The 71303-nt window shown below is 47.2% G+C and overlaps 3 protein-coding genes and 1 pseudogene across 3 annotated transcripts; 1 reads left to right on the top strand and 3 right to left on the bottom strand.

Annotated features, from left to right (window-relative positions):
• Positions 1-8475: 8475 nt before the first annotated feature.
• LOC116911815 lies at positions 8476-8611 on the bottom strand (annotated as a pseudogene).
• An 11974-nt stretch (positions 8612-20585) lies between these two features.
• Traf3ip3 (TRAF3 interacting protein 3) lies at positions 20586-43057 on the top strand. Its single transcript, XM_032915391.1, is given in 16 exon segments — positions 20586-21117; positions 21119-21221; positions 21224-21267; positions 23873-24020; positions 24102-24165; positions 24390-24414; positions 24660-24689; positions 24981-25076; positions 31649-31720; positions 33921-34061; positions 34250-34387; positions 36872-37007; positions 37523-37585; positions 39444-39500; positions 40676-40812; positions 42804-43057. Coding segments are annotated over 16 exon segments (1689 nt in total). The 5' UTR covers positions 20586-20775; the 3' UTR covers positions 42897-43057.
• Positions 42545-45001, bottom strand: C10H1orf74 (chromosome 10 C1orf74 homolog). Its single transcript, XM_032915390.1, has 2 exons — positions 44807-45001; positions 42545-44362 (listed from the first exon to the last, which is right to left on the bottom strand). Exon 2 carries the CDS (start codon positions 44267-44269, stop codon positions 43478-43480), a length of 792 nt encoding a protein of 263 aa, XP_032771281.1. The 5' UTR covers positions 44270-44362; positions 44807-45001; the 3' UTR covers positions 42545-43477.
• A 1571-nt stretch (positions 45002-46572) lies between these two features.
• On the bottom strand, positions 46573-66345 carry Irf6 (interferon regulatory factor 6). The gene is made up of 8 exons (XM_032915233.1): positions 66158-66345; positions 62003-62179; positions 57580-57784; positions 56670-56798; positions 52675-52833; positions 50770-51162; positions 49907-50025; positions 46573-49263 (listed from the first exon to the last, which is right to left on the bottom strand). The coding sequence occupies exons 2-8, from the start codon at positions 62174-62176 to the stop codon at positions 49039-49041; spliced, it is 1404 nt and encodes a 467-aa protein (XP_032771124.1). The 5' UTR covers positions 62177-62179; positions 66158-66345; the 3' UTR covers positions 46573-49038.
• Positions 66346-71303: the final 4958 nt, after the last annotated feature.

The following is a 71303-nucleotide window of genomic DNA, read 5'->3' as shown; positions in this document are numbered from 1 at the left end:
GGTGTGGGCTTTAATACCCTTATCATAGCTACCTGGAAGCCAGGATTCTGCTAGAAGCCTTCCGTTGAAGATGTAGAATCCTCAGCTCCTGCACCATGCCTGCCTGGATGCTGCTATGTTCCTGCCTTGATGATAATGGACTGAACCTCTGAACCTGTAAGCCAGCCCCAATTAAATGTTGTCCTTACAAGAGTTGCCTAGGTCATGGTGTCTGTTCATAGCAGTCAAACCCTAAGACAGCAGCACTAAGCTGGGCAGCTGGCCACTATCCATGCTGTTAGAATCCATTTCCCTATCCATAACATCAACTTATTACTTACCATTTACTTTGTTTCATCTGGGCTGCTCTTAGTTCCAATTGGCCAGTCCACAGGGCCACGTTCTCTGTAGTCCTACCCCATGACAGCGCTCTCTCTCTCTCTCTCTCTCTCTCTCTCTCTCTCTCTCTCTCTCTCTCCCTCCCTCCCTCCCCCCCTCCCTCCTGCATGTTCTTCTTCCATGACAGCTCCTTCTTCCTCTCCTTTCCCCATGGTTCCTCTCTCTAAGCACGTGAAAACTCAATCCCACCTATGCCTAGCTATTGGCTGTTGGCATCTTTAGTCAACAATCAGAATTAACTTGGGGGCAGAGTCCCAGAGGCTATGCACAGACTCCAGGTCTCAGGGGCTGCATTTAGGATTACAATAGACTATAAAAGACAAAACCCCAACACTTGTATGTATGTGTGTATGTATGTATGTATGTATGTGTACCACATGCATGCATGGTGCTGGCAGAGGTCAGAAAAGGGCATCAGATCCCCTGGAATTGGAGTTACAGATGGTTATAAGCTGCTACAGGTGCTGGGAATCTAATGCAGATCCTCTTCAAGAGTAAAACGTGGGGCTGGAGAGATGGCTCAGAGCTTAAGAACACTGACTGCTCTTCCAGAGGTCCTGAGTTCAATTCCCAGCAACAACATGGTAGCTCACAACCATCTGTAATGGGATCCCATGCCTTCTTCTAGTGTGTCTGAAGACAGCAACAGTAGATAGATAGATAGATAGATAGATAGATAGATAGATAGATAGATAGATAGATGCTAGATAGATGGTAACAACTACCTTAACCCCTGAGAAACTCTGCCCGTCTCTTCAACCCCTTGCTTTATTTTGTTGTTTGTTTTGTGGTTTATTTGGAGCAGAGTCTTGTTATATATGTCACCTCTAACCCACCATCCTTTCACCTTTGTCTTTTGAGCCCTAACAGATGTGCTGCCCCACACCTGACAGAAGAAATCCCTTTCTTAATGAGGCTTTTCCCCAGAATGTAGAAGGAAGGGCTCAAAAAGTAGGTCTGAGAATGGAATCATCCACACCCCAGAGCTTGCCATAAAACTCCACCATCTTTATCAGCATGCTTTTCCTCATAGCAGAATACCCTGGTCCGGGAAGATCAGTGTTGCAAGCCTATTTCCAAATGCTCGACTTCTCAGTAGGAAGCACCGAATGACTGTCACTTCTGAAGATCTGGAACCTTCCGCACAGGTCTAGGATACCTCCCTGTGAGTTATTATTCAGGGAAACCCCAAAGCCCCCCACCCCAAACAACATAGCCTATCCCCATTGCCTATGCAGCCACCAGAACTATATCGGAAGGAACCATATTCTATCACTGAAGAGACCATGCTCTTGGGTAATGGGCATAGAAAAATCAAGCCACAACTGGTCTAGAAACTTCCTCCTGGCTGTCTAGTTTCCGTAGTGCCAGAAGGTGTTGTGTACAGAGCAGTGGAGGGAAAACCATCAATGAGCCCGTCCAGCTATGGACCCTGTGAGTTACCACACTGACCTGCCAGGCAAGGTGTGCCCACTGTTACAGTTGTGGCAGAGCTGTTATGGAGGTAACCAACCATTTTCTGATTGGATTGGAAGGCTGGTCCACAGGAAGAATTCATGCTGGTCCAAAGCCCATGGCTGAGGAGGTCATAGGCCCTAGCAAGGAATCTGCTACTGTGGTTTTCCTAAATAAACATGTTGTCAACCCTCCTTCTAAGTATTTATAGCCATAGATTAGTGCTGGTCTTGGCCTTAGTGAGAGCTTCTCTGGAGCAGGTAATGTGTAAGGCAAAGACTAGTCAGTGATAGAAATAAGTGATTGATAAATGTTCAGCCTCAAATGGGATTCCTCTACCTCCTCCAAGGCTCAGGGAACACAATGCAAATGGAGCAGCCAGAGGACAGGAAAGGGGACTGTGAAACACCATTTTCTGGGCATGACATGGCTACTACCCTCACTGACTCTTGGTGGCAGCTGTCTGCATGGGACCTGCCCAGGACTGGGCCCGTCAACTCAGGCACTGTACTGAATGGGTCATAGGGGAACTGTTGGCTGCTGATGGTTTCTAAAGGGAGGACAGGTCGTTGTCTTCAGTGGTGTGGCTTACTTCTGAGTACACCATGTTCAAATCCAGAGCTCCATACCCATGCCATGCCCATGTGGGCAACCTTGATTAATCTCAGTGGCTCACAAAAATCATAAAAGGACATGAAAACGGGAGGGAGGCCTGTTAGGAGGGGAGGGACTGGCAGAGAGCTGGAAGAGGGATAAGAGGGGGTTAGGGCATAATCAAAATGCATTATATATATGCATGAAATTGTCAAAGAATAAAGCTAATTAATAACCCAAAACCTTGACTGCCCTGTGCTCACCAGTCCCAATCTACTGCACTGTGATCATCCCAATCTACTACACTGTGATCGTCCCAATCTACTGCACTGTGATCTTATCCAATCATCACAGAGCCTCAAGACCAAACCTGGCCTTAAAAACCAAAACCCAGCAATGCTTGCAGCTGTTCAGCTGATCCTGGGAGATGAGAGCCAATGAGAAGGAAGCAAGCTCACTCCAGGGCCAGCATTGTGGAAAGGGCTCTGAGGACCTGCTCACCTCTTAGCTCCTCTTCAGATTCCACAAAGAGCGCAAAGGCCTCTTATTTGAAGCAAATGACACCTTTAGTGAAACTATTATTTTCTTAATAGTTAACACACTTCCTTTGTGCAGAGAAACTTTTTTGTTAAAAGATATGGCCGGTGGTGCATGGTGGTGGAGGCAGGAGGATCAGAAATTCAGGTATAATCAGCACTGTGTATGGTAAAGGAGGGAAAAGGCTAAAGGGAGGCTTGACTCTGAGGTGGGTAAGCAGGGAGCACTGTGTCCCACGAGACCATCCTGCTGCATCTCTGCCAAGCAGCCAATGTGAGGCTCACCCTTCCTTTTCTCTGAAATAACAGTAAGATGCCACATTGCTCGCTGACATTTTCAGTGGGAAACAAATTACTCCAGGAGCCCACAGATAGAAGCTGAGCTTTTACACCAATGTAGGTGAGAGCTAAGTGACAAACGTCCAGGTTTCATGTGTGACATAGGAAGTGCAAGCTGGCATCCTCAATACAGGTCCGCATGGTGACACAAACTAAGAAGGGCAGGTCCTTTCAGGGAGCACCTGTCCTGTGACGAGAGCCTTTGTGGGCTGGTACTGATGGAGCTCTCACACCCACACTGAGAGATGAGGCTGATAGCTAAAGGGCTGGGAAGCAGATAGGAACCGAATGAAGACACTGAAGAGGACTTCTCGGGTGTTGGGTTATATAGTTCAGATGCTAGAAGCTTGTTTGACATGCAGGAGGCCATGGTTTTGATCCTCAGCACCACATACACAGGACGTGGTGGTGCACGGTGCTGGAGGCAGGAGGATCAGAAATTCAGTGTCATCTTTAGCCAATTTGAAGATATAATGGTCTAGAGAACCTCTCTCAAGAAGGAGGAGGAGGAAGAAGAGGAAGAAGAAGAGAAGAAGGAAGGAGGAGGAGGAAGAGGAAGAAGGAGAGAAGAAGGAAGGAGGAGGAGGAAGAGGAAAGAAGAAGAAGAAGAAGAAGAAGAAGAAGAAGAAGAAGAAGAAGAAGAAGAAGAAGAAGAAGAAGAAGAAGAAGAAGAAGAAGAAGAAGAAGAAGAAGAAGAAGAAGAAGAAGAAGGAGGAGAGGAGGAAGAAGGAAGGGAGGGAGAGGAGGAAGAAGGAGGAAGAGGAAGAAGGGGGAGGAGGAAGAAGAAGGAAGGAGGGAGAGGAAGAAGGGGGAGGAGGAAGAAGAAGGAAGGAGGGAGAGGAAGAAGAGGAGGAGGAGGAGGAGGAGGAGGAGGAGGAGAAGAAGAAGAAGAAGAAGAAGAAGAAGAAGAAGAAGAAGAAGAAGAAGAAGAAGAAGAAGAAGAAGAAGAAGAAGAAGAAGAGGAGGAAGAGGCAGGAGAAGAAGAAGGAAGGAAGGAGGAGAAAAGGAAGAAGAAGGGAGGAGGAGGAAGCAGGAGAAGGAGAAGAAATAAAAGAAGAGGAGCTGGAGGAGGAAGAGAAGAGTTGGAGGAGGAAGAGAAGAGTTGGAGGAGTTGGAGGAGTTGGAGGAGTTGGAGGAGTTAGAGGAGCTAGAGGACGAGAAGCTGAAGGAATGAGAGTGGGAGAGGCTGTTCTGACACATAGCTTCAGAAGTTCATATCCACAGCACCTGGCCCTTGATATGGGGTTGTGGTGACATGGAGCATTATGGGACAAACATGTTAGAGTGAAGTTGCTTACCCACTGTGAAACCACACATGAAAGAGGCCAGGAACACACACATCACCTCAACATTGGCTAATCGAAGCCAGAGGATCAAATTTTCAAGATCATCCTTGGCTATACAGCAAGTTTGGATTGGGCTACATATGACCCTGTCTCATGTACACAGAATGACCTGCTTCCTCCAACGAGGCCCCACCTACTCAAAATTCCAACACTTCCCAAAAAGGCATGAGCAGCTGAGGACAGGCTGTCAGCACGAGCCTTTGGGGCATTTCGTACTGAACTCATAACAAGCTGAGACTTATTTCATAATAACCACAGGCACAGAGAGAGACAGCCAGAGCAGGACGCGGCTCTCAGGATCCTAACATGTCCGACACACACCAGCTGTCAGCACATTCCCGGGGGCCATGCTGGGTCTCAGCCCATCGTAGGGAAACTGTGGCTCCCTCCTCTGAGTAAAAAGTAGACATCAAAGACCTTGTGCATGGGGCAGAACCCCACATTCCCATACGCCCCAACCCCAAGGGCGCCTGAGGGGGTGATTCACAGTTTCCCACCTGCTTCTCACAAATGGCTACTCCTTAGGACCCTGAATTCTCACCTAACCACCAACCCTTCCCTAGAGCTTCTGGGCCACTGTTCTCCTCGGCTTGACTACTCTAGGCCACCATCTCAGACCCAACCCAGCACAGCTGCTACATTTTGAAGATGTTCCCCAAAGCCCATGTATTAAAACTGCCTCGAGTGTGGTGTGGTTGTGCTTCTTCCTATAATCCCAGCACTTAGGAGAGGAAGGAAGGAGCACAGTGTGTAACTGTTGAGTAAGACCTGTAAGGACATGAGGACATCAGAAAGTCTGTGCCTTTGTAAATGAGCATTACCTTTAGCTCAGTCTGGGGTTCACAGCAGAACCCCACATTCCCATACGCCCCAACCCCAAGCCTTCCCTTTTATCAAGAGTCTCATGCATCATCAGCACATCCGTCGGAGGCCGAGTTCACACTTGGACTCACCCTCTTGTTGTATGTTCCATGGGTCTCAGTAAATGTGTAATGTGTGTACCCCACTGCAGCATCCACCCCAAACCCCCGTGCACCACCCAGGCATGCCTTGCATATACACACAACCTGATCTTTTAACTTTGGAGACTTTTTTTTTTAAATGCCTTCTGAGCAAGTCACAGAAGTTGGCAGAGGATAATGAGTCTCAGGAAAGCAATGTCTGTATAAACTTGGCTATGATTAGTGCAAAGTATAACATATTCTAAAAAGTTGACTATCCCTACAGTGATGTAAGACCAGACTACAGAGTCTGGTTCTCTATGTCTGACAGAACAGGTTTTATTTTAAGTGTTGATCTACTTTAAATAAAAGTTTTGGTGGGCAACTATTACTTTACAGTGAGACGTGACCTAGGTTATTGGCATAAATATCTAGGTAAATCACAAGGTAAAGTTTACATAAAATTTATGGAAGTCTGACAGCCCTGAAGTAACACTGGTAATCATCCCTGTTACCTTAAAAAAAAAAAAAAAAAAAAAAAAAAAAACTTTAGGTCATGGCTGGAAAGATGGCTCAGTGGTTAAGAGCACTGACTGCTCTTTCAGAGGTCCTGCGTTCAATTCCTACAACCACATGGTGGCTCCCAACCATCTGTAATGGGATCTGATGCCCTCTCCTAGTGTGTCTGAAGACAGCACCTCATATAAATAAAATAAATGTCTTAAAAGAAAAAAACCTTTAGGTCATGAAAACAACTGTTTCCTGTAGTTGCTGAAGCTTCATCAAGAATTTTCCTCCAGGCTATTCAAAGTCTTTTGTCATCTGGTTTCAGTTTCTCTTGGAAACATCTACAATCAGATTCATTTTAAAAAAAAAAAAGTCAATAAGTACTCCTCAAATACAGTTTCCTGGTAAGACTAGATTTATTTTATAAACATATTGATTTTTCTTTGGTTATCTTTGATAAAAACTGATATTGCTGTAGAAAAAATGTTTTGTTGTTTGGTTTGGTTTGGTTTGGTTTGGTTTGGGTTTGATTTGGTTTGGTTTGGTTTGGTTTGGTTTGGTTTGGTTTGGTTCAAAGTTATTCCTCCACCACAGGAATCTTTTTATTGATTCTTTTGTGATTTTCACACCATGCACTTCATACACACACACACACACACACACACACACACACACACACACACACACACACACCATCATCATCACCATCATCATAGAAAACATCTCATCACAGAAGTTGTAACATGTCACCATGTGTCCCACAGTATATTCCTCTGTCCACACATCTTCACTTGTAAATGTTTGTTGCAATGAGCTATTGGTCCAGATAGAGATCACTGGCTTCCATCACACCATCAATAGTGGATCCTGGCCAGGTCTCCTCACCGTTATCCTGTTGTTGCCCTGTGTGGTGGAGATGATAATGATTTTGGAGTGGCCCAACTTGGAACCCTGGATCTGGGTCAGCCTGCCAGTTCTCCCTCAGACGCACCACCAGGACAAACTCTCCAGCCCTGTTCCTGCTAGGTCACCCTGCCTTCCTGTTCTTCTGACCTTGTATCCTCAGGGCCAGCTCCACTGTTTTGCCCAGTTAAGGTCCACTCACCTAAGTACTAAAGCCAGCAAGGCATTGGGCCAGCTCACACCCTCAGGGTTGGCTTGCCTGTGCTTTTGCCATCAGGGCTAGCTCCACTGTGTTGCCCAGACGAAGTCCAGGGCCCACTCTCCCAAGTGATGTCACTGGTGAGGGGCAAGGACAGCTCTCCTGCTCTTATGACCCTGGAGTCAGCTCTTCTGGCTGCATCGGTTGCTGAGGGTTAAGGAGGTAGAGGAGTGATGGGGCCAGCTCTCCCTCACATCCTCAAGACCAGCTCACCCATTCCCTCATCATCAAGGTTAGCTCTATTATGCTATTCAGGTGAGGCCTGCTCTCCCAAGTACTGTAGCCTGTAAGAGGTAAGGACAGCTCTCCTGCTCTCATGACCCCAGCAGGGCCAGCTCTTCTAACTGCCACAGGTGGTGACGGAAGAGGCATGGGAGGTCATCACCCCACATCCATGACACTTCATGGCAGAAAAGTGGTGGGACTAGCTTTCCCATGTTCTTGCCCTCGGAGTTGGCTCACCTGTGCCCCCAACATCAGGGTCAGCTCTACTCTCCTGGCCAGGCAAGGTGCATAGCCTGAGAAATGGATCCAACTCTCCAAAGCACAATCGCCAGTGAGGAACAAGGACAGTCATGCACAGTTCCTGGATACCCACATGATTTCCCAGTGGCTGCCCCGATCAAGATGTACATGTTCTTTTTAGTGGTAACAACACAGACCCCTGACACCGGCTACGCTGGCTGAGTAGCCACAGATGGAGGCATGGCTCTCAGAGGCAGCTCATGCTGGGACCTCATCATGGTCCCAGGTAGCAGGGCTGGCCGCTCATAGCAGGTTACGCCTGGCCACCCTCAAGTCTCTAGTTCCACCTCTCGCTCTCTCCCATCTGACCATCAGATAACTCACACTGTGGTGGCTTCTGCTGCAGGCTGGTCATGCAGCTGGTAGGCCCCTGAGTGGCATCCTCTGTCCCCACTGCATGGCACTGTAGCAAGCGGGTGTCTTCACCTATGCCTTGCACTGGAGGGCAGGTGTGTGGGTGGCATGGTGGTCTGCAGGTCTCTGTCTGTCTGACTTCCTCCCCATACAGTGCTGTGTGGCGGTAGGTAGGGTTCTGTGTGTCTATGGACTGACAGAGATGTGGGGTGAAGGACAGGTCTGTGGACGTCTCTCCCTGCCTGCATTGAGTAGCATGGTGGAATGCAGGTCTCTACCTGTCTTCTTCCTCCCACGCCACACTACCTAGATTTGATTCAAATCAATTTGATTCGATCTTATGTGTTCCAGGCATAAAACAGCTTCACCACCAAGCCAGGCATCAGGCTAGGATGAACAAAGTACCACATCCGCTCTGCCCCTGACTGGTATAAGACCACCACCAAGGTGTCTCTTTGCCCATTGCCAGGGGGTGGGCATCAAAATTGTTTCTATTTTGCATTTTTTCTTTTTAATATTTGCATCTGTTTTCTCTTTTTTTAAAAACAAAAATCTGCTAAAGTGGAATTTCTGACAAAATAACGCTGCCTTAGCACTCAGGAGCTGGGAAGAAAAGCACTCTTCCCGAACTCTGTTGATCCAGTGTGGTTAAAAGGATCTGATGCTGACTCCATCAGTCACACAACCTCGCCCACCCACTCTACCACCCAGGACAGGTGCAACAGAGGAACAACAGACCCTCACGACAGGACAGAAGACGGCAATGTTTCCACAGAAAAATCTCAATCAAACGTAAGGGCCATGGAGGTCGCAAGAACCAAAATGGAGTCATCTGTGTCAATTTGAACAACAAACAACAAAAGGTAAACAAACTGGGAGAAACATGGGCTTGCACAGATCACCACAAACTTGTATAAAAAGTGATTCCATATGAGCCTCTGTCTAGCAACTCCGTGTAGCCCCAAACTGACACAGGTGGAAGTCAAAGGGGGACAGAACTCAGTCATGCAGGGTGAGCAAGCCTGAGAGCTACTACACCTCAGAGTTCTTGGGATCCCTGCTAGGGACACTAGGGAGGCAGATTCACTGAAGAAACACACACAAAGTCAGTTCTAACAGCATATCCGACCAGTGAGTCTACAATGTGCACAAGGGGCTCTCTAACTGGGTAGAGAAGTAAGGGAGGCCAAGGGCAAACACAACAAGATTGGTCTAGCTTGTATGGCTTCCTGACATCTTCCTCTGGGACTGGAAGGGACGGTTTATACCCAGTACGGGCAATCTGCCTTTTGCCTAGAAACTGTGGCTAATGTTTAAAAAGAAGACATGGGGCCAAGAGAGCACACCGTGACTCCACAGAAACTGAGAGCCAAAATAAACTCTCTGAGAGACAGAGAGGGAGAAAAAACACCAAGGCCAGGGAGTTTGCCTACGGCAACCCCCAAGCCGGTTTCAACGTACATTAACTGAAAGAGTCAGGGCAGATACTGTATGTCTACGTGCCTTTGCTCTTTTGTGGGCAGAGGGCATTATGGGAAGGCACCATCACACCTGGCTTAGGCAGTGCTGGGGATGACCCTCTTGAATGCTAGACAAACATTTGGCCAACTAAATCATATCTGCAGCCAATATGTGTGGGAGCCGAATTGGATTTGGGCCTAGTTGCTTTGTCACTGTTTGGCCTTAGTCTTAGATTGTAGGATCAAAAGCCTCTCCCTGTAATTTACCGCACAAGAAGTTTACATTCATGGAATGTTTTCAGCTGGAACAAGACCCTTCTGGGTCTCCAGCAAGGTTTGACCCCTGCTGAGCCCTGCCCTTGCATGTGGAAGCTTTTTGTCCCCAACTGGGAACAGTCTGGCCAGGTACTTCTCACCTGAGTCAGAATTAGGCTGGCCTTCCTGGTTATTTTCCTAATTTATTCAGGTCACATAGTCGGTCCTTTGTTACGAAGTCTCAGCCAGGGTTCCCCAGTGTGCTTGGCAGATACCTGCTAAGTGCTGTACTTGGGATATATAGTTGGTCAATAAAGAAACCAGAAGCTCTCTTCCTCTTCTGGCTTGACACGAATAACCTGTGTGTGTGTGTGTTTCTTTCATCCCACAGGCTTTCGCCCGATTCTCGGTACCGTGTCGGTGCTGGCGCCGACAAATATGCAAATGGATTCTTTTTTTTTTCTTTTTTTTTTCGGGGCTGGGGAATTGAACCCAGGGCCTTGCGCTTCCTAGGCAAGCGCTCTACCACTAAGCCAAATCCCCAACCCGCAAACGGATTCTTAAACTGAGGATGTGCCAAAAAGTCCTACAACCACCCACACCGTATTACAGAGGACAGAGCAAACAATTCCTGAGTCTCTTCTAGGTGACTGACTAGCATATTTCAAGGCCCTCTTGCTTGGATAGACTTGCAAGAAACAGATTCAAGAATGAACCCCAAGAATACCACCACACCCAAAGCACAAGGCTACCAGGTCTATCACCGGCCTCCTGCTTGCAGACGGGCAGCAGTGCCACCCAGTGGTTGCATACATGTAGGCAGCATCACAGCATATAGACCTTTCTGGAAAGGATCTACTCCAAGACCATCACTATTCCAGCCAGAGCCCACAAAGAGATCATGGTCTGTGGGCCACAACCAGACCTGGGGAGGAGAAGTCAGCTCCAATACCTTGATCTTCCCTGCTCCAGCCACCCAGGAGATTGGCTTGGAGCTGTGGAAACTAGTCCTGATTAATAGCAACCTTTAGTGTCACTCTCAGAAAGGTACTAGGCCTGGCAAAAGGATGAGGGAGAGAGTGGAGACAAGTTCTCTGTTGGGAGAAGAAGCTGGTTTCTATCCAAAGCCAGCCTTGAAGATAATTGAACCTTTGGTATCTGTAGGCACATCCCAGGTCACCTGCTTGGCTTCTGATTCTCAAAGGACATGGAATTGTGTTCCTCTGTCAGCATCCCTGTCTTAGGATTTTATCGCTGTGAAGAGACACCATGACCTAGACAACTCTTAGCTTACAGTTTCAGAGGTTCAGTCCATTATCACAATCACAGGAAACGTGGTATTATCCAGGCAAACTTGGGGCTGGAGAGTTCTGCATCTTAATCTGAAGGCATCCAGGAAGGGACTCTTTGTCCACACTGCACGGAGCTTGAGCATTAGGAGATGACCTACACAGTGACACTTCCTCCACCAAGGCCACACCTCCTAGTGGTGCCACTTCCCACCGGCCAAGCACATTCAAACCACTGCACTCCCCTCCCCCATCTCCCCTGGCCAAAGTGTTCTCTACTCCCATTGTCCACCCAACAGTTGTTTGTATGTCTTTCTACCAAGATTCCCAAGCTTTTCCTCATCTGACGCCCGCAGACGCTACTTAGGAGAAAGCGGGAATCAGACATCTAGACACGAGGACACTAGAAATCTCTCTTCTCCATACAATCACATGGCACATATCTATTAAAAATCCTGGCAAGGAGGCAGGGAGTGACTCAGATGGTGGAGTACAAAGCCCTGGTTTCATCCCCCACACCACAGCAGTATGATGTGCACACCTGTAATCCAATTTCTGAGAGGAGGAGAATCATGAACTCAATTCCTTGGTGATAGTGAGTTTGATGCTGGCCTGGGCCACATGAGACCCTGTCTAAGAAAAAAGAAAAAATAACATGGTTAATTGCATTGTGTTAGATGAACTTTAAAAAATACATTCTAACTTTTGTCATCATCCTGTGAAGTGAGAGACTGTATGTTTATGAGTCTTCCAGATGATTGCTTTAAAATCTTTTTATCTTCTATGGATATACTTACAACATTGTATCAAGTAAATAGGAACCAAGCGCGCGCGCACACACCCACACACACACACACACACACACACTACGCATACACATACACACTATATACACACATTCATGCAAATACACACACTACATACACACATACACACACTACACACACACATACAACACACACACTATACACACACATACACATACACACACATACACACACATATACACACATACACACACATGCACACACACTACATACACACATACACACACATACACATACATACACACACATACATACTACACACACACACATATACACACATGCACACACATACATGCATACACAGAGAGAGACACACACACATCTATCTATCATCTATCTATCTGTGTTTGTGTGTGTCATGAGACCCATTTCTTTATAAAGTAACTAAAAAATAACTTTTAAGAAGTACAAACAAAATGCACTAGTTTCCTAGGGTAGCTCCTCCCTTGTCACAGAGTTAGAGATCGGAAGGAGGTGCCTCTCACTATGACTGTTAAGTCACAAGCCAGCAATCCCAATTGCAGGTATCACTATAGTGATGTTATGTTTGACTGCTGTTTGCTTTTTGGTTGGTTGGTTGGTTGGTTTTTGGAGACAGGGACTCATGAAGAGCAAGCTGACCTTAAATTCCCTATGTAACTAAGGATGACCTTGAAATCTGATCCTCCTTCCTCTACCTCCTGGACTCTTGGGTCCTAGGCCATGTGGTGTCATAGACTGAAACCGGGACATCATGCATGTTGGGCAAGCACTGCTCACCTACAATATTCCCCCATCCCAACTGAGTGTACTGGTATCATTTTAGTAACATGCTAAGGCAGTCAGGCAGTAGGATTTTTAAAGTCTTTTAGGGACAAACATGGTGGTCCTACAATCTCAGTAAAATAGGGTCTCCCCAGACCAGGATCTAAGCACACCCTGCCCCAGAGCTACACCCAATCCATGTCAACATTATTGATATGACATTTAGCAGTGGAGAAATCTAAGCAGCAGAGAGGTTGGATATTTTTCTGACCCTGAATGAGCAAGCCTTCATAGTAAAGCTAGTCCAGCTTCGAGCTGAAATAGTCCAACATCCCAGTTCCCCTGCAATCTATGTCCCAGGCCACTGCCATGGAAGACAGCCTTGGGGAGCATGTGGCAGAGGCTCTGTAAAGGAATCCTGCTATGCTGTGGAACATTATCTCAGATCCGAATGATCCTTAGAACATTAAAGTTCATGTTCACCTTAACAATGTGAATTAAGATTTGTTTGTGTTGGACTTGCCAGTGGTTAATAATTACCACGAGGTAATGCTAGGGAACGTGGAAGCTTTCCAATAATAAAGAAATCATTAAACAGCCCTAACAGTGAAGGAGACGTGAAACATATTAATAACTTAGCACAAAAAGCACAATGGTGGGTCCCATATGTAAAAACAAAAGATGGGTAACTGGACAGAAGCTAAAACGACAGGAAAGGCATGGAACTTACTGTGACGGTCAGTAGGATTTTAAAAATCTTTTAGGGCCAAACATGGTGGTGGACACCTACAATCCTATTGCTCGGCAGGACCAGAAATTTAGTTTAAGACCACCTTGAGCTACATGAGATTATCAAAAGAAATCTTTTAATGGTGCGGTCCTGAGTTCTTCCCAGCCAGTTTTCAGTATCTACCTTTTCCCATAGGCTGACAGTGCAGTATACATCCCCGTGCTTAGTGGGTGGGTTCAGAACAACTCCCCTGCATTGATATCTGAGACAGATCATGCCCAATAAAAAACAGATTTGGAAGGTGTATGTCAAAAAGTAGAAAAGATTCTGGGGAGGGAGTGACTGCCTCCAGAGTGGACACCATTTGTGACATAATTAGGATAGCTTAACCAGGGCTGGGCCTCTCAGAAAAATAGTGACCACACTACTAAATAACCATCTTACTCTAGAGCCCAGGTCTCTAGAATCAGACAGTCACCTCTGTTGAGTCCTTGGGACTCTGAACTGAAGCCACCAGTGAGGGTTCTGACCTCAAAAGCCACAGGAGTAAATGGGTCTTAAAACAAGCAGAAGCACTTCACATTTTTTATTTCTAATTAAAGGATGATTCCATAACTTGGTAATATAAATATGTCCTTAAGTAAGTAATGCCATTGCCTTAGTCTCCAAGTACTGCTTGTTAGCTCACACTGCCTAAAAGAAGTGGGAGCTTAGGCTGGGCCCTGAAAGGGTGGGACACCAGTGTAGAAAACAGCCCTGCAGGATGAGGGGAAATCTTAACTCGTGAGGATCCTGTGCTTTTCTCCCTGGCCTCAGAGGAGGAAGGAAAGATGCTGAGTGCTCTGAAAACTGACAGTAGTTTGTCTTGTGTTGGCGGGAAGGCCTCCTTTGTCAGCCTACCTTAACTTCGCTTTTCTGTCGGTTACTACATATGTGCGTGCCTATCCATACAGGATAAACCCCTCCCGATGCCTGAGAATATATCTTGAAGAATGCTAAATTAAAGCTTAGTGTGCTCCCTTCTTATGAACCCAGGACGAAAGGTAACTTACCCTTTGCAATGCTGACCCTAAGAGCAGATCCTGTTATAGGTGCACTATGGCAAGCCTCTGGGTCTTCAGCATTGTTGAGCTAAACAGCAGAAACAGATTAGTTAGCTATGCAGGGACATGGGCTACAGTGAACCCCAAGGCAGTTGGAGGTGAAGCAAGCAGAGTCTTTAAAAACAAAATGGGGATTAAATGAGATCTTTTAAATTATCCCAGTGGGAAGAACCAATGACAAAGGTGTAATCTGTCCAAGACTAAACAGGGCAAACAAATGTCCTTGCAGAAGCTGCTGTGTGAGTGTGTGTGTGTGTGTGTGTGTGTGTGTGTGTGTGTGTGTGTGTCTGTGTGTGTGTGTGTCTGTGTGTGTGTGTGTGCGCGCGTGTGTTACTGGATGTACATATGTGTATATATGTGCATGGTATGTGTATGATTGTGTGTGAGGTTGCAGTGGCTTTGTGCAAGGTTGTGGCTCTGGCTCTGATGTAATTTTTTTTTATGCAGGATATATGGGCTGGCCTCAGATTCCTCGTGTAGCAGAGAATGACCTTGAACTCCTAATCTTCCTGCCTCCAGAGCTCTGGGATTACATGCATACACCACTATGCCCAATCTGTAGATGGTACTGCAGACAAAACTCAGCCTCCTGCATGTTGGGTGGAGAGTAAATGGTTCTTGATAGCAGGCAGTCACCTCACAGAATCTATACAAGCACAGATCTTGCTTACAGTGAACACTTCTTACGTAGAAACCCGAGATTTTTATGTCTAAACGGCACTCAGGCCCACACAGACCTCACAGAGGGCTGAGTGCCTGTTCTGCCACAGATGTGAACTGCAGCTAGCTCCGTGTAACATCAGACAACCTTGCAAATATAGGAAGACCATTGCCTCCCTCCCGATGAGTGGATGCTGGACGACTTCGGAGATGTGTGGACATCTGATTAAATAGTGACCAGCAAAATCTTTGAAAGACTAAAGAGCAAAGTCTTTGAGAGACAGTCTGCTGACCCCAGACCTCCTGACAGACTCAGGATTTATCAATCAGCTTTTGCTCACCTTAGCAAACTCCCAAGAAAATCAGTAATGAAGAGAGAAGAGTTTGAAAGGTTCAGTCCATGGTCAGTTACCTCAGGTGTTTCCAGGCCTGTGGTAAGGTGAACAACAGAGCAGGACTTCATGACAGAGCAAAGGCTCGCAAGTGGAAAGAAGAGCCTAGATGGGCTCTCCCTCTGAGGAAATGCTTCCAACAGTCTAACCACCTCCCACAAAGCCCACTCCCAAGATTCCAGCACCTTCCAGCAGTGCTGAGACGGGGAGCTAGGCTCTGAGCTGTGGGACTTTGGGGGGTCCAAACTACAGCAGGTACTACAGATACCACTAATATACTAATAAAAGTACCTGGAGCTTTACACTAGAATAAATTACTTGGACTGACAATGCACTCATGCACCCATGGACCCATACAATCATCCAACCATGAGTCCATACACTCATGGACTCATGCACTCGTGCACCCATGCATCCATGCATCCATGTACCCATGCATGCACCCATTCACTCATGTATCCATACACTCATGCACCTATGCACTCATGTATACATGCACCCATGTACTCATGCACTCATGCACCCATGCATCCATGTACTCATGCACTCATGTACCCATGCAATCATGCACTCATGTATCCATGTACTCATGTACCCATACATCCATGCATCCATACACTCATGCACCCATGTACTCATGTACCCATACATCCATGCATCCATACACTCATGCACCTATGCACTCATGTATCCATGCATCCATGTACTCATGCACTCATGCACCCATGTATCCATGTACTCATGTGCCCATACATCCATGCATCCATGCACCCATGCACTCATGCACCCATGCATTCATGTATCCATACACTCATGCACCTATGCACTCATTCACCCATGCATCATGTACTCATGCACTCATGCACCCATACACTCATGTACCCATGTGCCTATGCACTCATCCAACATGCACCCATACACTCATGTACCCATGTGCCTATGCACTCATCCAACATGCACCCATACACTCATGGACTCATGCACCCCTGTATCCATGCATCCATGCACCCATGCACTCATGCACCCATGCACCCATGCCACGTGACTTTGAGCACACATTATTAATGTGTTAGTCCCAGTAGCATAGGTGCAGCACCCAAAGAGTACCCAGCCCTAAGAAAGATTTTGATTTCTGTATACATGTCTATATAACTTTTAGTAAAGTCCAAAGAACCTATGCAATTCTGATACAATCTCCTGCCTCCCTGTGTTCTCAGGTATCTCTCACCCTAGCCACCTCCCTGATCTAGTGTAAGAATCTGGCCTGTGTGTTTCCTTCCTGCCTGCTTCTTGCCTTTTTCTCTTCAGAGAATGAGATGGTAGCAGTCATGAAGAGGATTGTGGTAAGTTCTCCATGTAAACAAAACTTATCCTAGCTACTTGAACATCTCATTATCTGCCTCACACCTGCCTCACACCTGCCTCACACTTGCCTCACACCTGCCTCACACTTGCCTCACACTTGCCTCACACCTGCCTCACACCTGCCTCACACCTGCCTCACACCTGCCTCACACATGTCTCACACCTGCCTCACACCTGCCTCACACCTGCCTCACACCTGCCTCACACCTGCCTCACACCTGCCTCACACCTGCCTCACACCTGCCTCACACTTGCCTCACACCTGTCTCACACCTGTCTCACACCTGCCTCACACATGTCAAACTGTATGGTCACGGCAGCCACATCAATCATCTGGCTTACATACTGAGTGGCTCGTTCAGAAGGTTCCAGAGCTGTCCGTGAACTTGCACCAACTCAGCTTCCAGCCTATCTATCCTGAGTTGCTCTGGAATATCCCATTTGTAATAGTTTCTTTTTAACGCATTAGTCCACTTTAACTTTTCCCAACATTTCTTAGTTCAACTCACTGGGATTTTTCAGATTCTTCTGGCTACCTGCCTTCTGCCCTCTGGTCACTCATACTTCACCCCTTCCACATTGCCTCACAAAGAAATGAATTCAGGATGCCCTCAAGGATCTGGAACTTCACAAAACACACAGATCCTTCAGACCACAGGAAACTACCCAATGCCAACATCCCAAAGGAAAGAGAGACTCCAAACAGCTTGATAATATGAGGAACATCCCTCCTGGGTCTTACCACAAAAGTGGCAAGGTTTGGATCTGACCCAGAATTCATCCCTGTGTAATCCTTAAAAAAAAAAAAATTAAAACAGGGTTTCATGTAGTTCGGCCTAGCCTTGAACTCAATGTGTAGCTAAGGATGATCTTGACCTCCTGGTTCTCCTGCCTCTGCTTCCTGGGTGTTGGGGTTTCGGGTCTGACTTTCAATGTTGGGGATGGAATCCTGGGCTTTGTGATTCTTAGGCGAGTAAAGCCCTCTACCTACGGAGCTACAACACCAACCACAGGAAATGAATATTGGGCTGAAGCTGCCGGAGAGCAGACCAATCAGGTAGTTGGAGAGTGGGTGCCTGGGTGGACTTCCTCACCAGCCCTGGAGGCCCCAAGGGTGCAGGGGCCCTCTTCAAATTGCTAAGGGCAAGGAGAGGAACTGAGGTTTGTGAACACTGTGGCTTGTGTTTCCTGTTTCAGCAGGCTGCTGCTGTGCGAAAGAAAGAAGAAAATGTTGAGGGGACTTAGGACCTCGATGTGAAAGCTTCCCCACCATCTGAGACCAGAGAGACCCAGAAAGGGCCGAAGGCTCTCCCGAGACACTTGAGACAGAGCCTGGGACCTGAGGTAACTGTGGAGGAAAATGCTTTGGGAATCCAGGTTTGTGCCTGTTGACTTAGGGTGGGGCAGAATATGCTCGGCCATGCCAGCCTCCAGCATAGCAGCAGGTGGTAGAATTTACTTGCTGGGGTTTGTATGACTAAAAAAGCGTCCTATGCTGGAGTCCTCAGGCAACCACGGGGTACGGCTCCTGACTCTGCTCCGTCTGTTGGTTTAGATGTGAGTCGCATGACTTGGTGTTGGTGTGCTTGGCATCTGTCACAGGAATTAGATGGTCTTTCCCAATCCCTTCCATGCAGGGATCTCTGTAACAGACCCTTCTCCTTCAGCAACACGTCTGTAGGTGAGGGGCAGAGCCCTGCTGTCTTCTCGTGCAGGAAGGAGAGCCTTCCCTAGCCAGTACTAGCCCTGCCTCCAAGCTCTGACTAGGCCCTTTCATGTTGGCAAAGGGTACCTCAGAGAAACTACAGAAAATCCTAGGCAGCAGCCTTGTGACCTTTCTCTGAACTACAGTTCCCTTTTTATAGCCTGCCCCTGTCCATCAGACCTTCCACAAGCCTTCTGTGTTTAAGCATGATCCCACCGTCCTAGAAGGCTGTGCGGTTCCATACAAGTGTCACATCACACACCAGCAGCTGTAGAAGGCTATGGGTCCTGAGACTCTCCTCTGTCTAGGAAGTCATTCCTGTTGCAACTTCCTAATCATTAAGTCCTAATGATGCAAAGGGTAAAAAAGCCATATTTCAGTGGACAGACAGACAAGCTAGATGGAGAACAGGAAGACACATCATCACAGGCCTGCCCTCCACCCATCAGACCTTTCTTCTGCCCATCTGGAAGGGAGGATCTGCAACCCAGGGAGCTCCCTCTAGTATGAAGCCCCACAGTGGGGTGCCTAAGCCCTCACACTCATAATGGTTTATCCATTCTTCACCTGCCTGTTCTTTGCCTCCCTCTCTGACCGAATCGAGTTGATGATTGGGTCCAGACCACAGAGAAGTGCTTTGTCCTTGTAACCCAAACCCAGAGACTTCAGGAACCACAGCAGTTAAATTATTCCAAGATGGAGCTACAAGCCCTGTTAAGAACTGAGAGAAGGGAGTAGGGGAATGAGAGGGCAAAACTGAACATTCTCAATTCTAGAGTCTGGCTTTGCCTGGGGCATTTGATTCACAGCACCAAGTCTTCTTGGTAGCCATGAAGACTTCAGCGCCAGCCATGATAGCTACAACATTTTTATATCTATTATTTTTGAAAAGCTGTCATTTATCATATGCCGTGTATGAGATAAATGGTGCAGGTGTTGGGTGTTGTCTTTTAAGACTCACGCCTCTTCAAGGGAAGTTTTAGCCCCATCTCATAAATGAGAAGACTGAGGCTTAGCAAATTCACCGCCCCACCCACACACACATATCTGTTTGGTGGGTATTGACAATCTGGAAGTGAGTCATAGTCTGGCCCTAAAGCAAGGGTTCCCCTCTTCCAATGAAGACAGAATAGTCAGGTGCACTGGCTTGAGAGTGTGCATGTGTGTAATTCCAAGTCTCCTCTATACATTCATTTATGACAGAAAATGTGTAGGCTTTCTGAGTCCTTTTCTACATAAGTAAACAAGCAGCCTTATTAAATAAGCCAGACTACCCAAATCCACAGCAGGTGGGTGAAGATGAGGATTTGGGCACTGTATGGATGCCAGGCAAGGCCACCTCGAGGGGCACAAGGCCTATCCTGGAAACCGTTTCTTGGGGACTTTCTGTTATGCAGGTTTTTCATCTTGTTTCTGACAATTTGTAGGATTCCTGTTGAGAGCACCTCACATGCTTGCTAGTTTAGATGGCAGATTTTGGGACCAGACTGAGCCTGGCAGGGAGGTGATCCTGAGAACAGAGCCTCCCCTCTGAATCTCTGAGCCAGATTCTCTGAAGTGAACCAAAACCAAGCATTTTGAAGGCTCTTGGCTAACTGACTGACTTGATCAGCAGCAGAGAGTCAGATCCCCCCCCCCACTAGATACACAGTAGATGACAAAGAGGAAGGTCGGGGTGGAGTGATGGAGGAATTAGAGCAGGTTTCCCCCTAGGTCATGCCAGTCCAGAGCCACAAGATGGCTGCTGAGAGCTAGGGGTGGAACAGAAAGTGCGAGTCACAAACCAGGTCACTTCCTGAAGGGCTGCGGCTATCCTGCTAGGTCTCAAGAAGTGTCACTTAGCAAGAGATAGTAAAGATGACATCATCTTTCCTTTTTAGACTGGGAGATAAAGTGGGCCGGGCTGTCCACAGTTGCACGTGGCTGCGGCTCATTGTGGCCACTGTCATTTCTTCCTCGTGTTCCCTCACTTAGAGGCATCTAGTCGGGAGGAAGGGGTTCCAGAGAGACCCGTCCACTTTAGGGGATTAGCGCTCCAGGAAACCGGAAACGTGGATTGCACCAGTTCATGCCTGGGAGTCCTGACCCTAGGTTCTCAACACATAGGAATGGAGCCCCGCACTACTCCTACCCTGACCCAGGGAGATAGACTGTCAGTTTTCAGCCCATCTTTTGACTCCTCCCTCTTGGCATCTGGCAGATCCAAGCAGCTGTCTAAGGAAAGTAAGCCAAGCACAACAGGTGCTCCGGAGGCCACCATGATCGGCTCAAACTCCAAGTCCTTCCCTAGCTTGGCTCGGTGGGCCGAGAGCTATGAGGCCAAGTGTGAGCGGCGTCAGGAGGCCCGAGAAAGCCGCCGCCGCCGCCGCAATGAGACCACCTGCCGCCAGCCAGGGAAGGTGCTGCGGACCCAACACAAGGAACACCTTCAGCGAGCTCGGCAGCTACAGTTCCTCAGAAGGAGAAACCTGGAAGAAGAGAAGAAAGGTCAATCCAGGGAGCAAGGGCCCTCCAGCAAGACAGATGGAGGAACAGGCCAAGTGTCTATCCTCAAGAAGGCCGTGCCTGGTGCCAACAGGACCTCTTTGCCTGGACAGCAGGTGCGATATGACAAGTCACTGCTCCAGGCCCAGGGGTAGGGGGTCTGCAAGGTACAAGGGGTGAAAGTCACTAACAATCGATTTCTGTTAGCCCCTTCCTCAATATACAAACAGGTTTCCTTTAGCCATCGACCATTGCTCTTTTGGAGATTCTGTGGTGTCTTTATTTAACTTCTTTTGAGGGATGGGGGGAGGTCCTACACCTGCCTATCGGAAGAAAGGAAATAATTGTGCAATTTCAAGCCAAAACTAACTGGTATAAGTTTGGTTTTTGTTTTTTTATCTGAGATAGAGCCTTGCTATATAATCCAAGATGGCTTCAACTTCATTATCCTTCCTGAGAGCTGGGGTTACAGGTGTATCATAATCAGATTCTATGCAGCTTTCCTTTTGTTCTCTCAATGCTGAAGGCCTTATGCATGGTAGCTGAGCATTTGGCCCCTGGGCCACATCCCCAATTCTATAACCCAATATGCATCACATGGATGTACACTCATGCAAACACACTAACACACACAGACACATGCACACACATACACATATGCACACACAGACACATACATATACACACAGACACATGTACACACAGACACATGCACACACACATACACATGCACACACAGACACACGCACACATGTACACATATGCACACACAGACACATACATACACACACAGACACATGCACACATACACTCATACATATATACACATACACACACTCGCATGCACACACACGTGCATATACAGACACATGCACACACATACACATGCACACACAGACACAGACATGCACACATACACACATACATACATGCACACACATACGCGCACACACACTTACATTCACACACATGCACAACACACATACACACACACACACACACACACACACATACATACCCTCTTAACTCTCCAATAATGCTTCACACCCACTCTTCTCTTTCTCTTGTGACACTTCAGTCCTAACAACTTCACCCAACTGAAGCCTCATCTGATCAGCCTTCCCTGGCAACTCAGGCCACCTCTGCTCTCGTGGGTCTGCATGGTTAATATTGCATAAATGCACAGAAAGTCCATTAGCATGGTCTAGGAGGAGCAGTGTTCACAATAGCAGACTCTGTTATCCCACTATATTGTCAGCACACTGAGGAGAGGAATGGGTCCATGTAACACTGGCTACTGCCACACATACCAAGAATAGGTACTTCATATAGCAGGGGTGTGTGTGTGTGTGTGTGTGTGTGTGTGTGTGTGTGTGTGTGTGTGTGTAGGTATTCGTGTGGGTGCCCATGAATTTATATGTGAAATCGAAAGGTTCACTCCAGGTATCATTCCCTGTTTTTTGATACTGGGTGGATCTAGATGCCTGGCTCCACCTCTTTGGCAATGGAATCACAAGCACTCACCACCAGCCTGGCTTTTTAAACAAAACAAAACATACCATGGGTTCTGAGCTTCATGGTTACAAGGAAAGCACTTCACTGACTATACTGTCTCTGGCCCCTTCATGAGGCTGCCACACTGCTGCCCAGAACAACCAGCCAGGAACATAACTGCAAAAGAACCAGCTGCCTGCTTACAGGGTAACAAGGCCTCTGAACGGCCTGGGTGAGGGGGGCGGGCTATGAAGGATAGAACAGAAAACAGTGAAATAACTTCCTGCCTACGGTTATCAGGTCAGCCCATGATGGAATCCCATAAACACTTTTTGGGTTTTTAGTGCTGAATTATCAATATAGATGTTTTTATTTTGTAGAAGAAAAGATAAAAAGAGCAGACTAACCTATGCGCACCACCGTCCCATCCCCCAAACAAGTTCCCTACGCTGTCTTCTTTCAGTGGGAAAGCTCAAAGGTCCTGTGGCTCTAAGGAGAGGCAGGCAGCCCCTCTAGGACCTCTGAGGCCTAGAAAAGGCCAGATCTGACTACTGTCAAGTCTCTGACCACTTCTCCCTCTTAATCAGCACATAGCTGAGTGGCTGAGACCAGAGAGTGAAGCAAGACTGACCCCTTGTCTGACCAAGGAGAGACATTCTCTCTGTCTAGGACAAGAAAGAACCAGTGGATTTCTAGGTGGGAAATAACTGCTCAAACTGCCGTGACAGGTTACCACGGGCAGAACAGCTTGTGCCCAGAAAGGTATTTCTCACAATTTGTAAAGCCCAAGCCCAAACTCGAGGCTCCAGGGTGTCTGGAATCTGATGAGGACACCCCTCCTGTGTGCGGATGGTCATGCATTGTGTCCACTCATGGGGGAGAGAGCAGGCAGAGAGACAAGCTCCTGCATGGCTCTTCTGGTAGGGCATTAACCTCATTCATCAGGGCCCCACACTCAGACATAAGTATTTCCCAAAGGTTCCATTTCCCAACACTGTTAGAATCTCAACATGTGAGTTTCAGGAAAACCGCTCAGTGCACACAGATGCGATTACTATTTTTTTTTCCAATGCTGAGGATGGAGCCAAGGGTCTTGTACGTGCCTGGCAAGTCCCCTAACACTGAACTACATCCCCAGCCCCTGGTCCCTCTTTCTGCAGTTGTCTGGAAAACTTGAGGCCCTTCAGAATAGCATTCAGCATCCTTCATCCTTCATTTGCTTTCCAGGAAACAGGGATACGCTCCGAGGTTTTCCCAGCCTTGCATCATTCCCCCTCAGGCATCCAGAGAGATCTGGATGACCACCATGTTTCCCATGGAAGAGCCTTTCCACCACAGGACTCTGACATCATGAAGCCACACAGACACCACCAGGGTGAGAGCACAGCCAACCTGCAATGGCAGTCCAGCTCCCCCATCCCTCCCCTGGATGCTGAATCATCCTCTCATCTCTCAGGTACCCAGACAAAGGCAGAAGAGGCATGGCCAACAAGAAAGAACGATGCCAGTCAGCAAACCAAGTGAGTTCCATCTATGTTCCTGACCCCAAAGTTTCACGTCTCAGCTACTCCTCCAAGTGTTTACTTGGAACACCTCTCCTGGACACCGAGCCCACCCCGAATGAGGAGGGAAAAGTCCTTCCCACACCACTATACTTCAGCAGAGGTGCCAGGTGCAGCTGACATCCTGCCTGCTCACAGGTTTCATCCTTTGACCCACTGTCGTATTTTCCTTCTCTTCCCAGCTGTGGAGTTGCTGTCCTAGACAAGGTAAGAGAACCTTCATTTGGAGGGGTCCGGCTCAGACGGCACCTAAGCTCTACCAGTCTGGGATTCTGCGATAAACTCAGGCTGGGGTGGAGGGACACCTTCTTCCAGGATGACTAGATGGTCCTCAGCATAGATGTGGGGCCAGAAGGATCCAAGGCAAAAGAGATCTGCTATGTGTGAGCCCACCAGTGCTCTGGTTCTACGCCGAAGTCCTCCTGAATCACCTTTTTCCTCTCTCTCACTAGGACATCATTCAACTCTCTGAATACCTCAAAGTAAGTGTCATGGTGACCCCACACACACACACACACACACACACACACACACACACACACACACACACACACACACACACACACACATACACACACACACACACATACACACACACACACACACACACACACACACACACACACATACACACACACACACACACACACACACACACACACACACACACACACACATACACACACACACACACACACAAATGAGAGAGAGAGAGAGAACTCTCCACCTACTCTTCCTCCAGGTTAATCTTTCCTTTTGCATTCCTCCTCTAGGAAGCCTTACAAAGGGAGCTGATCCTAAAACAGAAAATGGTGATTCTCCAGGACCTCCTGCCTGCCCTGATCCGGGCCTCTGACAGCTCTTGGAAGGTAGGAGTAAAGTCTTCAGGCAAAAGTATTCCAGCTTGTATGCATTACCCACCTCATTTCTCTCAGCATACCATCTAACAAGGGAAGGTCTGTGTCATTGGGAAGAGGCCAAGGTGGGGATACTCAGATGTAGAGGTCAAGAGGGTCACAGTGAGTGCATACCTAAGGAAGACCCAGAACCAAAAGGAGACAGAGGCCTGCCCTTAAACCTGTGGGAAGAAAGAAACGCCAGTTGTTACTGAGTATTGCCAAAGTCAAGGGCTTTCACGCTGGATTCTGTGTTTGTTAGTTACTCTTGCTGTTGATACCCGACAAAAGCAACTTCCAAGAAAGGGACAGTTTTGGTTTATGGTTCTAGAGTGTGGTCCATCATGGTAGGGAGGGGAGTCATGGCAGCACGACTGTGAGGTGACTGACTGGTCAGGTTGCATCCATAGATAAGAAGCCAAGAGAGGAATGCTGGTGTTCAGCTGGCTGTCCTTCCTTTCTTTCCCCCATCGGGAAGCCCAGCCCATGGAATGGGACAGCCCCTTTGCAGGTGGGTCTAATCGCCTCTACAATCTAGAAGCTCCCGTGCAGATACACACCCAGGGGTTTGTCTTCAGTGTGATTCTAAACATCATCGAGCAAACAATCAAACTTAACCATCGCAGATCCATACCAAGATTTGCACAAGCCAGCCTGTGACAATACTCAGCCTGGAAATGGGGGCCAGAATAGAGAAGACTTAATAGGTGATCTCGTCTGATCTTCTGTTTGCTATGACAGGCCAAGGCCTTGCCCATAGTTGCATAACCACGTAGCTAAGTTCAGGTCTCTAATGACAGTCTGCTCACTCAGTAGACAGCCAAAGGCCATGTCCCTGCTAACAAGTACCGGGAATTTGTTCTTTGAGAAGAAACATGCTTTTGATGGTTTGTTTAAAGCAGGGTCCCACTGTATAACCCTGGATGGCCTCGAACTCACTCCGTAGACCAGGCTGGCCTTGAACTTACAGAGATGCACCTGCTTCTGCATTCCAAGTGCTAAGATTAAAGTCATGCTCTACCATATCTGGCTCAGGCTCTGCTTTTTAGAGACTTCATAGTTTTGAAAATGATACACATGCAAAATAATACAAAGACAAGGGAAATAAAAGAAATGCTTTCAGGGTGGAGCCAACTGCAGGGGGGAACGGGCAACTCCAGAGAAGGGAGCCAGAGGCACAGGGACAGTTGCCAGGCATTTGCCAGGCAAAGGAGGACACAAGGACAGAGTTACAAAGAGGAGATCGATACCCAAGAGCCAGAGCAAGGCTTGGTTATGTTATTTATTATGAGTACACCATAGCTGTCTTCAGACACACCAGAAGAGGGCATCTAATCCCATTACAGATGGTTGTGAGCCACCATGTGGTTGCTGGGAATTAAATTCCCTCTGGACCTCTGGAAGAGCAGTCAGTGCTCTTCACCACTGAGCCACCTCTCCAGGCCCTATATCAGGATTCCTTATACTAGTTTTTAACTAGAAATTCCAAAGAACTTTGGGTGTGTACCAAACACATGTATCAGAACTTACCTTGTTAAAATTTAAAACGGAAATTTAGAACTATTAATTTTGAAATAATGGTCAAGCATCATTCGCCAACACGTGTTTTTAATAGAGAACTTTGTTTTCAAAAGGACAAAAGCGAAGAAGCAGCATTTACAATATATATTTACAATATCTAGCTGAACAGAAGGCAGCTAAACTCTATTTGCTTCTAAATTCTTGTGATTCACTCTTTTAGTTAAAGTATCTGAAAGCATTCAGTGTCACGGAGACACGTGCTAGAAAGGGAGAAACCTTGCTGATCCCTTGAAAGAGCCTCCAGGAGCTCATGTGCTCAGCAGATGATAAGCAGGTTGGTGTCACCAAAGCCTAAGGCAGCAGGCATGATGAGGCAGAACGCCAGGCTTCCAGGCCCCCATGCACCTCACTGGTAGGAAGGTTTATGCTTAAAGAAGTGAAACAGGAAGTTACAAAACACTCCCAGAAGTTTGCAGTGACCCAGAAGACCACCACTCCCACTCTGCAAGGCAGTCACTGGCTCTGGAGTGAGGAGTCTCTCTGGTCAGGCTTCCACCTGCCAAGTCATTTCCACTGGAAGAGCAGGAGCCTGGGCCGGGCAGCTGGGCATGTTGAGGTGGTTTCCGGTACTGAGCTAAATTGAGCTCATCTCACGCACCCCTTCTGCAGATACTTAGTGACTTTCAATTCTACGCTGAGACTTCTGGAACAATAGGAAATAGAGCCCTTGCTTTGAAAGACTCACAGTCCAGCAAGGAGGAGTCACAGCAGACAATGCCAGTGAGACAAGGCTGCAAATGTGTGTGCAGTGAGATCCAGAAAAAAAAGAGAGTGGTTCTTCAGCCTGAGGTAGAGTAAGGAAGGTTCTGTGCAAAGAGACCATTTCAGCTGGGCCTTATAGGATGAGCCGGAGCTCGCCAGTTCAGAAGTAGCTTGATACGGAGGAGAAGCAGGAAAGCACTTAGGGAATTAGCATTTTTACAGGCCCTGGTATGCAGAGGACTGGGTATAGCCCAAAACAATGGACAGGAAGGGATCCTGTCTAAACAGCACCACACAAGGACCTCTCTCACTATTTCAGAATAGCAGACTTGAACCTTTTCTGTTCAGGTTTACCTCAGATTTAATGAAAAACCACACAAACACACATAAATACATATGTATGTGTGTGTGTGTGCATGTGTGTCACAGCAGACATTTTGTTTTGGAATGGCCCATGAGACTGCATGCCACCCCCAGGTTGAAACCCCTGCCTGTCTTTGGAGGAACTTGGTCACTACAGAACTGAACTGAAAGGAGTGATCTGGTCTGTGTTCAGAGCTTCTCTAATCAAAGGCTCAGCTGAGTGAAGGCTGGGGCCCTACAGAAGCCTAGAAAGCTCAGATCAACTGTGCTTAGTAGGAATGAGGCACTGTAAGAGCTATTAGTGTAGACCTCAGGAATCTGAGACAGGAGGGTTCCATACTCCAGGCCAGCCTGGGCTATGTGTTGAGGCCCTGTCTTCTCTTTTTAAGCCATTTCTATCATAAGTGTGGGGGAAGGTACTATTTTACCCCAGGCTCCATCTCAGTTCCTCTCTCCCATCTTCCCACCCTTTCCAAGTCACACACACTTCTCTTGTTTCTCCCACCCCAAGCTTCCAGCTTCCTGTGTTTAAGAAAAGTCATTGATAACTGTTCATTTGAGAACCCTTGCTTCTCCCAAAACAAAACACTTCCAATTGCACCACCCCTCCCGAGACAGCCTCAGGAAGCCATCAAACTGCGACCCCATTTGGTGATTTTCAGGAAAATAGTTGAATGAAGGAGGTCAGAACTGGGACTCAGATTTCAGTCCAGTGTCCATTTTGTCCTTTCCATTCAGATCCGAGTATGAATCTCCAGTTTCTCATGCAAGGATGTTCAGGGCGGGATCTTCAGGAGAACCCCAGAGTCAGTGCCCCTGAAGACAACCCTAGGAACTGCTGAGAACCTAGAGCTGGGTCTAATCACTAGAGCAAAAGTAGTTCTGCCTACAGAGGAAGCTGGAGTGGAGCACAGGGGCTTTAAGATCTGCAAAGCAGAATTGACAGTGGGGATAGGCGTCACACCCTATGCAAGCTGTTAGGAAAGAGATGATTCATGGGAAGGGGCTTCTGTGGTGAGGTGTGTTTCTGGAAACAGAGCTGAGATAGAGGACCAAACAGCAACAGGATCTGAAGCCTTTGGACCAACACCAGGTGTGTGTGGCTTCCTCATCGCCTTCCTCCACCAGCAGTGGCCTTTCCAGGGTGCCCCAGGTTCCTGGGGTAATGTCTGTAGCTCTAGAGTTTCTCAGATATTCTAACACTGGCGTCAGCAATGGGAGAGTCGGGGGCAGGAAACCGTGTGCTCCATTTGCAGCAAGTTGGCTGGGACTTTCCTGCTTGCCTTAGGGAGTCTGGGAAGGCAGGGCTGTGGACAAGAGATTTTGTTCATGCCCTAGACTTGGGTGGCAGCCCCTATTCCTACTTGAAAGGGGATACTGTAAATTGTCTTGTATTGCAACATAAATGGAAAAATAATCTGGGGGTTGGCTGAAATACATAAACACTTGGAAGAGGAAAATACTGAATGAACATGATACTACAGAATAGGAAGGCACCCAGAGGACATTTCAAGGACACCATCTGGGACTTGTGTTCCTTCCAAGCTATAAGGAGACAGTCTTTAAACTTGGTGGGTTTGGCTGGCTTCTGTACTGTAGAGTCTGGGCAAAGAAAAGTGCATGCACTTTGTGGGAAGACTAACGCAGAGCAGGGCGGGGTGGGGCCAGATTAGTGCAGGGCCGCCAGACTGACAGTGAACAGGCCCCTCTGGGGAATGCAGCTGTTCTACCACTTACCCCTGAGCCTGAACAGTGGAAGCCTTTGTCCTTCTCTTTCATTGGTTCCAAGCCCTGTGGTTATTGTAAATGCCAGATCCCTTTCTCTCTACTCTTTCCCACATGCAACTGAGAAAAACATTAATAGTAGGAGGTACTTTAAAAAATTGTTTTTGGCAAAGGTTTTTGCTTTTGCAAGGCCCAGCTGAGTAACACAGGAAGCAGAAAGGGTGGGGGCTCCCCCTGGTCCCTACAGTTAGAAGAATTAAACAAATAAGATCAAACCAGGAGCTGTGTGATACCACTTCCTGCCTTCCCCAGGCACCCTTACTCTCAGAGAGGGAGGGCCGCCTCATCCCAGACACTCTCTTCTGCCCTAGTCTTTTTAGCCATGAGTGCTAGAAGTGCTTAGTTTGACACCAGGAACCACAACATCCAGACCTGGAGAAATGTCCTCCCAAGAGTCCCATAGGACTTGGGTGGACAAGTCAATGAAGGAAAATGAAACCCACTACAGACTAACTGCCTATCGCCCTATCTCTAAGAAACATAGTTTCTTTACTGGCCCCCTTGCTACTCCAGACAGACACACCTGGGTAAAAGGATCAACAAAGCAGCTGAAATGCTACAAGAATAGAAACCAGAACTGTACCTCTGCTTAAGTTTCTTGACTTGGTCCTAGATTAAGGGATACCTTAAAGTGCCATGAGGCACCTCAGGACCTGGACTCAACAGGGTGGGACAGGGACAGACCATTAGATCGACTCAGCTTCTGAATACCTCTGTAACTTTCCCAGAAGCTCTCTTACCCCTCCCTGGCCCACACCTACTCTGCTTCATATCTGTAGGTTCGTGTCTCACTTTTCAAATCATTTCTCAGGAGCCCTGCCCAGCAGGGAAGGGCACACACACCAGTAGTCACTCCTCTACAGCCAAAGGTTCCAAAGCCTCAGATTCAACCAATGTTGGATCAAGAATAACTGAAAGGAAGAAAAAAATCCTGTTTTTCTTGTCTTTCTTGTCATTTGTCCCAAGTCCATACATTATCACTGACATTTACATGGTATTTCCAGTGTACTGTGAGTGAGTCAGAGACAATTTGAAGCATATAGGAAGATATTTACTCATGCTTAGATAAATGTACACATCTATATACAAGGGAGTTGAGCATTCTGAGGGACTCTAGGAACTAACCCTCAGTGGATATGAAGGGTGTGAAATACAGAGACTGCCATGACCGAGAGTCCCACTGTCCTGGGACCTGAAATCAAGATATCACCAGTACCAGTCTCCCTTCCTGCTGCATGGGTTGCCAACGCCCATCTTGTCTTCCATGATCTTCCCTCAGTTTACCCTGGTGTTCTGGTCTTGTTTTAGGAAAACACCAGTAGACTAGACTAGAATTCATTTGACTGCATTGAACTTCATTGAAGGTGTACCTCTTAGTCAGGGTTTTACTGCTGTGAACAGTCACCATGACCAAGGCAACTCTAATAAGGACAATATTTAATTTAGGGCTGACTTACAGGTTCAGAGGTTCAGTTCATTATCATCATGGTGGGAGGCATGACAGCATCCAGGCAGACATGGTGCAGGAGGCCCACAGTGACACACAAGGCTATTCCTCCTAATAGTGCCACTCCCTGGACCAAGCATATACAAGCCATCATAACCTCCGAATCTGCTCCCATTCTAGATAGAGTACTGAAGCTCACAGTAGCATACAAACCTGAAGGGTGAATGCAGTTCAACTCCAAACAAGGAGCTGGAAGAAATAGATTCTCCCCAGGAACAAAGACCTCTTTTAGCTGTGTGCCTGTGATTTACAGACAAAGGTCCAGGTCCAGGATGAGAGGAGGCCAGGAAAGCATGTGGTGGGGGCAGTTTAAGACCCTCCCTCTCTATGGCCTTCTTTGCTATCTTTGCCATTTGTTAGAGAAACTCAAGGTACAATGAGGATCTGGGGCTAATCTGGATCACCTGTGGCCGGCAGGGAGAAGACCCACTTCCACTCAGAGCACCTTAGCCATCTCTGCACATGGAGGGTTCAACTCTACAGCACCAAGCTTTGGCTGTGGGACAGGGCTGGAGAGATGTAGCTAGCCTCTTTGCATTGTTTGTTTGTTTGTTTGTTTGTTTGTTTGTTTGTTTTTGCCTTAGTTCACTAATCCTGTTTACTTTAGGGACAGCTTAATGAAGACAAACTGAAGGGCAAACTAAGATCCCTAGAAAACCAGCTCTACACCTGCCTGCAGGTAATTTCGATAAAATAAAAATGCTTGAATCTTAGCCCTGCCTTCTAGAAAGGCTACCAAAAGGAGATTAGCACACTAACTCTTGCCTCACTGTGCTTGTCTGTGTCACGTCCCTAATTGGCCATGTAACCACATCCAGTTGTCCATGCCTTTGTAACCTGGGAGGGAATTCCAACACTAAACAGAAGCCTCTGGTAAAGATTCACAGCACACAGTCAGTCTCCACAGACCCCAATCTGAGGACAGATGAAGAGGGTATAACAGGAAATCACAAACAAACAAACGGATTTTCATCTCAGGAGGAAGGTGGTTTATTTGTTTGTTAGCAGCAACCCTGAGGAAGCAAAAGGCTCAAGGATCTAAAGAAAGTGAAGCCTGGCTTTCCTGGGACGTTAGTGTTCAGCTTCAACAGCCTCTTGATTTGACCTACTCCTAGGTTACAATAAAAGAAAATCAGTCCCCCTGAGAGGTGGGGAGATATTGAGAAAGGAGGTGGAAGAGCAGGGGCCAGCAAGAGGGCTTAGTAGGTGCTTACCACCAAGCCTGACAACCTGAGTTCAATCCCTGGGGTCCACATGGTAGAAGGAAAGATCTGCAGCTCCCTCACAAGTTGTCCTCTGACCTGTACACACACTCTGTTTGTGACAGGTGCACACACATACACACACACACATACACACACACATACACACACATACACACACACACACACGTGTGTCTGTGTGTGTGTGTATGAGCATGTAAAAAATATTGAAGGAAACGTAAGTAGGGAGGGAATGGGTGTGCTTCTCTCATGTGGTGCCAGAGGGGTCAGTAGTTCCCTACACAGCTGAGAACAGTTTATATTGTCTATAGCAGCAGTTCTTAACCTGTGGGTCACGACTCCTCTGACAAACTTCTATCTCCAAAAATATGCACATTACAATTATAACTGTACCAAAATTACAGTTATGAAGTAACAATGAAAGTAATTTGATGGCTGGGCTCACCACAGCATGAGGCACTGTATTAAAGGGCTGTAGCATGAGGACGCTGAAAACCACTCACTCATCTATAGGTTTCCAGGTCTTCATGTTTGCTTGTTTTTGACAACGTGAGCTGCTTTGTTAGGTTCTTAGCTAAAACAAGTCAACCAAACTTGTAAGTGACCAGCATGCAAGCTAGAATGCAAATCTTTAATTTGTTGAGAAGGGTGTAGTTATTAGGCTGACCTTGAACTTGTGACCCACCAGCCTTCCCAGGGCTGGAGTCACAGATAGATGCAACTATGCCAATGTAGTCTATTAACTTTTCAATTGAAAATGAAGCTAACTTATGATCAGTACTATTAAATCTGGTAACTAGGACATTGCCATATTTGACTTCAACATGTCACTCTTGGGTTTGACTTTTAATGAAAATTCCAAAAAGCAGAGTACCCTTTCGGATACAAAAACAAAATTCTAGACAATCCTGAGGTGAGACTAAATGATTGCTAACGGCCCTCCCCTTCACCTTTGTTGTCTCGACTTATCCAGATGGGTCTAGAACTGACTGTGAAAGCTGCTGCCTGCCTTCCCCAAAATCGCAAGGCAAAAAGGGGAGGTAACAAAGGCCGTCAACATTTTACTGGATCTGCAAATTTATCTTATCTGATTGGGGGGAATTTTCCTTGGTCCTAAAACCAGGGGAAACATCTAATGTAAATGCTTAGAACACCAAGTCCTCAAATCCCTGAGGCCTTTTCCTTTTGAACAGCAGTGCATTCCCTGCTTGGAAACTGTTTCCAGTGGAGTGAGAGAGATTTATCCACAGAACAGAGCAATGGAGGGGAGGGGAAGTAATTATTGGGAATTCCAAAATTATGGGCTCCATTCTCCTAAATGCAAATATGCGCATACTTAGCAAGAAAAAAAAGAGCCACGAGAGATGGGGATAGAGGAGTTAGTGAGATTTAACAGAACTGGTGCGTTCTCTAGTCTGGAGTGCAGCAGAGGCTACATATGGAGAGGAAGGCTGTGGTAGAAGTGCCGAACCAATGGAAGGCACCTCTCAGACAGCCTCTCCTCTGCTCAGCTCCAGCCTAACGAAAAGGTCCATCACAAGACTGGTTTCTCTCCCCTGGGTACAAGACCTACACTATCCTCATACATGTATCCCTGCTGTAGGGTAGGGAGAAGTTCAACACGCGTAGATTTGTTGACTTGCTTCTGATTTACAGAAACACTCCCCCTGGGGGATGAAAAAGGTACTGCTGGAGATGGAGACCCAGAGGAGCAGTTACGAGCAGAAGGCTAAGGCATCGCTGCAGAAAGTGCTGGAGGAGAAAATGTGTGCCGAGCAGCAACTGCAGAGGGCGCAGGTGGAGATGCTGTGCAGTTCCTGGGGCTGGGACCCTGGGAGCAGTCCCCAGAGCGAGGGAGCCAACCACCACTTGCAGGGAGACTGCTCCTCAAATTCAGCCTGCATTTTAAACTTGAGTAGTTCAGTGTGTTCCCTTTCTCTGAGCTTCTGCTCCTTGGGAACCTTCTCTCCTCTGGTCTCTCTCAGCTGTCCCTGGCTTTGGCAGAGCAGAAGTGTCAGGAGTGGAAGAGTCAGTACGAGGCTCTTAAGGAGGACTGGAGGACTCTAGGGGACCAGCACAGGGAGCTGGAGAGCCAACTGCATGTGCTTCAGTCTAAACTACAGGTACCAGATCCCGGGAGCGGGAGAGGAAGTGGCAGAAGGGTCTGCTGAGAAAGGGGTCCTCTGGGTTGGGTCACAAAAAGGCTGGATACATATAACAAGCAGCTTTCAAGTCTCATCCACCCACTACTCAGCACCAGACTCACCGCTTTGCTCTGAATTATAAATGTGTACTTAGCGGGAATGCCTACACTGCCCATGCAAATGAACTAAGTACCCACTGGAAAGACGTTAACCAAATACAAATGCCTGGGCTGGAACATTCATGGGGTTGATCAGCCTACCAATTGCATGCTATTCAAGCACCATCCCAGCAGGACATCCAGCGCACAACTGCCCACTGTTTTTGGACACAACAGACATTACTGGTTTATTTACAGGTGTTAACACAGCCTGACAGTGTGTTTCTTAACAAATTACAGTAAATTCTTGGTATCAAAAATTCCTAAACTTTCAATCTGCCACCTCAGAAAATCTAATTAACCTCCATAAGCCTGTTTCCTCGTCAGCAAAATAAGGGTTTTTTGTTGCATGGATTAAATGTGACTACCCATACGACGCGTGTAGCATAGTCTCTGGTACATATAAGCACTTGATTCAGGTTAGCAATTACTTTACATGTGTTTCCTCTGGCCTGGGTGGAGGCCTAACATTCCAAGCTTCCTAAAACATAAGAATTAGTCCACTTGGGCCAGTCAATCTTCTGGGCTAATGAACCAGCCCTCAGGAAGGCAGATTCACCTTAAGCCATGCCAAAGAAGGAGGAATAATTATTCTTTTTAGCAAGATAATGTACTTTCCCTTCCCAGAAAGCCTGCCCCTGGAGTAGTCATTCACAGAGCCACAGCCGTGCTCCTTGGTCAAGCCTGCCTATTCTTCCCAATTTCTCAGAACAAGTGTTACTTTTTTTTGTATCTTCTTTCTTCCTAACACTTGTGGAAGCCTAGGTATGCTTCCAGAACCCTCTGGGCTTTCTCGCTCCTCATCTCTGAAGTTACTCTCTCTACCCCCTTTGCCATGTGGCTGCTTGCCAAACTGCCAAACCTCCATTGCTAACTCAAAAGGCATGGCTTTCTTCCCTTTCCTCCACCTCTGTCTTCCAGGCAGCTGCTGCGATTCACAGGATTCCCAGTCTGCTTCTGTCAGCACTGTTATTGTTCGGGAGGCTTTGTTTTGTTTTGTTTCTAGTCTTCTTCAGAATCTGTTCTTAATATTTTTAATGTTAACAATCTTTCTTACTCTAGAGATTCTAACCGCATTTCTCCCTTCTTCTCGTTCCCTCCAAACCCTCCCTCTCTCCCTCCCAGTTCTCCTTCACCTTCAGAGCCTCTTTTTTTTTACCAATTATTCCCGTATGCATATGTGTGCATGCATATACATTCCTGAATAGAACCTGTTGGGTCCATATGTTACTTATATGAATGTCTTCAGGGCTGACCACTTGACCCTGGACAACCAGTTGGTGTGTTCTTCCCTGGGGAAGACCACCTCTCCTGCTTCCAGCTTTCCTATAGAGCTCTGCGTAGGGTTGAGGCCATGTGAGGTTTTCCCCATTTGTTTGGCATGCCCACTGGTGCCCTCCTTTTCGATTCACACTTGGGTAGCCATGTTGGTGAGACTTTATGGGTGTTGCTTCTGACATTACTAGGAGACACAATCTTGCAACAAACTCCCTATTCCTCTGGCTCTTTTAATTTTTCTGCCCCCTTTCTGCCCCTGTTCCCTGAGACTCAAGTATGAAGTTTTTTAATAGCTGTATTCATTGAGACCTGGCTCCTCAAGTATGCATTTTGACTGGCTGTGGCTTTCTATGGTGGTCTCCCATCTGTTGCAAAGAGAAGTTTCCTTGATGTGTTCTTAAATTATTTTATTAACAAATCTAAGAACTCAGAGAGGAGTCACATATGGCACCCCAGGTGAGGCTCCCCAAAATGTTCAGTTAAAGCATAGGTGTCACACTAAATGTGAAACTTTGAAGATCTACCCCAATCTTTGTAATTTACCCCAAACAGCAATCAGGGAAAAATATTCTTGATGAAAGAGGGTGTGAGATGTTTATAGGCACAGATCTTACTGGCTACACACGACATCCACCTTAACCCTTACTCTCTTCTTCCCTTCATGCCTAAGACAAAGTGTTTGAGGTTTTGAAACCTTAAATCTTTGTGAAAATAGCCTTAACTCTTCCCTCCCTCAACAACTGATCATGTCAAGCTAAAAAGAAAGTAAAACACCTAGAAAAGTTCTGGCTTGATGTGGAGATCTGTCAAGGCATCAGGACATACATACCCCTGTAAATATCAAGTCAGAGGCACTGCTGTAAACATGCAGGATACAACAGGACAAAGGGAAGGGGAAGCCTCCATTTCCTGACACCTCATCTCTTAAGTTCTACTGTGTCCTGTCCCACGGCACCCGCTCTGTCTCTGCTCTGTCTCCAGCCACACTGACCTGCTCCTCTGTGGCTCCTGCCCCTCCTCTTTGCAGGGAGCAGACAGCAGAGACTCCCAGATGAGCCAGGCCCTGCGACTTTTAGAAAATGAACACCAGGAGCTGCAGACCAAACTCGAGAGCCTGCAGGGAGACCGAGAGCAGCAGAGCTCTGAAACCCAGGACCTACAAGGTACCCCTCTTCTTTAAGGTCACAGGGTCATGAGAACCACAACTGAACAGGCTCAGAGGAAGGAAGCTGTGGGGAGAGGCTTTGGTCCTCATTTCTGCTTGGCCCAATGATTCCATTTTTCCTTGAGGGAGACGCAGGGAAATGTCAGTCAACCAAAATGAACATTAGTTGTGCTTCATCTGAGGGCTGTGCATGCTCTCTCCTCCAGCTTGTCCCTGTGGGCCAGACCACAGCTGCTCCCACACTAGTCACATGCAAAGGCCTTATTCCTAATTTGAACGGGAAAGGTCAGTACAAACACAGGCAGGATGAAGGCCTCCTAGCCGTGCCTTTGTGGGCTGAAAGACCCACCAGTGTGTGTACTAACAACACTGCGATGGTTCCTGTGTGAATGCTGGCCCCTCCCTTCAGAGCTGAGAGACACCTGACACTCCCAGGTCGCCGAGGACAGGGCTTACCTCTCATTTCCACCCTGTGGTGCTCTCCTATTTCTGTTGGTATCCTTTCCCTTTCAGATCAACTAAAGAAGTCCGAGGAGGAGAGACAAGCCCTGGTGAGCAGAGTTCAACAGCTACAGAGTAAGTCTCCTTTTCACTCCTGACCAGAGAAGGCACTCGAAGGAGGGCCTCCAGGCTCTAGTGTGTCCTGTTTTCCAGCATTCTGGAGCCCACTTCCTGCTAGGGGTTGGGGGGTGGGGGGGTTATCTGCACAGCTCTCCACAAGTTATATAGTTGTTTCTTTCCCAAGTTATAGATTGGCATCTGTTTTTGTGTTTCCTTTCTATTTGTGTGTGTGCGTTGGTGTATTTGTGTGTGTGTGTGTGTGCATGTGTATTAGTGTGTTTGTGTGTGTTGATGTGTTTGTGTGTGTATGTGTGTGTGCATGTGTATTGGTGTGTTTGTATGTGGTAGGTGTCTGTATGTGTGTTGGTGTGTTTGTGTGTGTGTGTTGGTGTGTGGTAGGTGTCTGTGTGTGTTTGTGTGTGTTGATGTGTTTGTATGTGTGTGTGCATGTGTGTTGGTATGTTTGTATGTGGTAGGTATCTGTGTGTGTGTGTTGGTGTGTGTGTGTGTGTGTGTGTGTGTGTGTGATGTGTTGGTGTGTGTGGTAGGTGTGTGTTTGTATGTGTTGATGTATTGTATGTGTGTATGCATGTGTGTTGGTATGTTTGTATGTGGTAGGTGTCTGTGTGTTGGTGTGTCTGTGTGTGTGTTGGTGTGTGTGTGTGTGTGTGTGTGTGTGTGTGTGTGTGTTCAAGCGTGTGTGCCCACCCATGCAATATGCAGAGTCAAGGGAGCTGGAGGTGTTGTGTATCTTCCCTGTTACTGTTGCCTTAATCTTGTAAGAAAGGGTGTGTCACTGTTTTCCAGCTAGGCTAGATACCCATCAAGTCCCAGCCATCTTCCCTTCTCTGTCCCCAGAACCAATAGCTTTAGGGTAACAGAACAGGCAGCCACACCCAGCTTTTTACAGGACGATAACTTTCCTAACGTCAGGTCCCAATGCATGCACAGCAAGAACTCTTACTCATTGTCCCAGGCCCCAGAACTGCCCACTTTCAAGACGTATTATGCTTTCTGAGATAGTTCTTTTCTTATACACTCTGTGGAACACACATGAACAGGTCACTTAGATCTTTCTCACTACAGTGGTTCAGAAAGTAAGCATTCATTGATCCCCTACAGAAGAGTCAGGCACCCTGGACATATACACTGAAGTATACCAATGAGCAAAAGTAATAGTTTCATAGGAAACTCCATCTAAGCAAGTCTAAAAAGCAAAAGTAATAGTTTCTTAAGAAACTTCCATTCTAAGCAAGTCCAAGTTCCATGGGGAAAAAAAGAAAATCAGTGTATGGGAAGTCACAATAACTACTACAGAGGGAAAAAAATAGAAGCAGGTTAAAGGTAAAATTAGTCACTCATTTGTAGACTGTCACCTGGGAACGTGTTCCTTCTTCTAAGGTAAATTAAGCAGAGGTTCAGAGCCATGGCAGAAGCTGACATCGGGATGGCTTATTTATAAGGAAGTGCTGTTCCACAGTTCTGGAGGCTATAGACCACAGTCAGGCTGCCCAGAGGGTTAGCGCCTTCTGCTGTAAAGGGCGCTCCAAGCCTCCCCCAAGTATCTTTACTTCACTGTCCCTGGAGCGAGCGTGTGTGGGTGTAAATATTCCCTTTCTAAGAACATCTGGACGAGAGCTCATCCTAATGTTCTTAGCTGTAATCAACTACCTTTTGAAAGACTCCATCTCAAGGAAGTTCACACTAAAGGGGTTAAAACTTCAATACAAAAATTTTGAGGAACACCCACCCTTCAGTCCCTAACACATGGTAACTAATCTTTTACAACGGAGGCCACAAGCCAATGTCTGAAATGAGTCTTTATGGTAAGTCTGCCAGCACAGACCAACAAGTGCCTTTTGCCTCCCAACAGGTCTGCTTCAGAATCAATCCTTACAACTTCGAGAACAGGAGAAGCTCTTAAAGAAAGGTCAGCAAATTTCCTCCCACTAAAGTTGCTCTTTCTTTGCCTAAGGCTGGGGAAAGGACTACATGACTTCTTGGGTTCCCGCCCACTTCTGAGTCTGTGAAGTCAGGGAGGTAGGGGACTGTTCTGTGAAATGACCACTGGCCTGGACACTTCAGCCAGCCTTGGGGAAGGGTTTCCACTTTCTCTGAAAATGTGTGTCTACGTTGAACACTTCAATAAATTGATTTTGAACTCAGGATTTCATGTCAGTTTTTACAGTTGACTTTACAAATAACATCCAACTTCTCAACCCAACCATACAGCATGCAAGAGTCCTCCCACTCTAGCCCTAATCATTCCAGGGCCCAAGCTTGGCAAGGATTCATCAGCTACAGAGAAGCTTCAGGGGCTCCTCAGCTATCCACAGCACAGAGTCTGTTGTTTTATTCTCACCACATAGGTAATACAGGAGAATGTAGAAATGAGTGTGTCCTCACAGCATGGATAAGAACATAAAGAGCTCTGATAATATAAAGTAACAACTGAACTAAAGCAATAGCCCAGAACTTGACTTGAGTCCAGTGCTGTTTTCAGCAAAACTAGGACTACAAGGTGGCAGGAACCCAGCTTTAAAGTATCAAGAGGCAGGTCTAGAATGACTTCCATCTTCAAGACTTTGAAATGAGGGTGCAAAGGATACAGGGGGGGGGGAGGTCATTGAGCAAACCTACCTGAGAAACTAGATAGTATATGACTAATGAAAACCATTTCAATCTGTAAACATTCACAAAAAGTATCAGATTCAAAGAAAATGGAGACAAATATAAAGAGAAATAAGGTGCTACCCTTGCCTCAAAGACTCCAAACTCCAGCTGTGTCTAAGCTACAGGATACACCAGAATTCTCTCGTTAGTTCTGTTTTATTTTCCATACTCACTATATAGCTCTGCCTGTACAGTAACTCATAGAGATCCACCTGCCTCTGCCTTCCAATTGCTGGGATGGACAGCACGCATGTGCCACTGTGCCAGCATACCAGTGTTATTTAATGCAGAATGTTCTACTCCATTCAGTGAAGCCATAGACAAACACACCATCTCCCTACTCTGCAAATGCTTAGGGCTCTCATGAAGGGTCAGGATCAGCCCTCACAGAAAAAGGCCTTACTGTTACTGAGAATCTGGATGCTTTTTTAGATCAGGGTTTGCCTGTGTGGAATCCAAAGCTCTCCCTTGATGAAGTGAAGCCTGAGGGTACAGGAAAGGAGAAAGTCGAGGAGCTCAGAGACCAACTACAAAAGGAGACATATCAGCTCCAGGCCAAGGAAAAGGAGGTGAGATGGTGACCTCAGATTTTGAGGGCTCATCTAAACTGACAGTGCTCATTCAGAATGTGAGGGCTCATTCAGACAGTGCTCATCCAGATTGTGAGGGTTCATCTAGATTGGGATGGGATGGGGGTGGGGCAGAAAAACCTTGTAGAAGGCAACTAGAAAGCAGGAACTTCCAAGCTTAAATTGTTACTGGATGACCACAAGTGTTCATTTTCTTGTATAAATGTCTTTGCTCTTGGATTGACTTGCAATATTTCTCCTTCCTAATTTGTAACAACTCCTATTAAAAGATATATTGGTAGCCAATTAGGAAGTGAAGCAGAGCACAAAAACATTTGGTAAACACATTCACTTCTTATATTCTGTCATATACTAAGTATCAGCATGCTTTATTTTACATTGTATCTTTTAAATAACACTTTACTAGGAACATTCTTCCAAACTCACACACCCTTGAAAGAATGCAGAAGCAACTAGATTCCAAGAAAGAGAGGCTGGTCCTCCTATTATTTCTAGGTCTTTTGTGCTGAAGAACTTTTTTTTTTTTTAGTTTGCCCACATACAAAGCACTTTCAAAAAGCCACATGAAAGCATTTACATGTATTGGGGCCAACAAGCTGGCTCAGTAAGTAAAGGTAACTGCTGCCAAGCCTGATGCCTTGAGTTCAATCCCTGGGACCTACCATATAGATGGTAGCAGGCGAGAAGTGGCTCAAAGAGTAGTCTTCTGACTTCCACACATGCACAGGATATTAGCATACACGCACACCTGCGCACACACCACCAACAACAACGAATAATGTAAAAGAAATTGAAAGCATTTCTATATGTAAAATGTAATATGCATCATGGCCAATCTTATAACTCAACATACTCCTGATAAGCTATATGGCAGGAAGAAGACTAAAATCTCTGAGAAAATTGGAGAAGAATGGTTCACTCAAAACAAGTGAAGGAGTGTGATACTCAGGGCAGTCTCTTCCAGAGTTCTGTCAGAAAGAGAATTGGTGACACCTTGCTATGCTCTCCCCAGTGAGTTGCATTCAGAATTAGACATCCTTAATGAGAAGTACCTTTCCTGTCTGTGAAAGCTACATCACTGTCATGAAGCGCTGAGCCACAGCCAGGAGCCAGCTCCCAGAGTAAGAGGGGCCATCCTCCTCTACAGCCCTACATGACAGTGGGGTAGTTCTTTTTTAAACCCAGTGTTACAGATAAAATATATTAGCCTACACCAACATCTGGTTGTCCTGTCCCATTCCATTTGATTTACACTATGCCAATAATACAGCAAACATGGAAGAAACACTGCCTATTATCCAACCCATTTCTGCATCTCTTGAGTCTGGAAGACAGTAGATTGAGCACCCCTACTCTGGAAACCTGACATGTTCTAGATCCAGAACACACTATGCATACAGAAGCGTGATGCTCAAAAGCTTCAAATGATTCCCGGGCATTTGAAATTCAGGGTGTCTTTTTATTATGTCTGCTCAACTGGTAAATACTACAAAGAAGGAAAGAAAGAAGGAAAGAAAGAAGGAAGGAAGGAAGGAAGGAAGGAAGGAAGGAAGAAGGAAGAAGAAGAAGAGAAGGGAAGGGAAGGAAGGGAAGGGAAGGGAAGGGAAGGGAAGGGAAGGGAAGGGAAGGGAAGGGAAGGGAAAAAAGAGAAAAAGACAAAATTTAAATGACTTCTAATCTCAAGCATTTCAGAAAAAGGATACTCAGCCTGTATTGGTTCAAGCATGAAAGCGTATTCTTTTGATTTATTGTGAACACAATGACAAGGGCAGAGGAGGACCACAAAACTATTTGAGGCACACAAAGAGAGTGCTATTCTGTTGAGTTATTTTCCACCTTTCCATTATTCATAGCAGCATTTAAATATCTGTCCCCAGTCAGATGTGAATCTCTAGGCCACTAGTAAACGGGTTTTATCTCAATGGAAGTGACATGGCTACTCTCTCTTGTCTCCACCTCCTTCCATACAGCGGCAGTGTAGCCAATGGCTCCCAGCGCTGGTGGTGGTGATTGCTACAGCACTGGCCGTGTTCCTGGCAAACAAAGGCAACCTGGTCATCTGAAGAACTCCTGGCATCTATCTGAAGTAAAATTCAGAAGCAAACAACTCCATGAAAAAACTTGAGGTTTGGTACTTTATAGCTTAGGTTTTTCCCTCCAAATGAATCTGGACCCCTAGCTTTATTTTTCCCACCATGCTGTAAATAAACTTTGTCTCACAAGACTGCTCTTTAGAGCTGTGTATTCCTGAGAAGTAAACCACAAGTGTGGCCCTTAAACAGCATGGTCTCATACCCTGATTCAGTCAGTTCCATAATCATGTAGACTACCTAGTCATTCTCCTTCCCTCTAGGGCACTATCCACGGAGGGAGGCCACCACCAAGGGTGTACTGCTTAAGTCTCCACAACACTCCTTTCCCACTCTTCTATCTCTTACGAAATGAAGAACAAACAGGCACCTCTGCTAAGGACCTAGGAACTCCTAATGATGGGGTCATACTGCTGACACCAACAACAACCCCCATTCGCACATGTGGTCAGCTGACTGCACAGCATTCTCCCCAGGACACTTAGAATGATCCTGGCTGGCATCTTCCACCCAGAGATAACCATGCAGATACCTTCTCAACTGGCAGAATTAACTCAGAGGGCCACGGCAGGAAGTGTGACCACCTCGGAGGAAATGCTGAGGTCAGCAAAGGCATTCTGAGCCCTAAATCGGGTTCTGAGTTCCTTCTCCCAGGCACTTAGAAAATTCCTCAGCGATGGGAACAAACTCTCTGGAACACTAAAGGAGTACAGCAGGACTGGAGGTTGGCCAGGCAGCCATGAAATCTGGGCAGTAAACACCCGCAGGGGAGTCATGGTTAAGCAGTTGCCTTCTCCATGGTTCAGGTCAAATGTGTAAGAGACGGGATAGCCCAGGAGTATTCCAAATAAAGTGCAGAGATTCCAGTCTGAGGAATGGAGCTTGCTGTAGGAGACTCCAGGAGACACGCCCTTCTGCAGTTCTTGAAAACGTGTGATGATGTCAGTTATGAGAGATTTCAAGCCTGGGAGCTGGTCCAATGACCGGACAGAAGGATGAGGCTGGGAGCAGGAAACATCCACGAAAGCTACAGTACCAAGCAGTGTCTGTTCCAAATGCTGACAGGTATACTCAGGACTGACGATGAGATTATTCTCTCCAATCTCAAGAATGTGAAGTCCTGGCTTCAGGAAGCCCAGCCCCTGTAGTTCCTCCAGATAGCTCTGGAGCGCCAATACTCCTGCGGAGTTGCAGTCATAGAGTACAGCTGGCTTCAGCCCACGGACCACAGCCAGCACCTCTCCTGCTAGGTGAAGGCAGGTAGCTCGAGGTGGGCATTTTCTCTTCCCCATGCCCAGAGTCCGCTGAGCAGCTGCCACCAGCAGCTGAGGGCTTGGTGTTGACATGAGATCTGGAAGTTACATGGCATATGGCCTCCTTAGCTTGCCATAGTTCCCTTCCCTGAGTCCCAGTTCAGCTTCCAACAATTGAGAAAGATCCTAGAAACAATATGGTAAGGGGGAAATCGTTAATACTGTCAAGATGGGGTCCCCAATGCTGCACAACAGTTCTCTGGCAGACTTAAGTCTCTGAAATCGTGCTTCTAGCCACATTTATATTGTCTCCGGTTTCGCTTCTAACTTTTACCTGGTTAATTTATGCCCTGGGATTCAAACCTTACAGCAACTGGAAGGCTTTGGCAAAAGTTAGCACTTCTCCCAAAACTATCCTATTGAAACAGGGCTCTGGGCTCTAAACGTAAGCTCTCCACTGCCAACTCCCCATATCTCTACTAAATTCTCACTGCAGCCTGATCAAACCAGCATTAGCTACAAGCGGTGTAACCACCGCCACACCCTGAGACACACCGGTAAGTGAAAGCGGCTGTAACTGGAGCCATTTTAGCACTTGCAGGGAAGAAACGCTCCCACAGCCACACGTACCCATGCGTTCGAGTTTTTTAGACTAGTTACTAAAGGAAGCACTCTGCCTCAAGACGCTAGGCTTGCACTTCCGCCGCAGGTTCGGGGGCGCAGGAAGTCCTTCCCGCTGCCCGCCAGCGGCCAAGAAACCAGTACTCTCCCACGCACCATTCACAGTAAGTACAGTGAAAAACCCAGGACGTGAGAAGCCCAGGAAAAAACAGTCTGACGCGCATTCACACTGACTTACTCCGCCCTTTCATGACGTCATTAGGAGCTCGACCTCAAGCCGGAACCTTTGGCAAAGCGGCGGACTGAGTGGGAGGTAAAGCCATCTTGGATCCGCCCCTTCCGGTAGAGCAGCTGCGGGCCGGCCTTGCGAGGCGGAAGAGGAGAGAAGCATCCGGGACCTCCTGCTGTCAGTCCGCGGTATAGCGGGGACACACCTCCTGTAGGCAATGCTGTAAACTTTTTTTTTTAATGTACCTAAAGTCTGAACTTGATAGGTATGCCAAGACTATGCATATTTACTGTTTTTAAAAACGCCTTATTGTGTGGACGTGCTCAATGGCGCCGTGTCAGCTCTCGCTTCCACCTATAAGTGGGTCCGAGTCGGGACTGAACTCAGGAAACCAGCCTGCTGAGCAAGTGCCATTAACAGCTGAGCTTGTTCCCTGCCCCTCCCCACCCCCCATTTTATTGTACCATTTTACTTCGAGACCGCATTTAATGTAGCTGGGGCTGTCCCGGAACGGGACTTCGCTTACTGGCTTACGTCGTGTTGAGGATTGAGCTCTGGACTTCACGTGTGCCAAACACATTGTACGGTCTTCATGGAGCTCAAAGCCCGAGAGTCCAATTTGACGATCATCTTATTTTTAAAGATTTATTTTTATTTTCATTTATAAGTTCATATGTGCAGGTGCCCAGGAAGCCAGGAAAGGGAGTAGGATCACCTGGAGCTAATTAAGTTAAATATATTGTGAGCTGCCTTACATGGGCTTTGGGAACCGAATTCAAATCTTCGGAAGAAAAAGCAGATTTCATCTCTATGGGTTTGTTTGTTTGTTTGTTTGTTTGTTGAGACAACGTCTTGCTATGTATCCCTCAAACATGACAATCCTCCTACCTCAGCCTCCGGAGTTCTGAGGTTAGAGTCTACCCTAATTGAATGACACCTCAAGGAGGTATCTAGGCTGGGAAAAACTAGGGAGGGGAGCACCATCTAGGAAGCCAGGGGAGAGTTAACATCCTTATCGGCTGCTTGAAGGCCACCCACGCTCTTGACCATAACCTCTCACCCACTGCTTTGTAAGTAAGCCCAATGGACTCCTTAGTTCCCCAGATTGAATTCGGTGGATCTGTGCCCTCATTTGCCATTGGGACCTTAGAAAGTGCCTCGCCCCTTTCCCCAGAGAAAAGTCTTACAACAGAGAGAAAGGACAAATGTTGACATAAGAAATTAGGGTATATCTTCTGTGAAGGAAATCGTAAGAAAACTCAAGCACGGAAATGGCTCCAAGTTATGGGCAACAGAATGGAGACCCTGACTGGAGGTTTTATGTTGGTGCTACCTTGCTGGTACCTTCATACCCAAAGGGACCAACAGGGAGTTCAAGACAGACGTAAGGAAGATCAGTTTGTAGGGCCTTCCAATCTAACTTAGGTTCTTAGCTCAGAGGGAGTCAGTACTAAAAATTGATACAACCAGTACTCCAACTTTATATTTTTTTTCTCCCCAAATTTATTTTACATTCCCATGGTAGTTAACAATAAATCTCCAAACGAAAGGCTTAGTTCATTTATTACAGCACAAATATCTCAGAACACACTGTATCAGACACTGCTAAAGACCTGGCAGTAAATCTAAGACAAACAGTTTTCACTTTCCAAGTTTGCAGTCAGTCAAGCAGGACATAGATGCAGAGCATTTTTCAAATGACACAGTTATTCTGAAAGTTTAAGATGCTACAGGAACATACAACCAAGGACTTAATTGTGGAGAGGAGACCAGATTCAAATCTGCCTTCCCGGTTTATCTATAGTGGTTCTTTTAACATTGGAGTTTATCTGGAGTGCACTATAAGAAAAAGGAGGAACTGGGGAAATCCTCCTCCCTTCTGAGTCTTCAGATGAAGGCAAGGAAGAAGACAGCTGAGGAGTGAATGGGAACATCAGAAAACTTGGAGCTCCTAAAAAGGAAGGGACCTGGTATCCACCAAAACCAGAGAAAGATTGCTGAAGATGACTAGAGAAGACCCTGCATGCAGTGTGTGGTCCCAGCATTCCGAAAAAGATGCAAAACAAGGAAGGACCTGGACTGTCTAGTTAGGAGCACACAAAGTCATTCATCATCCCGACAGATTTGTCAACTTTTCATTCCAGTCACACACTAAAAACTCAGTACACAGCCCTTAGTTCTAACTTTCAATTTTCTTTACCAGGTCCTGTTGTCTGGCTGTTCCTCATAGCCTGCTGACATTTCACAGAAGGGGAAGGAGATGTCCCCTATCCCACAGCTGCCCTTCCACTTTCTCTATAATGGGTTATTTTTAACTTTGAACTTCCAGATGAAGCGTCCCCATATCAAGACTCCCTTGCTTCATCTCACCAAATGATGCTACTCATTCCTCCAAAAAAAAAAAAAAAAGAATAAAGTCCGTAGGCCTTGCATGTTTCCTGGTCTATAAAAGTCCAGCTTTTAAACTTTTACCTAAACTTCTCTTCAAACATTTATAATTACTCTGACATTTTCATACTATGGCTATGTGTATACAATTGTACTTTGCTCTTATTCACACAGACACCTGCCTGTCTTAACTCACCCAGATGTCTCTTGGTCTTCCTTTTAACAACCTCTAAGAGAACTTCAAACCAAAGCTTAAGCATCCCAAGTAAGTCTCACTGTCACCCAAGATTAGGTTGAGCTTTTAGACTTCAAATGCATCCCAACTTTCGGTGGCTTGAAAAGCAGAAGATGCTACCCTTAGTGTAAGGGCAGCAGACCGTACAGAGAGACATGGTCCCTGTGACATGAAACAAATAGATACCAGTACTCAAGAGGATTGGGGGCTATAGCCAGAGAGACGAATTTTGCTTTTCATCCAAGTCTTGGAACTCAAATTCTGAGAAGGGACTGGGGCCGACACTCTGTAAGACATAGCTGCACTGTTCTTCACTGTCGTTGCTCACAGCTCGTGAGCTAAGCAAGTTTGAGCCTTTCCTGGAAGAGCACCGTCCAGACCTTTAACATACGCAACACCTAATTTTTCACAAATGGAAAAATCCAAATGTCAGGAAGACCCCTGGAAGTCTCTGCCCAAAAACCATCCATTTTGTTGTCAGAGCATATCCTAGATGCCTGACTCCCTCCAGATTCGTCTTTGAGAAAAAAATGAGGAAGAGGAGAGTGTCTGCCATGAGACACATGAAGTCACAGCTGCTCATCAAAACCCAAATACTAGGTGGCGTGAGTGGTGATGAGGTACATGGCTGATGACGATGCTCCCATGGAACCCCTCCGCTGGCGACCATTCTCTCATGGAATCCTTCAGCCTTCCGTGTCACCAGCTTCCCCTTTGACATTCACTTTATGAGCTTTTACTCCACACACAGGTTGGGTGACTTTCAGACCTTGGCACCATCTCTATTTAGATATCAAGACTGGTTGCTAGGCAACCAATCAGCTCCTCTCTCACTTCCCCCAGCAGGGAGCCAGCTGACTACTAGCAGAACAGGTCAAACAGAGCTCAGTTCAGATCAGATCAGTGCTCAAGGAACTTGGATGAAAGTAAGAAGGGGGGAAAAGTGGTCTAAGAACAATGCAAAAGAGTCCTGTTCCAGGCAGTTATGTCTTATACAAGTATAGGAAAATAGTTGAGTTTTAAGGCTGAATGCAATTTTGGGCATCATTCCAAACCTTTATTTATGAGTGATGCATCTGACCCCCTCCAGTTAAACGATCTATCTAAAGTCAGATGGAAACACAGCTAGAGTCCTGGTGTCTAAACTTCCAAATCAAATCTCTCCTACACCAACCATGGAAGATCTAAAATGAACCCCCTCAGAGGATGATATCTTGATAAGTTAGAGGAACTTTTAAAACTAGGCATATTTGGAAAGCCTCAAACTTCTAATGATGTTATAGAAAGGAGATTAAAAGTTGACTAAATCTGAATTTTAAAAAATCCTTATATACAATATAAAAAAAAAAAGAGAGAGAGGAGAGAAGAGGACATGCACGGGAGTCTGGGTCACTGGGCAGGCAGGGCAGGCGGCAGCTGCATGCTGGGGGCAGGCTGCATGGGCTGCCAGCTCTCCTGGGTCTGGAGGATGCGGTACAGCTGCTTGAGCTGAGCGACGATGTTATCCTTGATGTCTGGAGTGGAAATCTGCAGGCGAACACTGCCACTGTCAAAGGACCGGGTGAAATCACCAGAAAACATCTCATAGATCATGCGAGCCACCACTGGAATGACCTGTTCAGGCAAGAGCACACAAGTTTCCACCAAAGAACAGGCATTTTTAAGTAGCAGGAGAGGCCCTGACATTGAAGAAGAACCTCTGAGGCCCTGAGAACCACTTGGCCTCCCCACCCACAGCTAGATACTAGTGAACCGCTATATCTTCACCAGTCAAGGTGCACCTTAGACGTTGGTCAATTCAAGGAAAGGAACCTGGATACAGCATCGTTCCACATGCCTAACTAGATGGCAGCTTACTGAACAAAACTGAATCAAGAGGCATCCACTCCCTACCTAGGTGTATAACTCCATGCATGACCCCAAGTAGACTTGCAACCATTCCCAGAACACAGTTGCATCTTACAAACACGAAAAAAAAACTTCTTATAAGAAGAGATGTAAAACGCTGCATCTCACAAGGTTTTAGCAAGAGCCTAACAGCAGGAAAATGAAAGGTGAAGTGTCCATTAAATTGTTCACCCATGTTAAGAATGCGATATTTACAACATAGTCCTACTGCACAAAACTTAAACCTGCTGCCTCACTGACGGCACTAAAATACACATAGGCCAGTGGATGCTCAACCAGGACCCATCCCAGACCAGAGGGTAAAGCAGCAGCAGGAAGAAGCGCTGCAGTCATGGCCTTATCTCCTCACCTGGACCAAGATGAGCTTCCTCTCCAGGGGCTTTCCATCTGGCCATTCTTCCCCAAAGCATAAGTAAATCTCGAAAGGTGGCTGCTTCTCTATCTGCCCTTTCTGGTGGGCAATGAGCTCTGCGGAAGACAGAAAAGCTACTGGATTATCCCCTGTCTTCGCCCATCAATGTCACCTGCAATGTCACCTGCCATGTCACCTGCCATGCAGCCCAATACAATAGCCACAAGCCATGTGCAGCTATCATTTTAAATTAATTAAAATCAAATTGCTCCTTCGTCATACCAACCACATTTACATGCTCTCCAGACACATGTGACCAGTGTTTACCAAACTGAACATCACAAAATACAACTTGTCTATTATTTCAGAGGGTTCTACTGGAAACTGGGGGTATAGACTTGGAATCCAAAACACATTGTAAGTTTATATCGCAATACTTTTTCTAAACTTGCCTCCTTAAATTAACTATTCAAATATTTCCTGAAAGAAGAAGAGTGTAAGTTTTGCTATGATGAACAAGGTCACCTTCCAAAGGGAAAGATAATCTGACATTTGGGGAGAGAGGTACTGGCAAGACTGTTTTCTCCACCCCCAAAGGAGCCATAACCAACCTCAAAACACCTTTCATGCAGATAGTCCTGGAGCTTAACTCAAGTCCTGGTCCTAGCTTAAAACTAAGGTTCTCTTCTCCCCTGACCCTTTGTTATGCCAGGAAAGCTTAGGTGGGGAGGGAGGAGAAGGAGGAAGAAAAGGAAGGGAGAGGGGGAAGGGAGAGGGGAACAGGAAGAAGAGGAGGAGGAGAAAGGAGAAAAACCTTTAGGGCGCATCTCCCGGTATCAATCTTCTAAAACCAGACTCACCACTCAGGAATGTTTCCAGACAAAACAACTTGACCTTCTTCTGCCTCTCAATCAGGTTAGGAGCAGCAAGTGAGGGGGCACACGGCCCCGACCAGTACACTTTGCACTGGCACAGCCGGATGGCATAAATGGCATGTCCGCTGACCTCCAGGATCAGTCCCCTGTCCATGACATCCAACAGCTTACTGGTGAACAACTTCTGCTTCTCATTGGTGATATGCTCTGGCCCCGGGAACTTGACCTGCTCCAGGCTGACAGGACCAAAGAGCTCCTCCTGGTCAGGCATGGGGCCCAGGTCCCCATAGAAGAGCCGGCAGCCCTGGGGGTTGCTCACCGTCATGGTTTGCCCATACTCCTTCCCACGATACTGAAACTTGATGTCCAAGTCAGTCACTACAAGGTGAGAGATGACAGTGAGTCCTGTTGCTCTGCATTTTCTGTCCATCCCTAAGACTCATGCCAGTCCACCAAGATCAAGCCATCATCTTTCAACCAGCTTTCAGGAAGGTCACTGCCATAGTTATCCTTCCTGCAATAAAGGGAGGTGTCAACATACCCCAGGGTGGTCACACAGAAGGACGCCTTGCAGCAGAGCTTAAGGCTCAGATGTACTCTCTGCTTAGTTGCCACACCCTTGGGGCTATAATCTAACTCCATAAGCTGATGGTCCGGTATCCCAGGTCACACCAAAGTAAAGATACATCAGCAATATCTGAGGGGGGATGGCAAGACTGTCTCCCTCCAATATGGGTAACCACTTGCCACATGTGTGCACCATGCACATGTGTGACAAATGTGACCAAGGATCTATTCGATGTCAATTAATTTAAGTTAATAATCACGTGTGGCTAGTGGCTACTCTATTGTGCATCATGGAAGGTGTTTATTGAACGAAGAGAGAATGGCCACTTCTTCAGAGAATAGGCATCAGTGTCTGGTCTGCACTTCACTTTTTTTTTTTTTTTTTTCTGAGACAGGATCTCACATAACCCAAACTAAATTTAAATTCCCTATGTGGCAAAGAATGGCCTTGAACTCCTGACCCTTTCGCCTCCAGTTCCTGAACACTGGGATTATAGGTGTACGAAACCTTACCCAGTTTTATTTAGTGCTAGGAATCAAAACCAGGGCTTCCTGTATCATAGGTAAGCACGCTACCAACTGAGCTACACCCTTAGCCCTGCATCTCACTTTTTAAAGTAACTGGAGGAACAAGAAAAAATACCAGGCCGTCCTGAAATCATACATGTTAGTACACACCCTGAACCTGTTCCACATATGCTATAAAAGAGGTTCACTGAGAACTACGTTTTCACTCAGCAAGTCTTCCCTGACCCCAACAGGCCTTATCAAAGCTACTCAGCCTCTTGGACCAGATTTTAGGTTCATGTCCCATCATGTAGCGTGTGAAAAGATGACAGGGGAAAAAAGTTAATTCTTCATCAAGATAAACATGTACCTAATTCAGAGAGTCCCTAAAGTCCCTCAAAATCAAGAGCCTTGGGTGACCAAATCCATGCCGTGGCCTAGCACTTCCCTGTCTTAGAGCAGACCTTGTCACCAAATCCCCAAGAACAACAATAATTAACTTGTACCTCTTACCAATCAGAACAGCTGAACAGGCAAGAAGGAATGGGCAAACATTTCTTTACTTCCCTGGCAACTCATCTCACAGCAGACACAGAGAGTACATAGGCAGGACAGGTAGCTATTCTAGACATTTTAAAAAAAATAAGACAGACAAGGTCTAGAAGTGTGGCTCAGTGGTGTTTGCCTAGCACGCAAGAGGTTCTGGTTCGATTCCCTGCACCTCAGGAAAAGAACAGAGAAGGAGGTAGGAAATAAGGGAGGCAAGGCCATGTAATAAGCGATGAAGCCCCAGCAATAAAAAGCAGGCCAGCTTACTGGGGAGGGAGCTGATCCACAGCTCTGGAGAACTATAGAAGGGCTGAATGGGTGCCTGCGGTACTTCCATCTCTAGAGGTTCTGTTTTGGGCCACACTGACTCAGGGCTGCAGTTTCCCACACTGCAGTTGCCCACGCTGGCTGGTGCCATGGGAGAACCTAGAACAGAAGAAAGTGAGTGAGCACACAGGGAACAATATCATCTGGCCCGAGGCTCGGAGAACAAGCAAGGTACAGGAGTCACCAAACCATAACCTGGTATGATCTCCCAGCCCAGCACAGATCCCATGACTCATGACCCAGTGACTACACAGCTCCTGATTCCAGTCGTTTTATTTCTCCCATAAGCTCATTGCTTTAAAACCCTTTATTCACTGAAGATCAAATGGAGACAAAGGAACTTTCTCTATAAATTGATTCAGGACAGCATGATGGTTCAGCGGTTAAGAGCGCTGACTGCTCTTCCACAGGTCCTAAGTTCAATTCCCAGCAACCACACGGTAGCTCTTAACCATCTGAAATGGGATCTGATGCCCTCTTCTGGTGTGTCTGAGGACAGCTACAGTGTACTCGCATACATAAAACAAATAAAATCTTTTAAAAAAGAAAAGAAAAAGAAACAAAGAAAGAAGAAAGGTGCCCTGCTCCTTAATCAGTACATGATGACTCAATGTCTTTATAATGGGAGCACTGAGGTATACACATGGTGACTCCTGTCTTCATGAGGGGAGCACTGCACAGTGTGTACACAGTGACTGTACACAGTGACCCAATGTCTTCCTGAGGGGAGCACTGCACAGAGTGGACACGGTAACCCAATGTCTTCATAAGAGAAGCGCTCTGCATAGTGTGTACACGGTGACTCAGTGCCTTCATCAGGGAGCACTGCACAGTATCTACACGGTGACTCCATGTCTTCATGAGGGGAGCACTGCACAGTGTGTACACAGTGACTGTACACAGTGACTCAGTGTCTTCATAAGGGAAGTACCACTGACTCAGCCAACTGGCTTCAGGTGAGTGTCAATGTACAGATGTTCTGGTAAAACAAATGCATTTTACAATCATAAAGTCTTAAAGGGGGAGCTGGATCGATCGCTCAGTGAGTAAAGAATTTGCTGCCAAACCTGACAACCTGAGTTTAGTCCCCAGATCTACACAGTAGAAGAAAAGTGACTCTTATAAGTTGTCCTCTGACCTCCATTTGTGTTTTTGTGGTGTGTGTGTGTGTGTGTGTGTGTGTGTGTGTGTGTGTGTCCATACACAATAAAAGTGCGATAAAGTATTAACCCGTCTGAAAGGGGGACTGTAAAAACAACTCTGGTTAGAGCACTGGCTGCTCTTCCAGGGCACCTGTTCAATTCCCAGCACCACATTGGCAGCTCACAACTGTCTGTGAGTCCAGTTCCAGGAGATCCCATTCCCTCTTCTGGTCTCCACATGCACCAGGTGCACATGTGGTACACGGACACGCAGTTAAAACACTGACATACATAAAACTTAAAAATTAAAAAAATGCCCAGAAACCTAGCTAAATTTGTCTCTATTGGCGAATGAAGTAGAAGGCTCTGTGACAGGATGCAAGGAAACCCCAACTGATTATCTTTTAATTCCTTTATAAACTTTAAGCCACATTTATTCATTCAACAAGATCCAGTTACTGAATGAAAACCCTAGTCCTTGGCAGGCTCGATGGTGCATGTCTATAATCCCAACACCTGGGAGGTCACAACAGCTTAAAGAGCACTTGTCCCAAACCACTCTGAACCTCATATTCAAGTCAAAAGGAAAAACAAAGGAAACCCCAACTCTACTTCCTGCCGCTATCAGGTACTGGCTTGTCCATGACCCCCAACCCCACCCAGGCATCATCTTTTCGACTTCTGTGGTTCTGTAACGCGATTTCGTCTGCTGCCCACCTCCCTAGCACTGAAATCACAGAAGCTGATGTTCTTTGACCCTTTGCGTTAAATGTGAAGCCATCCTACATTTCTGCTGGTAATGTATGTTCTACAACTTTTTAATAGTTATTTTTAACAGGTGGCCTCGAACATGAAGAAACAGCAGTAGTTTCAAATAAGAAGCCAGAACACTGGAAAAAGGCTACAGCTTTTCAAGGAACGAAACAGAATGAGTGAGCCAAGAGTCCGGGGAAGAGCCAACGTTTCCAACTCTTTTAACTGGTTTGCTTGTCTTAATCTTTTTTTTTGTTTGTTTGTTTGTTTTATGTTGGTTTGTTTTGTTTGAGATAGGCTCTCCGTGGACCAGGCCGACTTCAAGTTTGTAGTGATAGCCTGTCCTTGCAACCAGATACATTGGTTATCACACTCACCTCAGATAAATGTCCAATTTAAAATTTCACTGAGAGAGCAGCATGTACTAATACTGTCTAGATTAGAAAATCTCTACAAAAGCTGTCCTTTTTTTTCTTTTTAGATAATTGTTATGTGTGTGGGTATGATTCCAGGTGCCCAAAGAGGCAGGGGACAGCAAATGCTCTGGACCCAGGTGATTGTGAGCCACCCGAAATAGATTCTGCCAATCTCTCAAGCCCCCATGAAAGTTTCCTTTATCCACCATTTGTTTTCAAGGGTCCAAAAGGCACCTAAGGCACTCACCTTCAACCCCAGCACAGAGAAGCAGAGGCAGGTGGATCACTGAGTTCCACACCAACCTGATCTACATGGCAAGTTTAGGCCAGGCAGGGAGCTATACAGTACCCTGACTCAAAAAAACAAAACAAAACAAAACCAACAAGAAGAAGGGCTGTGAGCAAACACGGGTCATGTCCTGATTCTAGGTGAAGCACTAGAACCAGCGACGCCCAAGCCCTAAGGCAGCATCGTGGTTGACCGAATTCTCTAGGTGGCAAATGTCACCTCATCTGACCCACAGCATGCAGACAGTGTGAGGTGTGCTGGTGGCCAGTCATTCTACTAGCATCTCCACGGGCCGATGCGGAAAGAATGCTTCAGGAGGGCAACCCAGAGCACAGTGGGAATCCTCAGGTGAGTATCTACAGTCAGACACAGGCCCTGATGCCACACAGCAGGCCCCAACCTCTCCACCTCCTCTCTCCTGGAGAGCCGATTCAAACGTCCATACAAGAGGGTGTTGCTACAAAGCCACCATGAAGCTGCTAGACAGGACTCTGGAAGATCTACTTTTCCCTTTTTCTTTTTATGTCTCTTTTTTTTTTAATTGGCCTAAGCCTGGAGAGACTCTTCTCTAACACGCTGGGTTTTCTCACTCCTTCTTGAAGTCCCTTACTCCACCATGTGGCTAAACACCACGTTTGCCATTGCTAAATATACTAGCTCAACTCAAACATGGCTTTCTCTCTTCCTCTTCTCCATCTTCTTCCTCCTGGCAGTTGTCAAGATTTACAGCTTGCCTGTCCAGGGAGTTTTTTTTTAAACACTAATAATATTGTCCAAGCACCTTCAAATGATAAAAGATTTTTTTCCCCAGAGCTGAGGACCAAACCAAGGGCCTTGTGCTTGCTAGGCAAGCGCTCTCTACTACTGTGCTAAATCCCCAACCCCATGATAAAAAAACTCTTATAGATAAATCCACCAGGGCCAAGTACCATCAACTAGAATCAAGTTTTCCATGGCACAGCTTCAGTGGAGTGAATTCTGATAAGGACATAACTCAGAATTCATACCAGGAAAACTACAGTTCATAAACAGGATATATCAGTTCTTAGGAAGTAAATTCCCAAACTTGATCATTCACCAAGAATGAATCACGCTCCTTCTAGTCCTTTGAATTGGATGTTCTCTAGAACCTTAGAGCACACCCTCTTGCTTCGGATTAACTGAGGCATCAGGTCTTCTGCCTGTGACTCCGGCTTACTAACGCACCATCAGTCTGGCTGGGGAGCCTGCCACCTCCCTACCCCTCAGAGCAATGGTGGATGATGGGTCAGTAGTTCCAAAGCTAAGGCCAGTTACATCCTCCTCATCCCATGGGCCACTAGCCACCCCACTCACCATTGATGTTCAGGAAGGGGAAGGTGTCCTGGATCGGGACGTGGTGCTGTGACTGTTCAAGTTCATCTTCCTCGTCATCTTCATCCACATCATTATCTTTCTCATCCCAAGGAGCAGACCCTGTGGATCCTATCCAGGACACATGAAGAGCAGTTAGTTTCACTAACATCTCAACAACTGACCAACCACCCAGGCTAGAGACACCTCAGTTCACACCCACCAGCTTTGGCTAGTTCTAAATCCTTCTACAGAGTCTGAACACAAGGTCTCTTATCTCACCTTAGAAATCCTTACCAGTTACTATAACTATACAGTAGCTTTCTACACAGGAGCATCCCTTTTAAGAGTTCCAGAATACTCACTTGTCACCTGTTCGAGAGCCGCATATGAGGGAGGCACAAACCCTCCATTATGGCGGGGTCTGACTGAATGATAAGGCTAAATGTCTGGCTCTTCATATTCATTACTCGTTGAGGATTGGGTGGTGTGTTCTCAGCCAAAATTCTCTACAAACTAAACTATCTTGACCCAACACTTATAGAGAACAAAAGCTCACACAGGTCATGTATCCACTGGTTCTACTAGTAACCTTTGAAAAGGCAGAATGATGAGAGTTCACATCTTGAAACTGAAGAAACAGAGGCTCGATATGCCCAATAACAATTCAAGTCCAACAGTAGTAGAGTGATAAAAACCAGGTTTGGAATGCAAGCCCTCTAGTTGTTACTCCTCCATCCAGACAGAGGGTGTCCTGCCTGAAAAGCTGTACCCTCATCTACCTTCTGCTTGAAGCACTCCTTTTGTACCCCCTTATACCATCTGCTCTCTGAGCTCTGCCTAGGCAATGGCCTGATTTCAACCTGTCTCCTTAAGAGACCAACCTTGGGTCTATCCAAGCCTCAGGCCTCACCTGGGTTAATGACAGAGCCCTGGGGCTGGGGGATGTCACACACTTGATAGATCTTCACAGGATTCATGGGCACTTCCTTGGTGCCGTCATACATCAAGTTGAATTCCCGGCTTTTGTTAAGAGCACAGCGGAGCTGAGCCTTCCATTTAGCTGGGTCAGGATCGTCCACCCCTTCCTGGTACTTTCCAGTCTCCACAGCCCAAGCCTGAGGAATGAGACAGTGTGAGTGCTGACCTCTGTGGGGAACTACCACCAAGCATGCACACGCCCCTCTCACATGTGCACACATGCACACACATGCACACACACCTCTGAGTGTTCTACTATCTCAATGCCAATTTAAAGATTAGGGTGGGTAATATTGACCTTAGGGCCAACAAAGGCAGGTCAAAGAGAAATCAAACTGTATGCAAACAAAAGATTGAAAGGAGCCTTAGTCCAGGCTTTAGCAGCAGCACCTGTCCAGACAATGGCAAAGCTGAAGTCTGGGGCGACACTGTACACAGCAGGCTTTAGGCAACTGTTTTCTCCTCTTCTCCAGTCTTTTCCACCCTTGTTCTTACTCCTTTTTTGTCATCCTACATCTGTTTTGTTTTTTGTTTTTTGTTTTTTGTTTTTTTTTGTTTTTTTTTTTTTGTTTTTTTTTTTTGAGGTTTTAGGATTTGATTTTTAATTATGTCCGTCTTGGGTGTTAGGTATGTTAATGCGCATGCATGTGCCCTCTGATGCCAGAACAGATCACTGGATTCCCCAGAGTTGGAGTTACAGGAGGTTGTGAGCTGCGTATCAGGAACTGAACTCCGGTATGCTGCAGAGCAGTATGGTCTCCTAACCACCGAGCCATCTCTCCTGCTCCTGTTTCATTATGTACCACCCCACACACACACACACATACACACACACTGGAATCAACTCCAAATCCTCCTCCTTTAGCCTCCCCAGCGATGAAAATGAAGTGTGTTACACCTTGCCAGATTTTCTTTTAAAACAAGAATAGCTTACACAACAATAAGGACAGCAAAAGGAAGTGAGACAACATAAAGACTCTCAGGGGCCAGATGTGGTACTGTCTACCTGTAGTTCCAGCACCGAGGAGGCTGAAACAGGAGGACAGTGAGTTTGAAATTAACCTGGGCTGCATAGAAAGAGAGTCCAGGGCCAACCTGGACTACTACGTCATGAGGGCTCGGTTCAATAAAAGACAAGACAAAAATTCTCCAGGAAGCATGCTCCGATGTTCAGCTTGTCCCAACCCCTTCCCCAGGGCGGCAACTTTTAACAAATTCTCACGCATCTCTCCCCAGTTCTTCAAACTCCCCTTTCGTGGAAACCTCCAGCAGCGGCCTGGGGGCGTGGCCTAAAAACCGAGGTGAAGCCTCCTCTGTTTTCCTAAGTAGGAAGTCAAAGTGCCACTAAGATAAGAGGAACAAGAGCATCTGCCCAGTGAGAAGAGGGGAACCAACGTGAGGAACAGCCCCTCAGGAGCATCCATGGGGGAGGAGCAGACCAAGCGCTGCTTCCAGGTTCCCCTCACGGGTTACCAACTCTCCCCGCTGGCCACATGCCCTCTTCATGTTCGCTGATGCAGGTTGAGGAGACCTCATTAGAGGTCTGTTCCTCAAACAAGAACACGCCGACCCGTTTACATGTTTAACTTCACCACATTTTATTTAGTTGGTGTATGTAAGTGGGAATTAGTTCTCTCCTTTTGTGCCACGTGGATCCTGGGGATTGAACTCAGGTCCTGAGGTGCAGCGACACCTGCTGAGCCATCTCACCAGCCCCACTGGAACCTTCTCGAGCTATCAGGGCAGATCACTCATCTAAACTTTTGCCACATAGAACCTTTTTCTCTTCTTGATTTTTCTGAGACAGGCTCTTACTATATACCTCAGGCTGGCCTCGAAAATCACTGCAATCCTCCTGCCTTAGCTTTCAGAGTACTAAAACTTTACACACACACCACCATGCCAGGCGCAGGCTTTTCCCTTAAGCCAAAATTGAACTTTTGTACCCTCTATTGAGATCTCTGGTCCCCCCTCAATCCCACCCTGCAGAGTGGCAGAGTCCAATGTTAACTAAGTCTTCCAGGCCACATTCACTTCCTCCAGCCACATTCTCTGTTTTGGTTTCCTCTGTGTTTTGCAGTGTAGAATAAAGAATACCAACCAAGTTGAGCTGCCCAGTGTGGCTTAGCAGGCACCAGGGTGGCTAAGGCTGACTCCATTCATAGGGAGGCTCAACTTCACTGCTCCTAATACCTGAGATACAAACCCGCTATTACCTGGCGGACCTGCCTGCTGCCTCCCCTAGCTCCTTGTGTTTTGTCCAAACTTCTGTATTCACACTGGCTCTGACTCTATCCAGCTGAGTCCAGCCAGAGGCAGATTCTGGAAGCAGTCTATACATTTCTGTGATTCCCTTAAATCCTGCTCCTTCAACAGCACGGCTGGACTAACTAGGCCTCACGCTAGCACCAGCTTCCTGCTCACACCCAGCCATCCCCTCAGTCAGTTGAGGTGATACGAAGAGGGCTATACTCCTTCCAAGCACAGCTTCAGCATCAGGAAGGGAGGGCCATGAGGCACCATATGGGCCGATGCTATGACGTATAAACTGTACTTGTTCAAACCCCTCTCTGAGCCTGGTCACCATGAAGGCCCTATTTCTCTTTCTAAAATGGCTATTTCGACATTTTTATCGTACTTTACATGTATCTCCCCACACTTCTACTTCCATGACAATTCTAAGAAGCAGACAGGCTGACTTCATCTCAACTTTACCAAAGGAAAAACTGAAGCCCCAAGACGTCGCATGCTTTACTCAAGATCAACCACCCCACAGTGTTGGTGGGTATAGAAGTTGAGGTTGAACAGTTAAGGCTCCCACTCAGAATCATAAGGGGGCAAACGGAACAGGGTCAGAGACCCAGGTTCAAATCCTGGAGCTGCCATTGATTGACAGGGGAAGTTACTCAGCTTCACTGATGGCTTCTAAATGTACAATACAGGGTGGGACAAAGACTCCCCCTGCATGATCATCATGAGGTTCAGGTGACACGGGAACCCAGGAGCCCATGCTGGTGCCTCCCTCACCTCTGTACCTCACCAAGAGTTCACCAGAGCATAGGACCTGCCTGCAACAGCATCCTGTCTTCTACCACTCCAATGCTCCCCAGGAAACTACAAGCAGACATACCCATGCGAAACTTTCCTCACACCCTCATGAGAGGGGCCTAGACTTCAAGAGCAAACTCAGACCCAGAGCAAGGCTGTAAGGGATAGGACCAGGCCTAAGCAGGCTTGTCCATTGTCAGCTCCACCAGTGATAAGGCACCCTGGTCTGCAGATATTTCTCTTGACACTTTCATAACATCCACACATAATATTAATACATTATAATATTCATAAACTTAGTGCTTCATTTACATACTTTAAAAGTCCTCTAGGGCCAGTTTTCTCTCTGCCTCTCTCCTCTACACCAGAAATAGGTGGGAAATAGCCTGGCGGGAAATGGCTTTCCTCAGAGCCCTGAACTTGACTTCCCTGCCTCTTCCTGATCCTATAGCCAGTCAGGACCAGATTGCAGCTTGGCCTTCCAGCTTATAGACAAAGTAAGAAATGACCAGCATCTCGGGCTGTAGGAACTAACTACTCCTGAGATGGAAGGGAGACGTTGGTCTTCAGTGGAGAGGCAGCTCCTGGCAAACTGTAATCACAATGAAGTCCTTCTGTAACAACTACCTGCTCACTTCTGTCTGAAGTCAAGCTTTGGTTCCACTCAAATTCAGTAAAGTGAGATGTGACTAAATCTTGTCTTCAGCAGACCACAATGGGGATCGGAGAAGAATTACTTGTTATTTGCGAAAACGTAATTAGGGCTTGGGGTGTAGCTTGGTGGTGATGTGTATGCTTTGCCTGCACAAAGCCTTGGGCTTGATTGATCCTTAGGGGTGAGAAAGAAAAGTTGGGAAAAAAAGTCAGAAGAAGAGCGGGGACAAGAAAGGGGAGAGGAGAAGGGAGGGGAAAGGCAGAAGAAAGACATCTAAAGAATATAAAGCTGCGAGGAGTCTGGAGAGATGGTTCAGTAGTTAAAACTGTGCACTGCCCTTGACGGAAAGCTGAGTAACCTGGTTCCCAGCACGCACATGTACACACACACACACACACACACACACACACACACACACACACACTCACCCCAGATCCACCAGGATATAAACTGAGAATCTTGCAACCAGTGGGAATGTAAAGACCTCGGCCTCATAGACGCAGCTAGAGAAGAGGAGTCACAATTCGGGTATCCCACCACATAGATTCCACTACACCAGAACGCCAGAGTAAAGAAAGCAAACAAACCCAGAATGGCCTCGGAGAACTGGAACAAAACAATTCAACTCGGATGGCAGAAGGAAGTGCTTTACCTTAAAAATGGTGTTTTCTTCCTCTTGTTGGGGGCTGTGCCGCGTGGCATGTTTCCAGGGGATCTGGAAGCGTTTGGAATCTCTATGTAGCCAGATGAGACCAGGGTAGAGGCCACTGTCCACCTGGGCCACCAGCCAGGGCTTCAGCCGGACTCTTCGAGGGTGGAGGGCCATGCTCTAGGAGTAGGGAGAGCAGAAGAGTGGAGCTAGCCACTGGGAACTTTCCCAGCCACCGTTCCCAAGTGCTGCGGCTACGGTTTCACTAGATTACAGCAAAGAAATTAAATATGGCAGTAAACTGTGCCAGAGAGAGGAGAAGGAAAGAGGTAAAAGGGTTCTTTTGATTCTTATTGAGAAGCCATTTATACTTCATGCTCTGGCCAAGTCAGACTTATCATGCAAGCAGATCACATTTCTCCTACTTAAATCCTTAAGCTGAGGAAGGTGATGTCATCCTCGCCTGAACGTAGCTTCTTCGGGGGCTCTGCAAGGGAAGGGTGACTGCTCTTTTCAATCTCGCCTCAGGAGAGGGAAGGAAAGTTTTGGAAACTTCGGTCCAGAAGCTAAACAAACTATCTCTCTCAGAAGACAATGGAGAAAGGGTTACTTGAAAGAAGCATGTGCGGGGCGGGCCCTAGTTCCAAAGTCCTCACTTGGGTGAGCAGGCAGTCTTTCCACCAGCCCAGACAGCCGTCCCTCTTTTGGCTTCTAGCAAAACAAGTCCCAGCTGATCTCCAGTGCCTGAGGTACAGTTTGAGAATACTTTCCCATTGTGAGCCTAGGAAAGCCCTAAGAAGCCCTACAATAACCAAATTCTGTTGTCACAGCTAAGCCCCGCACAGCTAAGCTGGCCTCTTCACCTGGGTCTGTTTATCTCCCCACAGAGGCTGGAGGAAACCAACTGGTTCCAGGCGCCAGGCTGGGTAAAGTCTGCAATTGATTCTCCTCGAAACATGGACGCTGCAGATAACATTCTACAGCAGCCAGCACTCACAGCCCAAAACAAAGGCCTGTGGATCCCATGCCAGAGGCAAAGTCCCTCGTTAGAACACTGTCTGCCTGGGGTATTGTGTTAGATCCTTTTGGATGAGGTCGGGTGTATTCAGAGTAGTACAGACACTTGAGGGTTTTGGTGTTCTTGTTTTGTTTTTGCTTAAGATAGAAATGGACACCTGGAAAAAGTCAGTCATTCCACAAATATTTGCTCACCAGCAGCCGTGTGCCAAGCACCATGCTAATTACAAACATCGCTCATGTTCTCAGCCTATGTCCATTCCTCCTTGAGGAAACCACACTGGGACTAAAAGCCCCACAATGGCTTGAAAATGCTACCCTTCTTCACTCCAGAAAGCCCTCACCAGGGTCACAGTTCTGAAACGAAGCCATTTAAGTCAGCTGAACTACCTTCCAAAGAGCTTAACTGTGGGTGACCCCTAACATCACTTTCTTTCCCTGGGCAGGTTCCACCCAAATACAGGGAACTCAACCCAACTCAATTTCTGGCACTTTAAGAGCAAGGTAGGACCTGAGCCTTCTGACCCAATTACCAAGTCCAGCAACTGAAACCTTCCCCCTGGGAGCACAGCTTGCTGGGCAGGTGAGCTGAGCATAGAGCCTTCTAGAGCCCTTGCTCTTGGCCCTGGTTTGGGGTGCTTCACAGGGCATCATATGGAGCCATTAAACCCAGGGAGTATGGGGACACCCAATGAGAAGGGACTACAAGCAGGAGACTGGAGATTAAGGTCAGACTGGGTTACATAAGACCCTACCTCGAAAAGAAATATCAAAAAGGAATCTATACCCCAATGGTAAGTGCTGCCTTCTCATTCAGTCCTGTTCTTGCTAGAAGAGGATGGGGCAAGAACAAGGGAGAGCACTGCAAACCTATTAGCCTAGCGCTGGACACCTATTAGCTTAGCCCTGGGCACCTATTAGCCTAGCACTGGGCTATGAACAGCCCCACTGCAGTCCTGAGAAGTCCTGACTCTGAGTTTGTCATGCATGAGAAACCTACGTCTCATCAGACAATGCACCTGAGGGTTTATTACAGTTGATTCACAGCCATCAAGAACAAAATGAAGGCAGACACGACAGTAATCTGCACTGGCAGGGCAGGAGGAAGAGCCACCCCTGGTCACTGGTGACTAAGATCCTCACTCTGGATTCTCTATGTTCTCCCAAGATGGGGCCACACATGTGTGGCTCCCCAGCCTGCCTTCTTCTACTTTACTTCCTTCTCTGCAACCCTTTCCGCCTTCTCAAAGTCAGCCAGGAGTTCCCCAATCTGCCATCTGAGATTCTTAGAACAGGGATGGGCAGTGGGGGAGGTAAAAACAGCCAAGATGTCAGAGAGGGAAAATGGTTTGTTAAACCAAATCCACGGGCTGCAAACCCCACAGCTACGGCTGTACAGCAGTATATCCACTCCATAACACACAGAGACACGAACCAGGAAAGACATCGCAAGACACCGTGACATACGTAGTGCTTGCCCAGAACTTTGTACGCCTCTCTGTATGCTTAAATATAGGAACCACATTTTGTTTCGATTCCCAATTATTTAATACTGCACCAGCATTTTCCTATACCACAGGACGGTGACACTTCTCAGGATGGATAGCAGTGCCATCCTCCACATCGACACAGGCTCTAGAGTGTCACTTGTGTCATCCCGCACTCAGGATCCAAGACAGGGTGTCAACCCCATGTGACAGCTGAGTTGACTGAGGCGCAGGGATAAGGTTAAGGGGCCTCTACCTTACCTCTGGGTTGCAGCAAACCCTGCCTTTGTGCCCTGCACTCTAAGCCTTCCCCATTCTAAACACAAGATATCAAGTCTGAACCAACAAGGACCCTGAGAAGGAGTCTCAACAATGAGAGGGAGAGATTAAAGACACCTACTCCTCTCTAAACTTTCAGGCCGCTGAAGCTGTGCCCTGCCATCTCTAGATGCCACCACATGAAAATGAAAGGTCTGTGCTCTCTGACAGGTAGGAACCATCCAGTGATAAGGCCACCACTCACCTTCTCACAGTGAGCAGAGGGCAAGGGTACTTCCAGGCTCCCAGGGCACTAACTGTCCTCTCATTGCCTGTTCCAGGAACGGATCCTTTCTTGTAAACACCCTACTACCTCTGCAGTCCTCGCTGGGCTTCTCGGGACCACAGACCTCAAGCTAGTAGGCTGTCTCGGTTTGGGCCAGATCTCAAAGGCAGCTGTTGGGACGGCCCTAGTTTCCCATTCTTCCTGAAGGGAACTGAAATGCCAGCTCTGTGAATTTTATTTTCCGCCATGCCTGAGTAAACGCTGGGCTCCTGGTCATCTCCTCAAACACGTCCTCCCTGTGGGTTTGGAGTTGGTGGATGACAAGGCCAAGGTGTAGGCCACTGTCCTGTCATGTGTGGCACACAGATGTAACTAGCAATTTCACCAATCTCTGCCCAAGCACCCTTGCCCTCTCCCTTCCCTAGCTTCCCTCTCCATACCCACAAGAAAACAGAGAAGGCTGGTGATCACTTTATCACCGAGGGAAGCACAGCAGCAGCGGCAGCCCAGGTCTCCCTTCCAGGCAGGTATGGGAGACTTTCTGCTCTCTGCACCGCCTCCAGCCCCTTCAGGCCAGGAGGGCCTCACCCGCAAAGGTGCCACGCCTGGCGCCACCCTCCCCAGCACCTAGCTTGGCTACCTGGAACTCCACAGCCGTCTCCCAGGCCCAGTGTGAGCGGCCTTAACTGTGCTAGGACACTTGGAAAAAGGAAAACAAATCCGCCCAAACCCCAGGTCGCCCTTATCCCCGCTTCCCCGAAACAGCCACTAGGGCCCGGGGCCTCGGGGTCTGGGAAGTCCCCGCTGGGACACAAGAGCCAGCCTCTGAGTAAGCTAGTAAAAACCGGAGGGGCTAGGGAGGAGAGGATGCCTCCACTCTATCCGACGGTGGAGCAGGCGGAGCAGAAAACGAGCTCTTTCTGCGGGAGGGGATCGAAAGGGGTCCGGTGCTGTCCCAAAGCTACTTGGAGAAGGGTGCCCAGCACCCAGCCTAGTGCGGGACACGGAACCCAAGTCAGCTCCCCCGCCCACACAAACTCCAGTGGGTCCGGCCCCACCCGTCAGGTGTCTGTCCTCCCTTAGGTGGCTTGCTGACGCCCGCGTCCCCACCTGGCCTCAGTCGGTGCTCAGGAACAGGTGCACAGGAGTTCTCGCCACCGCAGCACAGGAGCTCTCCCGACGGCTAGGCACGGCTGGGAACCGCGGGCTCCTCTGCGGCCCGCACAGGCCCGCACCTGCCCACCTCGGTGCCCGGTGCTCAGAGCCTAGCCTAGTTGCCACTGCCCCTGTACCGTCTGGCCACGCCCTCCAGGTGTGGCCACATCCCCCGGAGTTCAGGATTGGTGCATTGCGAGAAATCTGATACTCTGCGTTCCTGGGCCGAGGGCCCCGCCCTGCCTGTTCGTCACCCTACGCCCCTGCCACCAAGTGAGGGAGCGGTCCCCGTGTGGGCCTCACCCTGTGGGTGTTCGATGATCCTGAGGACTTGCAAGGGGGTCCGGGGGGGCATTAGGTCACTTCGAAATAGGAGGGCGTCGTCCCTCCCGTAGTAACCCTGCACAGGTGAGGGTTTTGAGACTGGGACACACAACTAGAGCAAGGACCTGCGTAGGTGGACTTGGCTTTGAGAAACTACTCCAGGACGTGTCAATGCACTTTCCAGGACTGCCTGTGGACCCGGGTTCTATCTTACTTTCTCATGTGTTCAAAGACGACCGCAATTTCCGCTTTTCCCGTTCTTACGAAGTGCTACCTGAAAGCACAGACCCTGGAGCCAGTTGTGGAGTTCAAACGACCGATTTTATCAAGCACTAGAGACTGGGGAAAGTTTTCTCAGCTCTCTGGGCTTCCGTTTCTTTTCTGTAGAGTGGGATTTCTACAGCTGCCTGCCTGGTAGATTATGTGGTCACTCAATGTGTGTCTAGAGTACATAGCACTTTTGGTTATTATCGAAGAATAACCCACAATGCCTTGCAGAGTAAGACCATCTTTTCTGTCACCTGGTCTTCATGTCCTGTGGACCTCTCAGCTTCCCAATCCATAGATCAACTATGAAAGCAGTGTCCAACCAGTGAGGCAAACCCCTCACCGCCAAACGCCGCTGTTACACGGAGATGGAGCATGGGTGAAGCACTTAAGAAGACTGGGGATCTAGCTTCTTTATAGAGTGTATCAAGGCCCTGGGTGAGAACCTCCCCAGTGCTGTAAGAATAACAGTAATGAAGGATCCACCACTCAGGAGACTAAGGTGAGAAGAACAAGCCTTCATAGCCTAACACTGTACAGTGTGAAATTAGTATTAGCTGTCATCCTGACTGGACACGTGTGTGAGGGATTGTATCGATTAAGGTTGGTCTCTGAGAATGTCTGTGAGAGATTGTCTTGATTAAACTTCCCACTGCTGCGGGAAGACCCATCTTAATTGTAAGCAGGATCATTCACTGAGCAGGGGCTCCTGGACTGTACAAAATGAAGAAGCTAAGCCAAGCTTAGCGTGCATGTATCTCTGTTCCCAACTAAGGAAGCTTGAAGCTCCTAGATCTTGAAATCCCAGGAGTGGCAGGCCATACCCACTCTAGAAGTGAGCCAGGAAAAACCTTTCTCCCTTAAGTTTCTTTTTCTCGTTATTTTATCACAATGGGAGGGGAAAACAAGACAGTAAGTTTGAGGCCAGCCTGGGATCCATAGTGAGAGTGGGTCTCAAAACAGTGAAGTAAGGAGATAAGGGAGAAACTGTGAGTGGGATGTGAGGGGCTGAGGGTGGGGCCCCAGCTCCAGAGTGCAGCTTTATTTGGATGCTTCAGGATGTGATGGAGTTAAGATGAGGTCATTGTGTTGGCTCTAATCCAGCATGACTGCTCTCCTTATAAACGAAGGAGAGCTGTACACAGGCAGCATGCACAGAATGAATATGATTCAGAGATAAGGGAGAAGACGTCATTGAAATTCAAAGGCAGAGACCCGGAATAGCTTCCTTTCTACAGTCCTCAGCTGAGTGGCACCACGGCACTGCCTATGGCATCTATTCTGGTGAGCGTAGTAAATTAATATAAGTTGGCTGGAGAGCCCCTGGTTGATGATAAATGTAGGTTTGCTCCTAGTCCCAGATCAGCTTGGGGTGTCACCAGGCAAAGGCTTGGGACAACAGGGAGGCCCTGACACCTGACTCAGCCAGTCTCTGCTTTAACCACTGCCTGTGGCCACTCTTCCCTCTGCTCAGGGGAGGGGCTGCTCACCAGTCCAGCTTGCTCTCTAGGACTGATGCTTGGGAAAGCTCAGGTCTTCCCTGAGTAGGAATGGCCTTTGAAACCAAGCAAATGCTCTTTCAAGTGTATGTGCAGGGGAAGGCCTGTCACCTGAGAGAAGCCAGGAGCTTAGACATGACACTCACTCTTGCCCGGGCTGAAACAGGGACTAAGGTGATGTCTCAGGGCTCTCCTTTAGAAGTGTAGGGGGTTGAGTGTGGCATTTGCTGGTAATCCTAGCATTGTTGAAGTAGGGGTTGGAGAGAGGTGGCTCAGCAGCTAAGGGCACTGACTGCTCTTCCAAAGTTCCCGAGTTCAATTCCCAGCAACCACATGGTGGCTCACAACCATCTGTAGCTCACAACCATCTGTAATGGGATTCGATGATCTCTTCTGGTGTGTCTGAATACAGCTACAGTGTACTCGTATAAATAAAATAAATAAATCTAAGGGGAAAAAAGAAAGAAAGAAAAGTTGAAGGATTGTGAATTCAAGGCCAGCCTTGGCTACATAGTAAGGTTGAGTCCAGCCTCAAAATCAAGACACATATTTTAGAGTGAAGGAGATTTAAGCTGGAAGAGTAAATTCTCTAGTCCAGAGGTTGGGGACATAGCACAATAGTAAAGTGCTTGTCTAGCATATGCAAAACCCTGCATTCAATGCCCCCAACACCACAAAAGTAAATTCTCTAGCTCAGGGCTAAGACTGGCTTAGAAATGTTTGTTTGGTCCACACTATGTCCTAAAGTCTGGAAAGTTTCATGTAAGCCCTGGAGTTCACAGTATTGTCTTTAAATGTCCCACTGAGAACAGACACCTGGCCAGCTAGAAATGGTGCCCATGCAGAAGGAATCTGTGTATCATAGTTAGGACAAGATACCCTATTACAGTGGTTCTCAACCTCCTGATGCTGTGACCCTTTAATAGGCTTCCTCATGTTATGGAAACCCCCAACCATTAAATCATTTTGTTGCTACTTTATAACTGTAATTTTGCTTTGGGCATGAGTAATAAAGTAAATATCCAATATGCAGGACATCAGCTATGTGATTCCAAAGGCGTCTTGGCCCACAGGTTGAGAACTACCATCCTATTGGGCTTACTTACTTAATTACATGAAATTGAGTATTAAACCTCCTCATAGACAAGGTTTCAGAGAGGTCAAGCAGTTTTCTCAAAGTTGTACAGCCGAGTAGCAGTAAAACCAGATCCAGAACTCAGAGGCTTTTTTCTGACAAGTGCTATAGTGAGTACTAAACCACAAATCACACACTGGGTGGGTGATGGTGGGGTCACAGTTGTTAATGCAGTTAATAGAACAAAACTCCAGTTTTCATTTCAGTTCTTGAAGAAGCAACAGGAAGAAGGAGGCAGGGGCCAACCAGGAAGAAAGCCCTGGCTTCCTTGAGAGAACCAATAGAGTCTCTTTTGCTTGAGAGAAGCCTCGGCTGGGGATAGGGTTCCTTGTGAACCCCATAATATCCTGAAGAAATGGATTCTATGTCCTCCTTAGAGGTTCAGTTCCCTCTGCTGTGGTTGGGCCTGACCTTGCCTGTCGTCTTGCCCCGTGTTGCTGCTCAGGTGCTGACTCACCCATGAGTCCGAGTTTCAGGCAGTAGTCAACTGCAGCAGTACATGGGCCCTGACTCACACCAGCGCAGAGAGCTGGGGAGTCCCTCATCTGTCCTGTCACCTGTCATTCTGTGGGAAGGAGTCTCCTTTGCTGCTGGAGACGTCAACCTCTATTAATATTGTGCATGTGACAATAAAGCAGTGAGACCCAATCCTCCTGTCTTCTTGGCAGAGCGAAGGGTGAGGTAAAACTGGAACCCCAGCCAGAGCTTGTGCCAAGGGAGGTCTGAGCCTTCCTGGAGTCAGCGACAGTAGCTGCTTTCCCAGGATTCTTCAGTGGAGTGAGCTGCTGAAGAGGCCAGATGACACCAAGCTAAGCAATCCAGCCTCGTGTGCTCATAACAAAACCCAGACCCTGGCAGCCTTCTAGAAGGCATTCCACAGCCCGAGGGATTGCTGCTTTCTTGGCCTTGGTTGCCTCTGCTTCCACTCAATCATTTCAAGGTCTCAGAACTACAAATGAACCTCAAAGCCTGGCTTAGCGGTGATGTGCATGGTTCGTTGCTCATATCTCTGCTTCCTCTGCCCTCTGACCCCTGTGCGTGGCATCCTAGGATCCTCAAGATGCCAGAGAGCAGCAGCAAAAACAAGTACACAAACAAGCCTCACTTTCTACCTCAGACCATGAACAGACTTTGACTCGGGCTGTGATCTCCCTGTTAAAGTGCCCAGCTATTCATATCGGACTCTGTCTTTGGATCAAACACAATACTGAAAACTGCTGTCAGAGAAGCCCCTTTCTCCTTGGGCAGGAGGAGCAGAGGGAAAAGAAGGCAAGATGTGTCCTTCAGAACTTAGTAAGCCCACCCTGGGGCTCTCCATCTGTTCTGTGTCCCTGCCCTGAGAATCTGATATTCCATTTCTCTCTCACCCTGATGTGAGGGGTTCCATCTACAGTAAAAGGATCAGCCACCAAACAGCACTGTGCCTGTGAGGGTTTACACTTCTGTGGGGACAGAGCAGTGGCCTGACTGGGGTCAACAATAAACAACCTACCCTGTTACCAGACACTGGTAGGTCAGAAAGTGTCTTCAAAGTGGCCAAGTGCCGTGAGGTGAGAGCCAACCTCGCCGTTGTCAGCTGTTCTGGGTTTTGCTGTGTGAACCATACTCACAAGGCCTTTCCCAAAGACAACCCGAGGGGAACTCTCGCCAGCCACCCTGGTACAGCACTGGACTCCGTATGAGTTGAGTAACTCCACACAGTTCACTGACTTTAGAGAATGAGGTGTGTACGGATGCTGACTTTTTCCTGTGGTGAAGTGGAACAAGAAGCTATACCTCTGCCCAGCCGAGTAGACAGACAAGCTTATCTCTTTGCATTGTTCAGATCTCTCCGGTATAACGACAAGAGGCACGTAAATATTAATCCATGAAGTGA

Source organism: Rattus rattus, chromosome 10, assembly GCF_011064425.1.
Source record: "Rattus rattus isolate New Zealand chromosome 10, Rrattus_CSIRO_v1, whole genome shotgun sequence".
Classification (NCBI taxonomy): domain Eukaryota; kingdom Metazoa; phylum Chordata; class Mammalia; order Rodentia; family Muridae; genus Rattus; species Rattus rattus.
Note: the sequence above shows the minus strand (reverse complement) of the source record. Positions and strands in the feature narration are given on the sequence as shown.

Excerpts from the sequence above, each read along its gene's own strand:
- C10H1orf74 (XM_032915390.1), bottom strand. The coding sequence starts at position 44,269 with ATGTCAACACCAAGCCCTCAGCTGCTGGTGGCAGCTGCTCAGCGGACT.
- Irf6 (XM_032915233.1), bottom strand. The coding sequence starts at position 62,176 with ATGGCCCTCCACCCTCGAAGAGTCCGGCTGAAGCCCTGGCTGGTGGCC. Across the intron at positions 57,785-62,002 it reads AAGAAAACACCATTTTTAAG|GCTTGGGCTGTGGAGACTGG; the intron begins GTAAAGCACTTC and ends CTCATTCCTCAG. Across the intron at positions 52,834-56,669 it reads CCCCTTCCTGAACATCAATG|GTTCTCCCATGGCACCAGCC; the intron begins GTGAGTGGGGTG and ends CTTCTGTTCTAG.